The sequence below is a fragment of the Carica papaya genome, chromosome 7 (assembly GCF_054855325.1).
Source record: "Carica papaya isolate Zhongbai chromosome 7, ASM5485532v1, whole genome shotgun sequence".
Taxonomy (NCBI): domain Eukaryota; kingdom Viridiplantae; phylum Streptophyta; class Magnoliopsida; order Brassicales; family Caricaceae; genus Carica; species Carica papaya.
The window spans coordinates 22,942,122-23,014,210 of record NC_142315.1 but is presented as its reverse complement, the minus strand read 5'-3'; the positions used below and the strand labels follow the sequence as shown (position 1 = coordinate 23,014,210).

Below are 72,089 nucleotides of genomic sequence, written 5' to 3'. Positions count from 1 at the left end.
ATAAATCGTGTCCAACCATAAAAATATAAACTACTTGATTGGTAGTCTTAATCAAATTATTTCTATGATAAAAAAATTAAATTATATTGTCTTTGTTAGAAGTATATTCATCTTTTTATTAAGTAAAAAAAAAAAAAAAAAAAAAACTTCAATTATTCAATTCATGTAATTATTGAAAAAAGTTCAAATTTTATTTTTATAAAAATTACTCATTATAACAGTAAAATTATGAATTCACTAATAAAATATAGAAGTATACATTCTCGAGATTGCTATAGGAGAAATTAAAATTCTAATTAGCATACAAAAACATTATTTAATTTTTTTATAATAGTAAAATTAATGATGGAATTATAAAATTATAAAACATTATTTTTAGTTTTTTCTTTTATAATTATTTTATTTATATTTTGCTTATTTTATGAATATATAAATTTTAGATATTTTGACTAATAAAATTTTTATAAATAAATATAATTTTAAAAAAATAAAAAATATATATTAATCTCAATACTTTTGGATCATATGAAACTAAATGACGACATTTTCAACATGCATCAAGATCCATGATGATGGATGGATGCAAAAAATTAAAAAATAAAAATAAAAAAGAAACGATAAGAGTAATCTTCATGGGCATCCCATGTGAAGAGAATGATTATAAATGAATGTTGCTTTATGGACTAAAATATTTTTTAATAAGATTTGATGTATGCCTTAATTTTATGTTAAATTAATTATTATATTTAAAAAAAAAATGAATTAGAAGTATTGACATGTTGTTGGTACCAATTTTAGTATGTGACATCTTTTGATCAATCACTTATTTATTTTAGATATTATGTTAAACTCCATGCAACGTATGATGTGGAAGAGAAATTTAAACATTGATCAATTTGAATCGATTCGTATTAAATTTAAAATCAATAGTCTTGAGCAGTTCAAGTCGATTCAATGTTTTCACGTAATATTCACATAAAAAAATAACTACTAAAATAATTATATGCTAAAGTCAGTGACATGTGACATTAAATGTTAATAATGTAAAAGCTCAAACATCTATCAAGGATTTCGAACGTATAACTCAATGATAGTAAAATAACAATACTGAAATTTATTATTTAGCAGAAACAATTAAAGTTTTAAGGTTACATTCCTTATATGTCTACTTAAAATGTCCAATAGGGTTATGAAAATACATTTGAAACTTAAATGCGAGAAAAACATAAAAAAAAAATAAATATGGTTAACCTCTACTCGACACTAATGATGTAATACCCAAGCCCAAAAAATTATCCGAGATAAATTTTTTATGCTTTAATTATTACTTTAAAATAATTGATTATTTTATTTTATTTTTAATTAAGTAGAATTTAAAAATAAATAAATAAATTAGGGACAAGATTAAAAATAATTTTGAGAAAAATTGGTGAAAATTTAGGTTTTATGGATGTTTTTAAAAGAAAAATTAGAAAGAATGGGTTAAAGTACAAATAGAGAAAGTTCAGCCATGTAGTACTGGCCAGTCAGTTGCATCAACAGACCGGAGTGCGCCGCGTGGCAAGACGGGCTGATGTCGATGCCATACGGGAGGCCACGCTGAAGATCCGCGTGCCCCGTGATCGGATGGCCTAGGATCGATCCCGCATGCATGGACTGCCTGGATCTGTTTCTCCCTTAGGCATGATCAGACGGTCGAGATTAATTACGATTAACGATCCAAATTCGTTTCCTCCTTAGGCGATCAGACGGACAAGATCGATCGCGATAGATGGCATAGATCAATGCGGGATGGTTATAAATATTTCACATCATACGGGAACCTAAACCATAGCCGTCAGCCCTCACTAGAGAAGAAGAACCAGACGTCAGAGAAAGAGACCAACTGTCGACCGCCGCCGCACCGGAGCATTCGCCGACCGCTAGAAAAAGTAAAAATTCTCCCTGCCCGCTCGAAATTCAATTTCGAGTACCATATGGCCAAATCGGAGCAAGAAGGATGGTGAGTGAGCCGAAAACTGCGAGCAAAGCTCGACGGAGCCGTTGCGGCTAAAATCCCAAAATCCCTCCGATGAGCCCCTTCCTGATTCCCGTTTCATGTGATTTTTCTATCATTGTGTTCACCCTCCTTTTTTGTATAGGGTACCAGAAGAAAGAACCTCAGCCACAAAGGATGACCGGCGGAGCTGCCACACCCGAAGGTCCCCCCATCAGTAGATTCGGTTTTTTTATGATTTTATGGCCAACCGAGGCTCCTAACGTGTTTTTCTGCAGGGATATGGCCAAAACCAATCAAAATTGGTCAGGCCGAGATGAAATGCCACCATGGGCGATAGAGTCAGTGTTGAAGCACGGCAGAGCCAGCGCTGGAGCATGACGGTGTCGCTTTGCCAGAAACTCCAAAATTATCTGGAATGAGTTTTGGACACCGATTTTGGATTTTTTAAAGGTATTTTTAGGTATGTAACGAGTGTTTTGAATTCCACAGAAAAAATTCAGAGAATTCGATACCCGTTAGGAGGTGTAATAAACAGTTCGATGTCTCGAAATACCGATCCGGGTAAGGATCTCTCAACCTATTCTCTGTTAAAGTAAATTGAGACTTAACGATGTATAATTTTATATTTTTGTAAAAAATTAAAAATCTTAAAAATAATTACAAGTTACTAGTGGACACGGAATCGGTTAGTTTACAATTATCTTATATTCCTATTTATTTTCTTGTACTGTCCTACTTGCTTGATTTTCATATAGTACATGTTTTCAATTTATAGTTCAATAGTCTTATCAACTTATCTTATTATTTTAGTTATATACCGTTAGCATGAATGTAGTTTAATTGATCTGTGAATGTGATATGAGATATTGGTATGAGTTTGTTGATTATTTGTTGATGAAAATCTGCATGTGAAAGACTTACTGATTACCCAGGGAAAGTGCGGACGCGCTTGGTACATAGAGAATCCTACCGTGAACGTTATCTCAGTCGGACGGGTTTGAGAAGTCCTTTACCGAAAAAGTTTGGGAGATATGGTTCATTCTCATAATGGACGGTGTATCAAGGGGATAGAATGTTTAGCGCCCATTATCAGACGGGGTATGGGGACGACCAATTATAAAATTGGATATTGGGTTCTCGAGTTTGGGGGACACCCCTATGCCCTAAGGGTACCAATAAGTAGGTAAGAAAAAAAAGCTATTGTTTCTCGTTCTCTTATGCGTAAAAGTGAAAAAATATATAGATATGGGTCTTCTTAAGTTATCTTTGGAAAACTCGTTATGGTAAGTATTAAATAAATGTCTTCAAGTTTTAAATTATATTTAAATAAAGCAAGAGCTCCATTAGTAATTTTCTAATTTTTTACCAAACTTCATTTTTCTATATCTGTTATTAGTGTGATATTTTTATTGGAGTAGAATAACTCACTATTTCATTAACTATTTCAGATCAAGAGAACAAAGATTCATATCCTGATCAGCAAGAGGGTTGTGAGTAGTTTACTATCCGAATTCCCTTCAAGTGCTAGTGAAAGTTGTCCTAGAATGCTAATTATTCGCATTTCGTTTTATTTCTTTAATTTTCGTTTGTTTTTTAGAATGGATATTCCCGTATCCCTATTGGACATTCAAAATTATTATGTAAGGAATGTAAACCTTAATTCTAGTAATTGTTTTCTCATTTAATTTATAAATTTATTTTTTTTAAGTTCCGGACCTCTACAGTTAGTATCAAAGTTGCATTCATCGAAACCATTTCATGCACAAAAACTTAAAAACACCAAATACAAACTATCACTTAACATTTCTTTGTGAAATACAGGTATAAGAAAATAATGAGAGGAAGACCCCCACTAAATCAAGCAGCCTAGGATGGCTCACTTCGAGAGAATGTTGACTAACTCTTTGAGATGCTGAAGAGACTCATCTCTACCCAGCAGGTCTGGGAAGAAAGGAGGGAGCTGTCTGACCCTTCCCTATTACCACAATTTGAGCCACCCTTATAATGGAAAAATTTGGAGCCATATCGGTACAATCCTGCTCCTCCATCGTACTATCCGGCACTACCACAGTACAATCTGGTGTCTCCACCGTATCATCTGATACTGCCATAATACAACTGGGTGCCTCCACCGTATCATTTGGCACCACCATAGGGCCACCCGGTCCCTCCCCAGCATAATCTAGTTCCTCTTCCATGGGGCTCAATTCCACCAATGATGGACTCATACTATATTGAAAGGTACAAAAGACTAAATCCATCTACCTTTGTAGGAACATCCTCTTTTGAAGAGGCCGGGTATTGGTTAGTTAAGACAGATAAGGCCTTTGCGACTCTTGGGGTGGTTCTCGAACAGAATGTTGTACTTGTCACCTACATGTTTGTGGGAGAGGCAGGCCATTGGTGGCAGCTCAAGCAGGCCACCATGCCCAGTCCAGTCACTTGGGAACAATTCCTGATGGTTTTTCAATGCAGAGTACATCCTATAGCACCTCTGACATTTGAAGGAGATAGATTTGCATACCTAATTCAGGGTGAGATTACTGTGTCAGAGTATTCCGAAGGTTTCTAGAGTTTAGCCGATATTCCCCTAAGAGCATGATGGATGAGAGTAGGAAGGCAAAGAAATTTGAGTAGGGCCTTTGCCCTGAGATCAGACAACAGCTGTATGTATTTGAGCTCAGTACATACTCAGCCATTCTGGCCAAGACACAATTAATAGAGAGGAACCTTCACATCATTCCTCAAGTAGTGGAGAATCCCAGATCCCTTATTTCACACCGCAGACCAGCACCCACTGCAGCGGTTCAATAGAATAAGAGGCCTATACCAGTGAATCGGGCTCCTCCTCAGACTCTAGTAATAGGACGCGGCAGGACTTGCCAGTACTGTAGCAAAAATCATGGAGACTGACCCTGCTATCGTCTCAATAATACTTGTCCCATATATGGGAGTACCCAACATTACACAAGAGAGTGCTCGCAGAATCAAAAGCATACCAGACCTCCTATTTAGGACAGAGCTTACAACCTAACTCAGCAGGATGCTGAAGCCAACCCAGACGTGATACAAGGTACGTACACTATCTGTAATCACCTTGCACATGTTTTGATTGATATTTTTATTTCATATTCATTTATTTCACATACTTTTACATAAAACTTAAATGTATTATCAAAAAATTTGATTTTATGTTGTGTGTATCTACTCCTTGAAGTAAGACACTACTAGGGAAGATTACATATAAAGTTTGTATCATAGACATAGCAAGTAAAAAATTAAGTGTGGTGACACGGGAGACTTTGATGGAATCCTGGGAATGAACTAGTTAGCGGTGTACCACGCCACCGTAGATTATTTTCACAAGTAACTTACTTGTATGGGGAGACTTTTGAGATTTTTACTAACCATAAGAGGTTGAAACACATATTCACTTAAAAGGATCTGAACATGTGCCAAATGCATTGGATAGAGCTCCTCAAGAATTATAATTGTAATATCTTGTATCATCCGAGCAAGAGCAATGTAGCAGTTGACGCGATCAGTAAAAAAAGTGCAGGTATGTTAGCTCACATAATAGTTTCTGAATACAGGGTAATAGGGGTCGCATAACAGATACAACTTTAGGACTTAGAAAGAGTTGCATGCTTGGCCCAACTGAATGTCCAACCTGAATTGATTTAGAGAATAAGAGAAGCCCAATTAACTGATTTCACCATAGCCACCCTCAAGAAAGATGCAGAATATGGAGTATATATAGAATTTTGAGTCTTTACCGATAGATTACTCAGGTTTCAGGATAAGGTATGCGTTTTAGATGATAGTGAACTAAAAAAAGACATCATGACAGAAGCTCACAACTCTAAGTTCGTCATACATATTGGAAGTAATAAAATGTATTAAAGTATGTGACCCCAATTTTCGTGGAGTGGAATGAAAAAAGAGGTAGCTAACTTTATTTCCAAATGTTTAGTATGCTAACAGGTTAAGGCACAGCATCAACGTCCAAGCGGGTTACTTCACTCATTACTGATCCCGGAGTAGAAGTGGGAACATATCACAAAGAATTTCATAACAAGGTTTCCTAAGGCATACTCAGTACATGATGCGATTTGGGTAATTGTTAACTGGCTCACCAAGTCTTCTCACTTCTTGGCTATCAAGATGACTAACCTCTTAGACAAGCTAGTAAGAATGTATATCCAAGAGATAATCAGGTTATATAGAGTTCTAGTGTCACTAGTATCTGACAGAGACTCCAGGTTCACTTCTTAATTTTGACCTAGTTTTCTACAAGCCATAGGAACAAAATTGTTTCTTAGTACTGCATTCCACCCTTAAACCGATGGACAATCAGAGAGGATGATTCACACACTAGAGGATATGCTCCGAGCTTGTGTTCTAGACTTCGGAGGTCATGATCAATTACCTCTGAGAGAGTTCGGCTACAATAACAACTACTAGGTAAGTATCTGCATCACTCTATACAAGGTATTGTATGGCCACCCATCAGATCATCGATCTATAGAGAAGAGGTAGGTGATAGAAAATTTTTCAACTAAGATCTTGTGGATGAGACTACAGCCAAGATAGTTAAGATTATGAAGAACATCCAGACAACTTAAAGCAGGTAGAAAAGTTATGCGGACTCCCGAATAAGGGATTTGAAATTTAAGAAAGGTGACTGAGTGTTTCTTAAGGTCACTCATTTCAAAGAGATCAATAAGTTTAGCAAGAAGAGAAAATTAAATCTCTGATTCATCGGACCATTTGAGATATCTTAGACCGGATTGGTACAACTGTCTATAGAATGGCATTACCTCCAAAGTTATCCAGGGTTCATAATGTGTTTCACATATCTATGCTACGTAAGTATAATCCGAACCCCTCACACATCCTGTCCCATAAGCCCTTTTTACTCCAGAAGGATCTATTCGATAAGGAGGTACCGGTAGGCATTGTAGACTGGAAGAGTAGAGTACTCCAAAACTGAAAAATTTCATCCATCAAGGTCCTATGGCAGAACCATACGCAGGAAAGAGGCCACTTGGGAACTGGAACCAAACTTCAGGGCCCAGTACCCACGGCTATTCGACTGAGTAAGAGAGTGACTAATTTAAGGGATCAAATTTTCTTAAGGAGGGGAGAGTTGTAATATCCAGGTCTGAAAAATGACCTGAGATAAATTTTGTATTCTTTAATTATTAATTTAAAATAATCGATTAATTTATTTTATTTTTATTTAAGTAGAATTTTGAAAAAAAAAATGAATTAAGGACGATATTGAAAATAATTTTAGAAAAAAACGATGAAAATTTGGGTTACATGGATGTTTTTGAAAGAAAATTTGGAAACAGGAGGTCAAAGTGCCAATAAAGAAAGTTCAGCCATGTAGAACTGCCTAGTCAGCAGCCTCGACGAACCGAAGTGCACCGCGTGGCAAGGCGCGCTGACGTTGGTGCTACGTAGGAGACCACGCTGGCGATCTACATGTCCCACAATCGGACGGCCTAGGATCGATCTCGCACGCATGGATGGTCCTAATCCGTTTTTCTCTTAAGCGTGATCGGACGGTTGAGATTAATCGCGATAAATAGTTTATATTTGTTTCCTCCTTAGACGCGATCCGACGAACGAGATCGATCGCGATGGATGACACAGATCAACGTGGGATGGTTATAAATACTTCGCGACACACGAAAAATCTAAACCCTAGCTGTCAGTTCCTTATCAGAGAAAAAGAACCAGACACTAGAGAAGGAGGCCGATCGCTGACCGCCGCGACACTAGAGCCTCCACCGACCGCCAAAAAAGTTAAAAATTTTCCCTACCAGCTCAGAATTCGATTTCGAGTACTCTTTTGGCTAAATCGAAGCAAGAGGGATGGCGGGTGAGCCGGTAACTCTGAGCAAAGCCCAGCAGAGCCACCGCGGTTAAAACCTTAAAATCCTTCTAATGAGCCCCTTTTCGATTTTCGTTTTACATAATTTTTTTATCATTGTATTCACCATCCTTTTCTGTGTAGGGTAGCCAAAGAAAGAAACTTAAGGCGTGAAGGAAAACTGGCGAAGCCAGCGCACTCAGAGATCTCTTCGTTGATAGGTTCGATTTTTTGTGATTTTTCAGTCAACCGACGCTCTTAACGTGTTTTCCTGCACAAATGCGGCTAAAACTAGCCAAAATTTGCGAAAACTGGCAAGGCTGACACGAACCACCACCGTAGGTGACATAGTTAGTGCCACCGTACTGGAACCCTAAAATTGGTTGGAATAAGTTTTGGACACCGATTTTATATTTTTTGGGGGGTATTTTTAGGTATGTGACGTGTTTTTTGAATTTTACAGAAAAAATTCAGGGAACCTTAAAATCGACGTCTTGAAACACTTATTCAGGTAAGGATCCCTCACCCTATTATCTGTTACGTAAATTGAGACTTAACGATATATAATTTTATATTTTTATAAAAAATTAGAAAATTTTAAAAATAATTATAGGTTACAGGTGGAGTCGGAACCGGTTAATTCATAATTGTCTTATTTTTTTGTTTATTTTTCTGTACTGTCCTACTTACTTGATTTTCGTATAGCACATGTTCTTAATTTATAGTTCAATAGTCTTATCAACTTATTTGGTTATTTTGGTTATACATCGTCAACATGAATGTAGTTTAATTGATATGTAAATATGATATGAGATGTTGGTATGAGTTTGTTGGTTGTTTATTAATGTAAATCTATATGTGAAAAACTTGTTGGTTACCCAGAGAAATGGTGGATGGATCCGGTACATAAGAAATCCTACCGTGAATGTTACATCAGTTGAACGGGACTGGAAAGTCCATTACCAGAAAGGTTTGGGAGATATAGTTCACCCTCATACCATACGAGGTATCGAGGTGATGGAATGTTTGGACAAGGTGTGAAAATAGCCGGTCAATTATAAAACTAGATATTGGGTTCACGAGTAGGGGGTACACCTTTATGGAACCCCAGGGGTACCAGTAAACAGGTAATAAAGGAAAGCTATTGTTTCTCGTTCTCTTATGCTTGAAAGTGAAAAATGATATAGATATGGGTCTTGAGAGGTTGTCTTTGAAAAACTCGTTATGATAAGTATTAAACAAATGTCTTCAAGTTTTAAATGTATTTAAATAAAGTAAGCGCTCCATTAGTAGTTTTTTTTTTTACAAATTTGTAGTTTTCCATATCTGTGATTAGTTTAATATTCTTACTAAACTAGTGTAGCTCACCATTTCATTAACTATTTTAGATCAAGACAACCAAGATCCAGATCACGATCAGCAAGAAGGTTGCGAGTAGTTCACTATCCGAACTCCCTTTACATACTAGTGAAAGTTGTCTTAGGATGCTTAGTTATTCATTTTTTATTTTATTTTTTTAATTTTCGTTTATCTTTTAGAAGGGACATTCTTGTAACCCTATTGGACATTCAAAATTATTGTTTAAGGAATGTAAATCTTAACTCTATTAATCGTTTCCGCATTTAATTCATGAATTTATTTTTCTTTGAGTTCCAGGCCTCTACAAATGAGGCGAAAGAGATAATTCCTTAACTGGTCTCTTATTGTTTGGGATCCAGGTTTTGATTGTCCTGATCTAAAATGGTTGACAAGAAATGGGTGAGTTACACTACCTCAGTAAGAATATCAACGCATCACCATTGATACAGAAAATCAAAAGGATGTAGAAAATATAAAACAATCAATGGAGCCAATTCTTAATAAAACTCGAATGCTAGTGCATTCAGTATCCGTTTTACTCAAAATATTAATATTTTCTCAACTAACATGTAACTCTTCAATGTCATACCTTAAGATAAAAACTAAAATAACAATCTAACAGTATACTGCCAAAAGACGTATAACATTTGACTCTTTGCTATTTTTCCAAAGTTGGATCCCTACCATGTCTATCACTACTCTATTATTTTACCTTTCCTTACCGATGTCACTAGGGGTCCATAGAGATCATCGTTACACATGGATACAAATACTTTCTTTGTAATCAAATGGTCGTCTCCATACCTCGTTCAGTAATGGGCACCACAAATAGAAACTGCCTCAATATTTTGTCTGGTATGAGTGACACTTATAAACTCTCAACCTTACTCGGTATGAGACTTTTCAGCCTCGTATGGCTGAGGATAATGCCAACGGTAGGATTCACCCTATGTCCATGTCCGTTCACCCTTTTCCACGACACGCAGTAAGCCCTTTAATTCAACAATGTTAGTTTACACATGCATAGATTTCATTATTATCTAGCCACCAATAACGTGTAAAACTCATATTTCGCAAATACAAGAAAATGAAATTCATGCTTCAATACTTATTAAGAGATAAAACTGTAGGTAAAGATGGAATATAATATCATAATAGAATAGAGATGTCATACGTTGCGATAACACGAATAGTAAAATGAAACAATCAATTAAGGTGGAGTAGAATGTGATAATGAAGCGAAATGAACTAAAATCCAACGATTCAAAAAATTTGATTAAAACGTTAGTTTTAAACTGATATAACAAAAGGAAGACGGAAACAGGTTAAGTCAACTGGATAAACTTGGGATTTGCAATCCAAAGTAAGATCGGTTCAGGATCATGGGATCCTTTTCTATAAGATAGGAAGGGCTGTTACACAAAATGTACTTTTAAGTAGTTGCCCCATAGATCCTATATCTATCTATATGAAGAAGAAATCATATAACGAAGGAGATTCTTATTTGTACAAATGGTACTTCGAACTTGGAACGACCCACTTTTTACATGTCAGTGGAATCTTTATGCTCAAAACTCTGATTCAAGTAGTCATTTATTTGGTACCCCCCAAGAATCAGGAACTGCCATTCTAACCCTTCTTGGGGGATTCCATCCACAAACCCAAAGTTTATGGCTGACCGATATTGCTCACCAACAAAGTAATCCCATCCCCAATGGTCCAGAGATTAAAATCTCTGTAATATTCTGACCCATTCATGAACATTACAGCAAATATGATTAAATCTCTATCGAATTTTAATATCAGAATAGTGGATATAGTCATGATTTAATGGGTTAGGTCCACTTACTTTTTCTCTTGTTGATTTCTAATCTTTAGAATTGGAATAGTGAAAAATAGAAATATATATTTGGAGATTCATACTAAAAATAAAATAAAGCATAACAAAATAAAATGAAGTAAAAATGAGTAAATAAGATAAAATAAGAATAAAAATACCGAATAGACAACACGAATGAACTAGTGATATATTAACCGGTTACTGACTCCATCGATAACATGTATTTAATTAATCAAAGGGTTGCTAACTATTTATAATTTTTCATTTATTATTAATTTAGTTTCAATTTAACCGTAATAGGAAAAAGGGGTGAGAGATTCTTACCCTGGATCAGTGTCCAAAACACCATTTTTTTCACTACATTTCTCAACAATTTTCGGTTCTCGAATTTTTTGTGTTTTCCTAATAAGATCGCAACGTACATCAAAATAGCGTGAAAATTCATGAGGAAAGGTAAAAAGGGATAAAAAAATCTTATCAGGGGTCGGGTTGGGGTTCTGGTGTAGCAGTGCCGCCTAGACCTCCTTTTCCAGTGACTCTTCCTCTCGGTCAAGCCGGTTTTGGTCAATTCTTGGTGAAAATCTTTTAAATCATGGTTAGGAAGTATTTCTCAATGAAAGGAGGGGAAAAACATATGCTTACAGGTGGTTTTAGTCCTCCAATACGGTAGCTCAACCGAGCTCCACCGTCCTTCTCTCGTGGTTTGTGGCTTTTCTCGGTCATACTACATCAAAAACATGTTAGGCGGTTAAAGGGCAGAGAAATGGGCAGAACGGGAAAAAAATATGGCTTACTAGAGCATTTTTCTATCTCTAGTGCGACGACGCAACTGTCTCTGGTGGCTAGGCTTCTCTTTCGGCCGCCCTTCTTCTTTTTCTCCAGTGAAAGGCGTCGGCTAGGGTTTTGGGGGTCGTCCAAAGCAATGTTTAAATACCCCCTTCCCTCGATCTGGGTCGTTCAGCCAAGCTCACGTAGATCATCTTTAGCCGTCCGATCTTGTTTATTAGGAAAATAAATTTGGAACGTTCGATGCACAGATTATTCAATTGAAGATGTGCAGACTGTTATATTGCGCTTATCCGAGAAATCAATCTGGATTGTTCATGCACGTGGGAGTAGACATGGACCGTTCGCTCGCCTTGACACGCAGATCTCCCACGTGGTTTCCGTGTGGAGCGGGGTCAGCGTGTTCGCCACCTGGCGCGTCCTGACTTGCTATGCTGCTGACATGACCGTCCTATGTGGTTCGTACTTTTCTTTTTTGTGATTTGACTTCTGTTTTTAAACTTTTTTTTTTTCAAATATACTCCCATTTATTTATAGTTTCACATTATTTTTTAAAATTATTTTTAATTTCGTCCAAAATATATATATTTAAAAAAATAATTAAAATTAAACCTTACACTTATTATTATTAGTTTTAAAAAATAAATTACATCATTTCGAATTAAATTTTCGGACTAGAAATGTTATAAATAATGTTAAAAGTAATTAGTAAATAAATATTGATTCAAATATATTTAAGAAAATATATATTACAATTTGATGCAAAATCAATGAAGCGATGGAATAGGAAGATCATAGTAAAATATAAAATAAAATAAAATAAAAAAATTGTTTTTTAGCAATTGTTTCATTATACCTTTTTTTTTTTTTTTTCTTTTCACTTGTTTTAGTTCTTCTCGTTTGAGAAAATATTATACACATCTGCCTGCAGATATATACATGTATGTATGTGTGTGTATACATACATGCCTTTTTTTAATTGGGTAGAAATACATGCTTAAAATATAGAAAAGCATGATGGAAAACTTAAATGTGGCTTATAATTAATTATAATATTGTCTATATAATTTGAAAGTTTCAGCCTTCTCACGGTCAATAATTCATTTTATTTAGACGTTCCATGCCGCTCATATGTACATTTACACGGACACACACACACACATATGGTCTAATTGATAAATTCCACTTACCTAGTAGTCATGTCCTGCCTAGCTCGTTTTTACAGAAGAAATTAATCAATTCCAGGCTGCATGTCCGGCTATATATATACATATTATTTATGTATATATATATGTAAGATTAAATAATTAATACACTATCAATGTCATTTTTTATTTTTTATTTTTTTGTAGTACGTACAGATTTTCAAACCGAACGAGGAAAAAAGTCAGAAAATTCGAATTTCAAAACTCCCAAACTTTGGAGATAAAATTTAAAATTATGCAACCCAATCCTGCTCACCATTTGTCAATATACCATTTTTTGTTTTTACAAAATATATATATAAAAAAGAGATATATATATATATATATGTTTGATTTTTATTAAAGAAAAATATTTTTACAAAATATACCCACATGAAAAGTCAATTTAATTATATAAATACCCAAACAAAGATTGAGATAAGGTCAAATTAAGAAAGCGAAATAGTTAGTCCCGGCCCCTACACAATCAAAATCATTAATTTGGAATCCAACCAATGTGATGATACATGCTTTTGTCCGATTGAGATGAAGTCTTATTCCTTCTGCCTAATTAGATTTATTTTCATTTTGCTTTTTATTTTCATATTCCCCCTACCATTTTTAAGTTTCTTTCATTCTCTCTATTTTGGTTAATCACAACAAAATTTTAAATACAGTTTATTAAATTAGTATACAAAATTTGATATATTTAGCTCACTTGGTTCGTAATATTCTTTTTTTATTTGTTAATAAAAAAAATTAAAATTGTTAGATTATATCTTGTGGCTTTTAAAAAGCAACTCAAAAAAAAAATGATTTTAATAAATTAATTAAATTATCATAAAAAAATATGTATAATACTATTATTAATTTAATTTGTTAATTAAATTTATTATTTTGAGATGTTTCTTAAAAGCATCTGGATGTAATGTAATCATTTTATTTTTATTTTTTTGCTATGAAATAAAAGAAAATTGAGTATTTAAAACAAATAAAAAAATATAGGGGATCAAATTATAATAAAAAATATTAGAGACCAAATTATTATAAATATCAAAATTTGAAAACTAATTTATAATTTGTTCTAATTTTTTTAGATGAAGAAATAATTATATTTTACATTAGTTGAATAATGTATTGTTTTCATAGTATACAAAAAAAAAAAATAATATTTTATATTGATTAAAAAGTTATACCATTTACTCTTTTTAAATAAGATTTTATCTATTAAATAAAAGTCTAACAAAATAATATATCACTACGGTATGGTATGATGTCACTTCGAGATTTTTACAAATTTATAATTTGTTGCAATTGCAATTCAAATTACAAGAGTTATTTTGCTGACAATTAAATATTTCATAATTTAATTTTTATTAATTTACATAAAATTTTCAACTTTTTTAAAAATAAACTCTTAACTACAAAAAAAAAAAAAAAAAACTTAAACATAAAACTTAAAAGTTAAGCAAACCAAAATTAAAAAAAGAGGACTGCGGTACTAGTTTGTTCTTCTTTCATTTTCTTATACTTTAAAATATATAATATAAACAATAAGTTAACTATAAACTAATACTTTTACATAAAATGAAAAAAAAATTAAATATTAAACTAGCACAAAATTAAATAAAAAAAGAAGATCAATGCTGTTAACTAGGATGATTAGTGGCAATTGAAAATTAATCAGAGTTTAGATTTTTTTTATTAATTTAAGTTCGGTCTTACCCTACTTGATTCTGTAACATCCAACATTTAATTTTTTGATATATATATATATAATTATTTATTAATTGAATTTAATTTGGTTTATTTTATTTTATTTTAATAAAAATAATAATAATAATAAAGGTGAAAAAATTAGTTAAGGATTTAATTGAAAATAATTTTGAAAAAAATGAGTGAAAATTTGGGTTATAGAGGTATTTTTGAAAGAAAAATCAAAAATCTGAAGTTAAAACATAATTTAAAAAAATTAAGCCACGTCAGATGCCCGATTAGCAGCCCTGACCAACCAAGACGCGCCAGGTGGCAGATGCGCTGATGTGGGAGGCCATGCAGGGGGGAGCCACGTGGGCGATCCGCGTGTGCGCGATCAAACGGCTGAGATCCGTTCCTCCGTGCACAGACAGCCCAGATTGAATCGCGTACGGACGACTCAGATTGAATCGCGCACGGACAACTCAGATTGAATCGCGATGAACGGTCCAAATTCACTCCCTATTTAATCGCGATCGGATGGTCCAGATTAAAAGCGATGGACAGCCCAGATCAAAAGCGGATGGGTATAAATAACTCAATCCACACCTAAACCCTAACCCTAGCAGCTAGATCCCCTCGCCGGAGAAGACAGTCAAGCCGCCGGAAAGCCGACCGTCGCCGCACCGGAGCAATTTCCAACTGCCAAATGAGGTAAAAATTTTCTTTCTTGCACGAAATTGAATTTCAAACCCACCCGTGACAAAATCAGAGTGAAAGAACTGGCCAATTGGCCGAAAAATACCGTTGAAGCTCGGCGACGCCGTCGCAGGGTGTTTCAAAAAATGCCTCTGATGATGCCCTTCTCGATTCCTGTTCGATATGATTTTTCCATCGTTATGATCGCTATTTCCTTCTCTACAGGTTGACCGGAGCTAAACACCCAACAGTAACGTGAGCCGGAGGAGCCTCCGCACCAGAGAGCCCCATCGCTGGTGAGTTTCCGTTTTTTACATTTTTTTGGCCCATTAGGGCCCTGAGTGTGTTTTCTTGCAAGAACCGATGCAAATTTGGTTGAATTCAGCCGAAAACGATTGAGTAGGCCCTGGGATTGATTTTTGAGTTTATTTGGGACAGTTATAGGTATTGTAGACGCGTTTCAGTTCCAGAAGAAAAATTCAGGGAATCTAGAAACTGCCTGTAGGCACAGTAACCACTTAGCTTTTGGCGTCAAATCAAGTAAGGACCCCTCACCCTATTTCTTACTATAGAATTGAAGTTCAAATAAACAATAATACGGTCTTTTGTACAAATTAAATAGTTATGCGTAATTAATTATGGATTGCTAATGGAGCCCAAATTGGACATTATTTTCTGTCGATTTCTGTTGATTTATTTTACAGTCTAAAAGTATGATGGTATCTGGTTTATATATTGTATGGTTTAAATGCATGTGTTACTGTCTTACTTGACAACAGTTTGATTTTGGGAATCTAAGATATGATTGCATTATCGGATGCATGTCTACTTGTTTATGTATTTATATTTGATTTAGTAATGGAGACTAAGAAAAAACAGGAAAGGGGTGTGATCTGATAAATAGATAAGATAACAGCCTTACTAGATATCCTGACAGATGGTGGACGAAACGGGTTCATTGGAAACCCTACAGTAAACGTTGTCTCATACCAGACGGGGTATGGAGACTTGGTCATTTAGTACTCATATCGAATGGGGTATGGGGACGACCTGCTTCACCCTCATACCAGACGGAGTATTGATGTAGCACCCGGGGAAATTGAAAAAAAAAAAAAACGCACGTGCCATGTCAGCAGCCACGTCAGCAGACCCAGTCAGCAGTCCTGGCCAACCAGGACCTGCCACGTGGCAAAACCACGTCGACCGGGGACGGGCCACGTTGGCGATCCGCGTGCGTGCGATCGGACGGCCCAGATTTAATCGCACGGACGGTCCAGATTTAATCGCACGGACGGCCCAGATTTAATCAAAAACGGACGGCCCAGATTTAATCAAAATGGACGGCTGAGATCAAAAGGCAAAAGGGTATAAATAAGACCCCCACACCAGACCCCAAACCCTAGCCACCTGCCCTCGCCGGAGAAGACGAACCAAAAGCCGGCCGCCGCCACCCGCCGTCGCACCGGAGGGATTTTCGACCGCCGATCGAGGTAAATTTCATACCCCTGACTCGTTTTTCCACGCTGATTTCCCCAGTGGCCAAATCGGAGCCAAAATCCTGGCCAAACGGCCGAAAAACACGACCGAAAGTTAGCGGCACCGCCACGCCCCTCCTCGGTTTTTGCCTCCGATGAGGCCCTTCCCGACCTCCGTTTAATGCAATTTTTATATCACCGTGATCACCATTCTTTTCTCTACAGGTTGATCGGAGCCGAATTACCAAAACACGAACTTCACCAGAGAGCCACCGCACCCGAGAGCACCGCTGCCGGCAAGCTTCGATTTTTCGTAAATTTTCAGCCCCCCGAGGGCTGTAGGGTTGTTTTATCGCAGGAACCAATGCGAGTGTGGCCGAATTCGGCCGAAAACGGCCAACCCGAGGCGAACCGCCGCCGCAAGTGGCGGCGCCGTCGCCGGAGCACGACGGAGCCGCCGTGCCGGAGTTGCGATATTGGTCGAAAGGGGACCTGGGCCTAATTTGGGATTTTTTGGAACACGTGCAGGTACCAGTAGTGCGTTTCAGTTCCCTGGGAAAAATTTAGGAAAAATTGGGAACAGCCTGTAGGCGCACTGTGAAGCCGTGTTCGGACCCCGAAACGTGTAAGGACCCCTCACCCTATTTTCTATCACGGTTTTAAAGTTCAATAAATGATAAAACGGTATTTCATGAATCAACGAATGGGTGAAATTGCTTAAGGTTGCTAATGGAGCCCGAGTCTAGTGTGTTTGTCGGTTAACTGTTATTTGGCCTGTTTTACAGTTTTAAATGCAGCATGAGGTTCGATGTTTTCATTTTATAGTTTCGTGTGCATATTTTACTGTTTTATTGATTATGGATTGAATGACCGGAATATTGATGCTGTATGTTGTCTGTTTGGCATAAATTATCGTTTTGCTTGTTTGTATGTGATTGATAATGCTGACTGAGGGAAAAGGAGAATGAAAGATTATGTAAATGAAAATTGTATAATGTGTTCAGCCTGACTAGATATCTTGGGAGATGGTGGACGGACCGGGTCCATAGGGAACCCTACCGGGATTGTGGTCTCCCATACCGGACGAGGTATGGAGATCTTATGTGTTTTGGCGCCCATACCGGACGGGGTATGGGGACGGCCCGTTTCACCCTCATACCGGACGGGGTAATGAGGTCTATGGTTTGGCGCCCATACCGGACGGGGTATGGGGACGGCCCTGGAATATGATTTCAAGTGTTAAGGGTTAACGGGTAGCGGGACCCCTATGGATCCCCATGGATACTAGTGGGCTGGTAAATGAGAAAAATATGTTGTGTAACAATTGAATTACGAAAAGCTTGATAGGTATTATGTTATACAGTTTATATATATGGTTTCATGATGATGATGATGTTATTGCTTTCGTATATTGTTTTATGAATTTCACCGAGGTAAGTGAATGGTAAAGGTTTTATTATTAATAAATGGATTTGTTGTAAATTATGCTCCATTGGTCTTTTTTGTTTTCTACCCACCTTTACCTCCGTGACGGTGAGATATCGTGATGTCTTTACTGGGCTAGTGTAGCTCATTCCTTATTTAATCATTTCAGATCAAGAGGACATCATTCCCGTGCCGGTTCCGCAGGAGGACGACGAAGGGGACGCCTAAAGACTCTATAGTCATATTCGTAGCTTTTACTTTCAAGTTTCTCCTTTAGGTAGTTTGATCTTTTATATTTTGAGCACGTTTTTGGTTTTAGTGTAAGGGATGTTATTCAAATTTTGACTTCGATTCCGCATTTGATATTTTTGATATACATTTCATTATGAATTTCCGGGGCTGTTACAATTGAGGTTTAATGTCTTGGCGCTCATACCAGACGGGGTATTGAAGTTTAATGTCTTGGAGCTCATACCGGATGGGGTATGGGGTCGGCTATGTAATTAAGACTGTTAAAGGAAATGGTTCACGTGTAGCGGGGACGCCCCTATGGATCCCTATGGATACTAGTAGGCTTGTGAATGGTTATGATTTAGTTTATTATTAATAAATATGAAATTATGATCTGTATAATATTATTACTTTGATAATTTATTTTCAGGAATTCCTCATTGGTAAGCAAAAGGGTAAATAGTTTTATTTTAAATAAATGTATTGATTTAAATCTACTGCTCCATTGGTTGTTTTGATTTTCTACTAACCTTTGCTTCTGTGACGGTGATATAGTGTGATGTCCTTACTGGGTTAGTGTAGTTCATTCCTTATTTAACTATTTCAGATCAAGAGGACCTGATTCCCGAGCCCGATCCGCAAGAGGACTGCGAGTAGATGCTAGATACTTTATATTTTCCTTTGTTTTTCTCATTTCTCGTGTTTCTTTCAGAGAATTCATTCCATGATGTTTGTTTAGTACTTTTAAGTTATTGTGTAAGGGATGTAAACCTTAACTTTTTATTTTACTTCCGCACTTAAATTAGTATACATTTCTTTTTGGATTTTCAGGGTCGTTTCAATTGGTATCAGAGCCGCGTTCCTCGGACCCATCCCTTACACAATAATACTTAGAGAAACACAAACCAATGAATTATCACTCAACCCTTTCTTGTGAAATGCAAGTACAGAGAGATGAGATGAGAAAGATCCCCACTAAACCGAGCAGCCTAGGATGGTTCGCTTAGGGAAGACGTTGACCGGATATTTGAGATGCTAGAGAGATTCATTACTACCCAGCAAGACTGAGAGGAGAGGAGGGAGCTACCTGACCCTCCCCCGCTGCCACAGGTTGAGCCACCATTGCAGCGAGAGAATCCCGAGCCACCCCGGTATGACTCTGCTCCTCCACAGTAACACCCGGCACCACCGCAGTATGATCCGGTGCCCCAGCCACAATATTGCTCGGCACCGCCACAGTACAATCTAGTGCCACCACTGTATCAGCAAGTACCACCACAGGACCCTTAGTCTACCCTTAGCCTGGCCCAGTCCCTTTTCCATGAGACCCAGTGTAACACCTCAACCCTTTCTTTTAATTTAATTTTATTTTTTATTTTGTAATTATTATATGAATATAATGATTAATTATGTAATAATATATTGAATTTAATTTACTTTAATTTATTTTAATAGAAATAATAATAATAATAATAATAATAATAAAATGGGTAAAAAATTATTTAGGGATTTAATTGAAAACAATTTTGGAAAAAAAGGGTGAAAATTTGGGTTCTGGGGGTATTTTTTTTAGAAAAATTAAAAACCAGAGGTCAAAACGCAATTTAAAAATTTTTTGCCACGTCAACTACTCGGTCAGCAGCCCCGGCCAACCAGGACGCGCCGCGTGGCAGAGACACTGACGTGGGAGGCCACGCGGAATGAAGCCACGAGGGCGATCCGCGCGCGCGCAATCGAACGGCTGAGATCCGTTCTCGGGCACACGGATAACCCAGTTCAAAAACGCGAACGGATGGTCCAGATTGCATCGCTCACGGATGGCCCAGATTGAATCGTGCACGGACGGTCCAGATTGAATCGCAATGAACGGTCCAGATTCATTTCCTATTTAATCACAATTGGACGGTCCAGATTAAATGCGATGGACGGCTCAGATCAAAAGCGGATGGTTATAAATAATCTCATCCGCACCCAAACCCAAACCCTAGCCGCCAGAGCCCCTCGTCGGAGAAGACAACCCAGCCGCCAGAGAGCCGACCGCCGCCCATCGCCGCCGCACCGGAGCAATTTTCGGCCGCCAAACGAGGTAAAAATTCTACCCTTTGCTCAGAATTCGATTTTAAACCCACCTATGGCATAATCTGAGCAAAAGCGCCGGCTAATTGGCCAGAAAACGTCGCCAAAGCCCAGTGGCGCCGCCGCGGGGTGTCTCAGTTTTTGCCTCCGATGAGGCCCTTCCCGATTCCCATTTGACGTAATTTTTCCACATTTGTGATCACCGTTCCCTCCTTTACAGGTTGACCAGAGCAAAACACCAAACCACGACGTGAGCCGGAGGAGTCGCCGCACCGGAGAGCCCCACCGCCAGTAAGTTTCGATTTTTTATATTTTTTCGGCCCACCGAGGGCCCTAAGGGTGTTTTCTCACAGGAACCGATGCAAGTTTAGCTGAATTCGGTCAAAAAAGCAAAAAATAGCCAATTCGAGGTGGATCTCCGGCCGTCGCCAGAGCACAGCGGAGCCGCCGTGCCAGAATTCTGAAATTGGTCGAATAGGCCCTGGATATGATTTTTGGGTTATTTGGGACATGTGTAGGTACCATAAGCCTGTTTTAGTTTCCGAGAAAAAAATTCAGGGAACCTAGGGACTGCCCATAGACGCAATAAAAATCTAGGGTTCGGTGTCAAATCTGGTAAGGACCCCTCACCTTTTCTTCTATCATGGAATTAAAGTTCGAATAAATAGTAATACTGTATTTTGTGCAATTAATAGATATGCATAATTAATTAAGGTTGCTATGGAGCCCGAAATCGGATATTATTCCCTGTTGATTCCTGCTTGATTTATTTTACAGTTTTAAATGCATTATGGTATCTGGTTTATCTATTCTATAATTTTAAATGCATGTATCACTACTTACTTCACTACTGTTTGATTTTGGAAATCTAAGATATACTTGCTTGTTGGATGCACGTTACTTATTTATGTATTCATGTTTCAGTTTATAACGGAAACTAAGGACAAATAGGAATGTGATGTGATTTGATAAATGGATAAGATGATAGTCTCACTAGATATCCTGGGAGATGGTGGACGGATCGGGTTCATAGGGAACCCTACCGTGAACGTTGTCTCATACCGGACGGGGTATGGAGACTTTATTATTTTGGTGCTCATACCGGACGGGGTATTGAGGTTTATTATTTTGGCACTCATACCGGACGAGATATGGGGACGGCCCTGAAATTAAGTTTGTTAAGGGGAATGGTTCACGTGTAGCGGAGACCCCTATAGATCCCCATGGATACTAGTAGGCTGATAAAATGGGGCAGTTTTTGTTTGATGATTTGAATATACAAGTATGATATGTGCTATGTTACAGATTATATATGAATTCATGATATTTATAATATTATTATTTCCATAGGTTATTTTCATAAATCTCACTGCGGTAAGTGGACGGTAAATAATTTGATTATTGATAAATGAATTTGTTTAAATCTACTACTCCATTGATTGTTTTAATTTTCTACCAACTTTTACTTATGTGACGGTGAATAGTGTGATGTCTTTGCTAGGCTAGTGTAGCTCATTCCTTATTTAACCATTTCATATCAGGAGGACCTGGTTCCCGAGCTCGATCCACAAGAAGACGGCGAGTAGATGCTAGATGTCTTATAGTTTTCTTTATACTTCTTTCATTTCTAGTATTTCCTTTAGAGGACTTATTCTTTGATATTGTTTAGTACTTTTAAGTTATTGTATAAGGGATATTAACCTAAATCTTTTATTTCGCTTTCGCACTCAGATTATTACATATATATCCTTTTGAATTTGCGGAGCCGTTACACCCAATTCCTCCCATGATTGATCCGGGCTACATAGAGAGGTATAAAAGATTAAACCCATCCACTTTTTATAGGGGGATTCTCTTTTAAAGATGTCGAGTACTGGTTGGTAGAGACAGAGAAGGCCTTCAAGACCTTAGGGGTGACTTCTGAGCAGAAGGTCACCCTTGCTACCTACATGCTAGTGGAAGAAGCAAACCGCTTGTGGGAACTCAAACAGACCACCCTGCCTATTTCGATTACTTGGGAACAGTTCTTAGTAGCCTTTCATGCAGAGTACCTCCCAGAGCGTCTCTGACATCTGAAAGAGATGAAGTTCGTCCACTTAGTCCAAAAGAACATAACTGTGTTAGAATATGCTTGTATGTTCCTGGAGTTGGGTCGATACTCCCCTGAGACGTTGTTGGATGAGGGCAGGAAGGCTAGGAGGTTCCAGTATGGCCTCCGCCCAGAGATTAGGCAGCATTTGTTCGTGCTGGAGCTCAGGACCTATTGGGTCGTTCTAGCGAAGACACAGCTGGTGGAGAGGAGCTTTCACACCCTCCCTTAGGTAGCAAGGAACCTCAGACCCTCAGCTCCACCCCACAGACCAGCACCTACTGTGTCTGTCCAACATAACAAAAGGCCCAGGTCAGTGATCTAGGCTCCCCCTCAGGCTCCAGTGGTAGGACATGGTAAGATCTGTCAGCATTGCGATAGGGATCACGGGGACCGACCCTACTACCGCCTCAACAACACATGTTGCATATGTGGTAGTGCCCAACATTATGCGAAAGAGTGCTCAAGGAACCAGAATCAGGGCAGACCTCCTATCCAGGGTAGGGCTTACAACCTCACCCAACAGGATGCCGAAGCTGACTCGGATGTAGTACAGGGTATGTACACTATTTGCAACTATCTTGCTCATGTTTTGATTGACAGTGGTGTATCGCATTCATTTGTTTCACCTATTTTGCATCCAAATTTAATGTATTACCTAATAAACTTGATTCTATATTGTTTATATCTACTACTGGGAGTATGACACTATTGGGAGAAGTTGTCTACAGGGCTTGTGTCGTAAAGATAACAGATAGAAAATTGAGTGTTGACCTAATAGAATTAGACATGAGGGATTTTGATGTAATTTAAAAAATGAATTAGCTAGCGGCATATCACGCCACCGTAGATTATTTTAGTAAGAAGGTTGTATTCAATTCTCCTAATGAGGAGCCATTTACAAATTAATAAAATCATTTAGTACTTATTCCTTGATGGCAAGTTTTCTTATTCGTCGAGTACTTTAATCCTACTATTTTCTCTAGCTAGGAAAACTAAAGAAAGAGAATTGTATTCAAGAGATTCCAGTAGTCTGAGACTTCCCAGATGTATTTTTAGATGAACTACCTGGACTGTCAGTGGATAGGGAAGTCGAATTCACTATAGACCTACAGCCAGACACCCAACCTATTTCAGTTGCTCCTTACCGCATGAGCCGCGTCGAGATGGAGGAACTGAGGAAACAGATCACTGAATTGCAGGACATTGGTTTTATCAAACATAGTGTGTCCCTTTGGGGTGACGGAGTCACTTTTGCCAGAAAAGGAGATTGAACGTTGAGACTATGTATTGATTACAGAGGATTGAACATAGTCACAATCAAGAACAAGTATCCCCATCCTAGAATTGATGACCTCTTTAATAAGCTGTAGGGTGCAAATGTCTTCTCCAAAATAGACCTACGTTCAGGTTACCATCAGGTGAAAATCAGGATAGAAGACATCCCCAAGACAGCTTTTCGAATAAGGTACGAACACTATGAGTTCCTGATCATGTCATTTGGGCTAACCAACGCTCCAGCCATCTTTATGGATCTGATGAACAGAGTCTTCAGACAATTCTTAGATCAATTTTTTATCGTGTTCATCGATGACATCCTGGTTTATTAATAAAGCAGAGAGGAACATGCTCACCATCTAGCTCAGGTTTTGCAGGTTCTAAGAAGAAAGAAACTGTATGCAAAGTTGAGTAAGTGTGGATTTTGGCTTGAGCAGACCACCTTCCTGTGACACATCATATCTAAGAATGGAGTATCAGTGAACCCTGAAAAGGTTGAAGCGGTGCTTGGCTAGGCGAAATTGACATCAGTTAAAGATATCCGTAGCTTTCTGGGAATGACGGGCTATTACCGCAGATTTGTTGAAAGATTTTCTAGTCTAACTGCTCCCCTGACCCGGCTCACAAAGAAAAATATCAAGTTTGAGTGGAATGAGGACTGTGAAAGAAGTTTTTCAGAACTAAAGAAGCGATTGACTACTGCACCTGTGCTGGCCTTACCGAGTGGATCGGGGGGATATACAGTTTACAGTGATGCCTTATATCTAGGACTGGGTTATATTTTAATGCAGCATGGGAAGGTCATACCCTATGGGTCCAAAAAGTTAAAGAGTCATGAGAAAAACTATCTCACCCATGACTTAGAGCTTACCGCAATCATACACGCCTTGAAGACTTGGCACTATTATTTATATGAAGAGACCTTTCAGATCTATATCGATCATAAGAGTTTGAAACACATATTCACTCAAAAGGATCTCAACATGCGTCAGAGAAGGTGGATAGAACTTCTTAAAGACTATGATTATGACATCTTGTATCATCCGGGTAAGGGCAACATGGTAACTGATGCACTCAGCAGAAAAAGTGCAGGTAATTAGCCCATTTGATGATTTTAGAATGCAAGAAGACTGGGGCCACACAACAGTTTCGGCTTCAAGACTTGAGGAGAGTCACATATTTGGACCATCTGACTGTTAAGCCTGAGTTAATCTAGAGAATAAGTGAAACTCAGTCAGCCGATCCTGCCTTAGTAGACATCAAGAAAGATGCTAAACATGGAGTTTGCTCAGAATTTTGAGTCTCTGCTGATAGGTTACTCCGATACCAGGATAGGGTGTGTGTTCCAGGTGACAGTGAGTTAAAGAGAGACATCATGATAGAGGCTCATAGCTCGAAGTTTGCCATGCATCCTGGAAGCACTAAAATGTACCAAAGTATGTGATCCCGATTTTAGAGGAACGGAATGAAAAGAGATATAGCAGATTTCGTTCCTAAGTATTTGGTATGTCAGCACGTCAAGACAAAGCATCAACGCCCAGACGGGCTACTTCAGCCATTACCGATCCTATAATGGAAGTGGGAACATATCACCATAGACTTCGTGATAGGATTACTTAAGGCACGCTTAGGACATTATGCTATCCGGATAATTGTCGACTGGCTTATCAAGTCTTCCCACTTCTTGGCCATCAGAGTGACTGATCCCTTGGACAAGTTAGCAAGAATGTATATATGGGAAGTAGTCAAATTACATGGAGTCCTAGTGACATTGGTGTCCGACAGGGACCCCAGGTTCACTTCTTGATTTTGGAGTAGCTTTCAGCAAGCCATGAGAACGAATCTGTCTCTCAGTGCTGCATTCCACCATCAGACTGATGGATAGTCAGAAAGAACAATCCGTACACTTGAGAATATGCTCCGAGCTTGTGTTCTTGACTCCGGAGGCCATTTGGACGACCATCTACCCCTGATAGAGTTCGCCTACAACAACAGTTACCAAACGAGTATTGGCATAGCTCCGTATGAGGCATTATATGGGCACCCATGCAGATCGTCGATTTGCTAGGAAGAAGTGGGCGATAGAAAACTGTTCGGCCCAGAGCTGGTAGAGGAGACTACATAAAAAATAGTTAAGATCAACAAGAACATTCAGACGGCTCAGAGCAGGTAGAAGAGTTATGCAGACACTCGGAGGAGAGATTTAGAATTTGAGGAAAGCGAACAGGTGTTCCTCAATGTCACTCTTTTCAAGGGAATTAGTAGGTTCGGCAAGAGGGAGAAACTAAACTCTCAATTTATTGGACCATTTGAAGTCTTAGATAGGATTGGTATCGCTGCCTACAGTCTAGTACTGCCTCCGGAACTTTCTATGGTCCACAATGTGTTTCATGTGTCCATGCTACGTAAGTACAACCCGGACTCCTCTCATGTCCTGGCCCACGAGCCTCTTCCACTCCATGAAGATTTATTCTACGAGGAAGTACCAGTCGGCATTGTGGATCGAAAGAGTAGATTACTCCGCAACTGGAAAATATCCTTTGTAAAGGTCATATGGCAGAACCACACACCAAGGGAGGCTACATGGGAGCTAGAATCAGACTTTAGAACCCAATATCCCCAACTGTTCGATCGGAAGTAAGAGACAAATTTGAGGGACCAAATTTCTTTTAAGGGGGAGAGTTGTAACACCCAACATTTAAGTTTTCTATTTATATATATATATATAATTATTTGTTAATTGAATTTAATTTGGTTTATTTTATTTTATTTTATTTTAATTTAGTAAAAATAATAATGATAATGATAATAAAAAGGGTGAAAAAATTAGTTAAGGATTTAATTGAAAATAAATTTGGAAAAAAATGGTGAAACTTTGGGTTCTTGGGGTATTTTTGAAAGAAATATCAGAAACCATGGGTTAAGATGTAATTTAGAAAAATTGCGCCACATCAGATGCCCAGTCATCAGCCCCGACCAACCAAAACGCGCCAGGTGGCAGAGGCACTGATACGGGAGGCCACGTGGGCGATCTGCGTGCGCGCAATTGAACAGCTGAGATCCGTTCCCGCGTGCACGGATGGCCCAGATTGAATCGTACACAGACGGTCTAGATTGAATCACGATGAACGGTCTAGATTTACTCCTTATTTAATCGCGATCGGACGTTTTAGATCAAAAGTGATGGACGGCCCATATCAAAAGCGGACAGGTATAAATAACCCCATTCGCACCCAAACCCTAACCCTAGCAGCCAGAGCCCCTCGCTGGAGAAGACAGCCCAACCGCCAGGGAGCCGACCGCCGCCACCCGTCGCCGCACCAAAGAAATTTTTGACCTTCAAACGAAATAAAAATTTCCCCTCTTGCACAAAATTCAATTTCAAACCCACCCATGGCCAAATTGGAGTGAAAGAACCAGCTAATTGACTGAAAAATGCCATCGAAGCTCGGTGGCGCTGCCGCGGGGTCTTTCAGAAAATGCCTCCAATAAGGCCCTTCTCGATTCCTATTCAATGTGATTTTTCCACCCTTGTGATCACCGTTTCCTTTTCTATAAGTTGACCAGAGCAAAACACCCAACCGCAATGTGAGCCAGAGGAGCCGCCACACTGGAGAGCCCCACCGCCGGTGAGTTTCGATTTTCTACATTTTTTTGCCCAACGAGGGCCCTGAGTGTGTTTTCTAGCAGGAACCGATGTAAATTTGGCTGAATTTGGTTGAAAACGGCCAAAAACAGCCAACCCAAGGCGGATCGCCGTCGCCGAAGCACGGCGGAGCTGCCATGCCAGATTTTTGAAATTGGCCGAGTAGGCCCTTAGAATGATTTTTGGGTTTATTTAGGAAATTTTTAGGTATTGTAAGCGCGTTTTAGTTCCCAAAGAAAAATTCAGGGAACCCAGAGACCACCCGTAGGCGCAGTAACCACTTAGCTTTTGGTGTCGAATCAAGTAAGGACCCCTCACCCTATTTCATATTATAGAATTGAAGTTCAAATAAATAATAATACAATCTTTTATACAAATTAAATAATTATGCATAATTAATTACGGATTGCTAATGGAACCCAAATCGGATATTGTTTTCTGTCGATTTCTGTTGATTTATTTTACAGTCTAAAAGTATGGTGGTATCTGGTTTATATATTGTATGGTTTAAATGCATGTATTATTGCCTTACTTGACCACTGTTTGATTTTGGGAATCTAAGATATGATTGCATTGTCAGAAGCATGTCTACTTATTTATGTATTTATGTTTGATTTAGTAACGGAAACTAAGAAAAAACAGGAAAAGGCGGTGATATAATAAATAGATAAGATAACAGCCTCACTAGATATCCTGATAGATGGTGGACGGACCGGGTTCATAGGGAACGCTACCGTGAACATTGTCTCATACCATATGGAGTATGGAGACTTGGTTATTTGGCACTCATACCGGATGGGGTATGGGGACGACTCGCTTCACCCTCGTATCAGACGGGGTATTGAAGTTTAATGTCTTGGCGTTCATACCGGACGGAGTATGGGGTCGGCTATGTAATTAAGACTGTTAAGGGAAAGGGTTCACGTGTAGTGTGAACGCCCCTATGGATCCCCATAGATTAGTAGGTTAGTGAAACGAGAAACGGTTATAATTTAGTTTATTGTTAATAAATGTGAAATTATGATCTGTATGATATTATTGCTTCTATAATTTTTTTTTAAGAATTCCCCGTTGGTAAATAAAAGGGTAAATGGTTTTATTTTAAATAAATGTAATGGTTTAAATCTACTGCTCCATTGGTTGTTTTGATTTTTTACCAACCTTTACTTTTGTGACGGTGATATAATGTGATGTCCTTATTAGGCTAATATAGCTCATTTCTTATTTAACTATTTCATATCAAGAGGACCTGATTCTTGAGCCCGATCCGCACGAAGACTGCGAGTAGATGCTAGATACTTTATATTTTCTTTTTTTTTTCTCATTTCTCGTGTTTCTTTCAGAGAATTCATTCCGTGATGTTTGTTTAGTACTTTTAAGTTATTGTGTAAGGGATGTAAATCTTAACTTTTTCTTTCGCTTTCGCACTTAAATTAGTATATATTTCCTTTTGAATTTTTGGGATCGTTACACGTACCATGTAATACTTTTATTTGCATGACTACTGTAGAGCCTATGGTTTTATTTTAAAAGATGTCATACCTAATTAATTATTACAATAGAGGAAGAAATGTGAAGAAAACACTAAATGAATCAACAACAATCACATACTTTTCTACATATTTAGCTTTATAACTTACACATGACTTAAGTTAAATAGAAGAGTTAACTAAATTAACTCTGACATTGCCCTCGAAGATGAACTATAAAGATCATGTATAGCCATTTTGGGAAATATTTGGAAAAATAAGGGAAAAATAATTAATTTGGTGAATAAGTCAGCTAACTAGTGTCGAAAATAAATAGACAATAGTTTAACAATCTCTATAGCAGAATGAGCATGAATAAAATGGTAGTTAGTCTCACTATGTTTGATGAATTCAACAAATGCTAGATTAGTATCAATATGAACTATTAAATAAAATACAAAAGCACAGGTCCAATATTTAGTCAATTTCATAAAAGAGGCAAGTTAGAACGGAAGAGGTAAATCCAAAGTCAATAAGTAATTATTTCAACCATATGATCTTAGTTGTTATAGTAGCAAGGACATGATTCTTAGCTTCAACAAACAATGAGAAACAATAATTTGCTTCTTAAACTTCTAAGAAATTAAGAAATTATCAATAAAACGCAAAAGCTAGTAACAAAACACATAAAACTAAGTCATGCTACCCATTTTACATCAAAAAAGGCCTTCAATTGAAGTTGAGAATTTGCAGAGAAATTTTTTTTTTCCTGGTTTAGACTTCAATTATTGTAAGAGATGATGAATAGCTTATAAATAAAGTAGCCAGGATTTAGTAATAAAATGATTAAGTATATATATGATAAAATTGATGTTGGCATTGTACAAAACTAAATATAACAATTAACCCGTCAATCTTTTGTACTTAAAAAGGATTAGGAAGAACTTCACAATCATCGGTATTGAGATAAGTCTTTAGATTCATAAGGAGATTAACGGACTTTGCAGTTAAGAAACATGTATGTTCTAAAAGTTTGTAAAGTATAATACTTTTATGACCAACTAATGCCTTTGAAAGATCTGGCTATCTAAAGGCCAAAAAAAAAAAAGAAATAAAGAACCATAGTCTTTCAGCTTAAATTAAGAATGAAGAAAGTCCTTAATAAATTGAATATGTTAAGAGAAGGGACCAATAACAATGATATCATCCATATATATTACAATAATCATAAAAAAACAGACATATTCTTTTAATAAATAACAAGTAATCTAGTTTGGATTAAATGAAACCAAAACTAATAAAAAAATTAGAAAACTTAGAATTTCATATTCTGGAAGTTTGTTTAAAGCCATAGATTGACTTATGGATCTTGAAGATTAGTTTTTTAGTATATTGTAGGTTGTAAGAAGACATTATTGCCATCAAGTTGAATAGTGGCCAATGCCAATAATATTTTGACTGCACCCAATTTGGCAACAAGAAAAAAGTTATCTATATAGTCAACCTTTTTATTGTTGTGTGTAATCCTTGGCCATTAATTTAGTCTTATATATGCTAATAATGCCATCATAATGATATTTGGTCATATAAATCCATGGACATTTAATCCCATGCCTGTTTGGTGTAAAAGAATAATAGACCAGGTGTGAATGGCTCCCGTGACAACCAACTTTTCTTTCATGGCATCTCTTCAATGTTGATAAAGAATAACTTAATGATAGAATTATGATTAATAAATAAAAGAGATTGCAAGACAAAATATTTATGCTGCAGGGACGATCAATGATAGAGACAATGTTCTGAAACCATATTATGACAAAGAAATGAAATTGTGAAAGTTAAAATGAAATGAACCAACAACAATTACATCCTTTTATACATCTTCATTTCTACAACTTGTGCGTGACTTAATAATAATTGACTTTAAGTTAAATAAATTGAGTCAACTAAATTAACTCATATATCCAAAGATAACTTTATTTCTTATTAGGTTCTTAAAAAGAGAATTTAAGAATATAGAAAATAAGCACAGTAATTTTATCTTTTTATATAACTAATTTACTTGATTACCCTCTTAATATGTTTTTAAAATTAACACTTTATACATTAAATAATATTAATAGTAAAATACTTGTAATAAATATATATTTATACATTTTTTTAAATAAAAATACAAATACTTTTTTTTTTTTTTACAATTAACATTTTATCCAAATGTGTAATTATTTATTGTTTTAATAAAAATTTACATACTCTTAAAGCGCCATAATGGTTTAAACACATTCTTTCATCAATTCAAAACACTTTTGTATCTATTTAGTTTTTGTAATTTTATGTAATATATATTACTTGTTAATTAGCTTAGCTAATATATTTTTTAATTAAATCTGATCCACGTTTTATATATTATAGAAATTACAAATATACACATATATATATTTCAATTATATAACTCACTGATGATGATTGATCCAATAAACAAAAAAAATAAAACGTTACCTGAATCATGACATTGAAGGATTCCAAAGAATTGAGAAGCCAAACAAAATAATAATTCTGGATTAGACAGTCAATGGTCCAACTTCTGAAAGAAAAAAAATATATCAAGAGAGATGGATAGTGATGGAATTGGAGATGGAGACACTTTGAAATAAACGAAATGTGTTACATCAAAATCCATTTGTATAATTAAAATGAATGAATACCATAATGTAACTTTAGCTGCCTTCATTTTAATTTAATATTTCAAGTATATTTTCTAATAAATATAAAAAATTCTGTTAAATTTTTAATCTGTTGTAACTGTGTGTTGGCTAATAAAATAAAATATCACAAAATATATATATATATAATTGTAGTTTTAAAACATAATATATTAATTAAATTTTAATTTAATTTAATTATTGTAATCCTATTAATATAATAAAATTAAAAGAATATATAATTACTCTCATCTTTTTCCAGCGCCAACTTTCAACTTTGTTGGTTTGTGTTGACGGTTGAGAGGGTCAAGTACTTTGTACATTATTACAATAAAAAATAAAATATAGCTTATTGTAGCAACAAATAAAAATAGATATTATATATTTTTTATTAGGACTAAGAACAAAAAGACACGTGATACTTCAAAAATATCATAAATTTCTATCTCAATTATGGGAAGGTAATTTTCTTTTTTCTTTTTTTTTTTTAGTTTAAACAACATATTTTTTAAAAATATTAGTGTAATATGATTAAATTGACCAGGTTTGGACTCATACAAAACATAAATCTAAAATATAAAGCGTTGACTTTGCTTAAAATAAAGAATATTTTAGTTATTGAATACTTGATTTAATGAAATTAAAAACTTAAACTATTGGTATATTGGTAGAACTGTAATCGTTAAATTAGGTCAAAATTCAATAATCTTATCAAGTTTTGGTACAATTGATTAAAAATTTAATGTGATTTTTACTTTGTTTTATGTTGGTGGGTTTTTCAGCCCAAGAAGTGTTGGGCTAAAACTCTAACTCTGCATCTTAAGACTCCCACTTCTCACACACATTAGGTTTTCAGCCCATGCTTGAATGGACTGAAAACCAATTACCCATTACACTTTCATTTACTTCAACTTCTCAATTTGTGTTCAAACAACTGCCTTAAAAACATACATATATATATATATATATTAGATAGATAGCACAAAGGCTCATATAATAAAGCAAATTTAATTCCAACAACTTAGAGCAAATTTGCTTCATTGAGGATAATGCTAAAAGAATTTTAAATATTCATTTCAATTTATGAGATGCAATTCTTCTAATTATATTAAAAAAATTCAATCCCTCTCAGAGAATCATGATCTTCATATTGCGTAGTTTATTTTATTTTATTTTTATATGATTTATTAATTAAAACTAATATTATATAACTTTATATGAAATTAAAAGAATGCATACTTTGTAGTAGTTGATATTTGGATATAAAAAAATTGTATTTATATATATATATGTATATGGTAATAATACTAGTAATAATAATAATATATAAACATAATTATATACATTTGAGGAGAGGAAGAGTAAACGGTGTCGTTTGAAGGAGAGGGAATAGACGGCTAGGATGCGTGTAGAGGGTGAGATGGGATGGACGGTTAGGATGAGAGGTAAGTGGGATATAAATAGGAGGAAGGAGAAGAAAAAAAAAAGAAAAAGAAAGAAAAAGAAAAAAAGAGGAAAAGAAAAGGAAAAGAAGGAAAGAAAAAGGGAAAAACAGAGAGGAGGAAACGGGGAAGAGAAGATTCAAGAGAGAGGGAAGCCGGAGCAGGAAGGAACGAGAAGAGAGAGCGGGAGAAGGAAGACGATGACGATGCGAGCTACGGAAGTGCGGAAAGAAAAGATGGAGACTGGAGGTATAGTAAATTTAAATTTCAAGTGTAGGATGAGGATGAAATGTGGAGTTGTGACTGTAAGTGTTGAAGAAATATATGAATAGTTAAGAAAATGGAGTAGGAAACAATGATAGATGGAATATGAGAGTAGAAAGAGACTGTGAGTGAAGAAAACATGGATGGAGCTGTGAGTAGAGAGAAATGGAAGAAGCCACGGGAGGAGAGATCAATGAGTTCGGTGAGTGAGTGAGTTACCGCTAGAGGAAGGAGTACGATGATTGAAAAGGTGCAAGGGAGTTCGTAGGGAAGTGAGGTGAGTTGGAGTGAGTTTGGAAGGGCAAAACACGCACGGGTGCATAATGCTGGAAGCCGAGGCAAATGAAGAGGAGGCAAGAGAGGTGTTGAGAGGGGAACAGTTATAGGTAGAATGAGTATGGGAGGGTAATAGGAGAGAAGTTGAAATAGGAAGATAGGGAGAGGTAGAGTGCTGTGAGAGAGTGGTATTGTTAGGAAGAAGATGACGAGAAGCCGAGACAAACAAAGAGAAGGGAATAGAGGGATGGAGAGTGGATTGGTTGCTAACATGGAGTGTAGGCATGTAGGGGTGGAATGTGAGTGTTTTGGAAATTAGGGAGTAGTAAATATAGGCCTGTAGTGGTTGTGTGTGTGTGTGGTTGGTGTAGGGGTGTATTTATGTAAATGTGCTATGTGTGGGTGTGTGTTGCATGGGATTGTGTGTCGGTGTAGATGCTATAAACTTATGAATTATATGGGGGAATACTCGGTGTAGAGGTGCATTTGTGTACATGTGCTAGGTGTGAGTGTGTGTTGTATGGGAATGTGTTGTGTATGTTCTATAAATATATTAGGGAATTTGAGAGTTTCAGGACAATGTTGATGGTTTAGGAATAGATTATGTTAGAATACCTGTCATGGGGATTAAGTATGCGAATATGCAGGGCATTTTGAGTAAAAACAGGGTGAGATTGTTTTAGAGGTGGTTGAACTGGGGGACGCTGATATTGGTTGTCGTTACCTAGAAAGAGTAAGTTAATCACCGATAATGGTGATGTTTGGGGGTTTCTGACGGGTAAAGTGTTGAGTCGCCGATGTTGGTGACGGAAGAAAACAGTACTGGTGTGTGTGGTGGCCAGCTAGGGGTCCAGTGATAGAAGGATAAATAATGGTTGTCGATACTGGTGACATATGGGAGTAACCGTGTAGGTGAGTGGCCGAAGGAGTGATATTAGGGGGGTGATTACACCTAGTATGAACAATGATTAAATACTGGGGAAACGTAGTAATACTGTAGAGTTAGAGAGTAGGAAGAAAACATAACTTAGGTAACGGGAAGGGAAAATATATAAGAATGGGGTTTTAATTGGGTTTGTATGCTATGCTTGTTATTTAAATTTACTGTACTGAGTTATATGTACTAATTTTTTATTATTTACAGATGAAGTAGAAATAGAGTCAGGATCGGAGTTGTCGGTTTCCGAACTTAACATATAGATAAAATGGAACAGGGATTACTACCGATAGAATTGGAAACTTAAATAGTTGGTAGTAATGTAAATCGTATGTAAACCAAGGATGTATGAATTTGTACTCTACTGTATTGATGTGTTTACAGTTGAGGGTTTCTATTTGACATTAAATAATAGGTTGTGGTAGTTTCCTTTATGTGTGTGTGACTAATTTGAAATAAGATACGAGTATTCTGTATATTGAACTGTTTGAGACTACGCCGTTAATGTAATGCCCAAACAATTGGGCATTTTCGTAATTTTCTTATTTAGTGTATTTATTAAGTTTAATTAAAAAAAAAGAGCGCCACGTCAGCAGCCACGTCAGCAGGCCCAGTCAGCAGTCCTGGCCAACCAGGACCTGCCGCGTGGCAAGACCACGTCGACCCGGAGACGGGCCACGTTGGCGATCCGCGTACGCGCGATAGGACGGCCCAGATGCGTCCCCGCGCGCACAGACGGTCCAGATCAAGCGTGCGCACGGACGGCCCAGATGCAATCGCACAGACGGCCCAAATGCACGCGCACGGACAGCCCAGATTAAATAAAAAACGGACGGCCCAGATTAAATCAAAATAGACGGTTGAGATCAAAAGGTAAAAGGGTATAAATAGAACCCCCACACCTGACCACAAAAACCCTAGCCGCCTGCCCTTGCCGGAGAAGACGAACCAGACGCTGGAGAAGCCGGCCGCCGCACCGGGGAGATTTCCAACCGCTGATCGAGGTAAATTTCATACCCCCGACTCGTTTTTCCACGCTGAATTCTCCTGTGGCCAAATCGAAGCCAAAATCCCGGCCAAACGGCCAGAAAATACGGCAGAAACCCAGCGGCGCCGCCGCGCCCCTCTTCGGTTTTTGCCTCCGATGAGGCCCTTCCCGGCCTCCGTTTGATGCAATTTTTATATCACCGTGATCACCATTCTTTTCTCTACAGGTTGATCGGAGCCGAATCACCAAAACACGAACCTCACTGGAGAGCCGCCGCACCCGAGAGCACCGCCGCCGGTAAGCTTCGGTTTTTCGTAATTTTTTGGCCCCCCGAGGGCCCTAGGGTTGTTTTATCGCAGGGACCGATGCAAGTGTGGCCGAATTCGGGCGGAAACAGCCGAAAACGGCCAACGCGATGCGAATCGCCGCCGCGTCGCCGGAGCACGACGGAGCTGCCGTGCCGGAGTTACGATATTGGCCGAAAGGGGCCCTGGGCCTAATTTGGAATTTTTTTTGGAACACGTGCAGGTACCAGTAGTGCGTTTCAGTTCCCCGGGAAAAATTCAAGGAAAATTAGGGACAGCCTGTAAGCGTACTGTGAAGCCGTGTTCGGACCCCGAAACGAGTAAGGACCCCTCACCCTATTTCCTATCACGGTATTAAAGTTCAATAATGATAAAACGGTAATTCTTGAATCAACGAATGTGTGAAATTGCTTAAGGTCGCTAATGGAGCCCGAGTCTAGTGTGTTTGTCGGTTAACTGTTATTTGGCATATTTTACAGTTTTAAATGCAGTATGAGGTTTGATGTTTTCATTTTATTGTTTCGTGTGCATATTTTACTGTTTTATTGATTATGGGTTGAATGACTGAGAAACCGATGCTGTATGTTGTCTTGTTTGGCATAAATTATTGTTTTACTTGTTTGCGTGTGAATTGATGATGCTGACTGAGGAAAAGGGGAATGAAAAGGTTATGTAAATTGATAATTGTATAATGTGATCAGCCTAACTAGATATCCTGGGAGATGGTGGACGGGGTATTGAGGTTTATAGTTTTGGCGCCCATACCGGACGGGGTATGGGGACGGCCCTGGAATCTGATTACAAGTGTTAAGGGTTCACGGGTAGCGGGACCCCTATGGATCCCCATGGATACTAGTAGGCTGGTAAAAGAGGAAAAATATGTTGTGTAATAATTGAATTACAAAAGGCGTGATAAGTACTATGTTATACAGTTCATATGACTTCATGATGATGATAATGTTATTGCTTTCGTATATTGTTTTATGAATTTCACCGAGATAAGTGGATGGTAAAGGTTTTATTATTGATAAAAGAATTTGTGGTAAATTATGTTCCATTGGTCTTTTTGTGTTTTCTACCCACCTTTACCTCCGTGACGGTGAGATATCGTGATGTCTTTACTGGGCTAGTGTAGCTCATTCCTTATTTAATCATTTCAGATCAGGAAGACATTGTTCCCGAGCCCGTTCCGCAGGAAGACGACGAAGGGGACGCCTAAAGACTCCATAGTCATATTCATAACTTTTACTTTCGAGTTTCTCTTTTAGCTAGTTTGATCTTTTATATTTTGAGCACGTTTTTGGTTTTAGTGTAAGGGATGTTAATCGAAATTTTGACTTCGCTTCCGCATTTGACATTTTTAATATATATATTTTATTTTAAATTTTCGGGGCCGTTACAGTTGGTATCAGAGCCGCATTTCCTCGGACCCATCCCTTACACAATAGCACCTTAAAGAAATACTCACCGATATATCGTTACTCAACCATTCCTTGTGAATGCAGGTACACGGAAATGAGGAGAGGAAGGCCCCCACTAAACCGAGCGGCCCAAGATAATTCGCTTCGGGAGGATTTAGATAGACTATTTGAGATGGTGGAAGCTCTCGTAGCTCCCCAGCAAAGGCGAGAGAAGAGAAAGGAGTTACCCGGACCTCCTCCGCTATCGCAGGTTGAGCCCCTGCTACACCAGGCTGATCCCGAGCCACCCCGCCAGCAGCCTGCTCCTCCACAGTACCACCCGGCACCACAACCGCGGTACGACCTGGTACCACAACCACGGTGCCACCAAGCGCCGCCACAGCACATTCCAGTACCCCCACCACATCAGCAGGTGCCACCACAAGGTCCCCCAGTTTACCCTCAGCCGGCCCCAGTCCCTCTACCACGGGACTCCGCTCCTTCCTTGATCGACCCCGACTTCATAGAGAGGTACAGAAGACTGAACCCTTCTACTTTTACAGGGGGATCCTCTTTTGAAGAGGCCCAATACTGGCTGGCAGAGACTGAGAGAGCTTTCGAGACCTTGGGAGTAGTTCCTGAGCAGAGGGCTGCCATTGCCTCCTACATGCTGGTAGGGGAAGCAGTACGCTGGTGGGAGCTCAAGCGAACCACCCTGCCTACACCAGCTACTTGGGAGCAGTTCTTAGCGGCCTTCCACGCGGAGTATCTCCCTAAACACATCCAACACCTAAAGGAAATGGAGTTTGCTCAATTGGTCCAGGGAAACATGACAGTGTCGGAGTATGCCCGTAAGTTCCTAGAGCTGGGCCGACATGCCCCGGAGACATTGATGGATGAGGGCCGAAAGGCTAGGAAATTCCAGTGGGGTCTCCGCCCGGAGATCAGACAGCACTTACTGGTGATGGAGCTCGAGACATATTCAGCAGTCCTGGCAAAGGCGCAGATCATAGAAAGGAGCTTCGACACCCACCCTCAGCTAGCGGGGAGTTCCCGACCCTCAGCCCCGCTCTGCAGGCCAGCACCTACCATGCCTGTCCAACCCAGTAAGTGGCCCAGACCCGCCATCCAGGCCCCTCCTCAGGCTACGGGGGCAGCACGTGGGAAGATCTGCCAGTACTGCGGCAGGGATCACGGGGACCGACCCTACTACCGCCTCAATAACACCTGTCGCATATGCGGCAATGCCCAGCATTATGCAAGGGAATGCCCTAGGAACCAGAATCAAAGAAGGCCTCCAATCTAGGGTAGAGTTTACAATCTTACCCAGAAGGATGCCGACGCAGACTCGGACGTGGTACATGGTTTGTATACTATCTCTGGCCACATTGCTCATGTTTTGTTTGATACTGGTGCATCACATTCTTTTGTTTCACATGTTCTTGCTTCCAAAATTTGAGTATCACCTGATAGACTTGATTCATTATTGCTTGTATCTACCGCTGGGGGGGAGACATTGTTAGGAGAGGTTGTCTACAGGACATGTGCCGTGGAGATAGCAGGTATGAAATTGAGGGTAGAACTGATAGGGTTAGACACAGGGGATTTTGATGTAATCCTAGGAATGGATTGGCTAGCGGCGTATCACGCTACCATAGACTGCTTTAACAAAAAGATTGTATTTAATCCTCCCAACGAGGAGTCATTTACAAGTTAATAAAATTATTCAGTACTGATTTCCCCTAATGGCAAGTTTTTCTTAATACCCAGTGCCTTAATCTTGTATTTTCTCTAACTAGGAAAACCCAAGAAAGAAGTTTGTATCCAAGAGATTTTAGTAGTCCGAGACTTTCCAGATGTATTTCCGGATGAACTGCCCGGTCTACCAGCGGACAGAGAGGTCGAGTTCACCATAGACTTACAGCCATGTACCCAGCCCATCTCGGTTGTTCCTTACCGAATGAGCCGCATCGAGATGGAAGAACTAAGGAAACAGATCACTGAGCTACAAGACAGTGGTTTCATTAGACACAGCGTTTCCCCATGGGGTGCCGGGGTTACCTTTGCAAGGAAGAGAGATGGAACGTTGAGACTGTGCATTGATTACAGAAGAATAAACAAGGTAACAATTAAGAACAAATATCCTCTTCCCCGGATTGATGACCTTTTCGATCAGTTGCAGGGTGCACGGGTCTTTTCTAAAATAGATCTACGATCAGGTTACCATCAGGTAAAGGTAAGAGCAGAAGACATCCCCAAGACGGCATTCCGAACTAGGTACGGACACTATGAGTTCCTAGTCATACCGTTTGGGCTGACCAACGCCACGGCCATCTTTATGGATCTAATGAACAGGATTTTCAGAGAGTTCTTGGATCAATTTGTCATCGTGTTCATCGATGATATCTTAGTCTACTCAAAAAGTAGAGAAGAACATGCTCATCATCTTGCCCAAGTCTTACAGATACTCAGGGAAAAGAAGTTGTATGCAAAGTTGAGCAAGTGTGGATTTTGGCTCGAGCAAACCGCCTTCCTAGGACATGTTATATCGAAGGAAGGGGTGTCAGTGAACCCCGAAAAGGTTGAAGCGGTACTTGGTTGGGAAAGGCTGATAACAGTTAAGGAAATTTGCAGTTTCCTGGGGATGGCAGGTTATTACCGTCGGTTTGTCGAAGGGTTCTCTAGTCTAGCAGCTCCTCTAACCCGACTCACAAAGAAGAATGCAAAGTTTGAATGGAATGAGAACTGCGAAAGGAGTTTTTCAGAATTGAAGAAACGACTGACTACTGCACCCGTGCTGACTCTACCGAGTGGATCAGGAGGGTATACAGTTTATAGTGATGCCTCCTATCTGGGCCTGGGTTGTGTCCTGATGCAGCATGGAAAGGTTATAGCATATGGGTCTAGACAGCTAAAGAATCATGAGAAGAACTATCCTACCCATGACTTGGAGCTTGCCGCAATCATACACGCCTTGAAAACCTGGCGCCATTATTTGTATGGAGAGACCTTTCAGATCTACACCGATTATAAGAGTTTGAAGCACATCTTCACTCAGAAGGATCTCAACATGCGTCAGAGAATGTGGATGGAGCTCCTCAAGGACTATGATTGTGACATCCTATACCATCCAGGTAAGGGCAACGTAGTAGCTGATGCCCTCAGCAGGAAAAGTGCAGGCACCCTAGCCCATTTGATGGTTTCAGAGTGCAGGTCCATTGGGGCCACGCAGCAGGTTTGACTGCGAGATCTGAAGAGGGCCACATGTTTGGGCCACCTAGCAATCCAACCCGAGTTAATCCAAAGAATAAAGGAAGCCCAGTCAGTTGATCCCGCCCTAGTAACCCGCAAGAAGGATGTAGAACAGGGAGTGAGCTCAGAATTTCAGATCTCTGCCGACGGATTGATTCGTTTCAAGGACAGAGTGTGTGTCCCAAGCGACAGTGAGTTAAAAAGAGACATCATGACGGAGTCCTATAGTTCAAGGTTTGCCATGCATCCAGGAAGTACAAAAATGTACCAAACTATGCGACCTCGGTTCTGGTGGAATGGGATGAAGAGAGATATAGCTGACTTTGTATCCAAGTGCTTGGTATGTCAACAGGTCAAAGCAGAACATCAACGCCCAGGTGGGTTACTTCAGCCTTTACCGATTCCAGAGTGGAAATGGGAACATATCACCATGGACTTCGTATCGGGACTACCCAAGGCACGATCGGGACATGATGCTATATGGGTAATTGTTGACCGACTCACTAAGTCTTCCCACTTCCTGGCCATCAGAATGACTGATTCTTTGGACAAGTTGGCAAGAATGTATATCCGGGAGATAGTCAGACTGCATGGAGTCTCAGTGACAGTGGTATCTGACAGGGACCCCAGATTCACTTCTCGGTTTTGGAATAGTTTCCAGCAAGCTATGGGAACAAAGCTGTCTCTTAGTACTGCCTTCCACCCCCAAACTGATGGACAATCAGAGAGGACAATTCGTACGCTGGAGGATATGCTCCGAGCTTGTGTCCTTGACTCCGGGGGCCATTGGGACTACCATATACCCCTGATAGAGTTTGCCAACAACAACAGCTACCAAGCAAGCATCGGCATGGCCCCATATGAGGCGCTATACGGGCGCCCGTGCAGGTCACTGATTTGTTGGGAGGAAGTGGGCGATAGAAGATTGTTCGGCCCGGAGTTGGTAGAGGAGACCACGTCCAAGATAGTTAAAATCAAGAAGAATATTCAGACAGCTCAGAGTAGGCAGAAGAGTTATGCAGATACCCGGAGGAGAGACCTAGCTTTTGAGAAAGGCGACTGGGTGTTTCTTAAGGTCACTCCTTTCAAGGGAATTAGTAGGTTCGGCAGGAGGGGAAAATTAAACCCCAGATATATTGGACCCTTTGAAATCTTAGACAAGATTGGTACCGCTGCCTACAGACTTGCACTGCCTCCTGAGCTCTCCCGGGTTCATAACGTGTTTCACGTATCTATGCTACGTAAGTACAACCCGGACCCTTCTCATGTCTTGGCTCATGAACCGCTTCCACTCCAAGAGGACTTGTCTTATGAAGAAGTACCGGTCGGTATCATGGACCGAGAGAGCAGAATACTCCGCAACCGGGAAATATCATTTGTAAAGGTCGTGTGGCAGAACCACACGCCCAGGGAGGCTACTTGGGAACTGGAATCAGAATTTAGAGCCCAGTATCCCCATCTGTTCGATCAAGAGTAAGATGCAAATTTGGGGGACCAAATTTCTTTAAGGGGGGGAGAGTTGTAACGCCCAAACAATTGGGCATTTTCGTAATTTTCTTATTTAGTGTATTTATTAAGTTTAATTAAAAAAAAAAGAGCGCCACGTCAGCAGCCACGTCAGCAGGCCCAGTCAGCAGTCCTGGCCAACCAGGACCTGCCGCGTGGCAAGACCACGTCGACCCGGAGACAGGCCACGTTGGCGATCCGCGTACGCGTGATCGGACGGCCCAGATGCGTCCCTGCGCGCACGGACGGCCCAGATCAAGCGTGCGCACGGACGACCCAGATGCAATCGTACGGACGGCCCAGATGCACGTGCACGGACGGCCCAGATTAAATAAAAAACGGACGGCCCAGATTAAATCAAAATGGACGGCTGAGATCAAAAGGCAAAAGGGTATAAATAGAACCCCCACACCTGACCACAAAAACCCTAGCCGCCTGCCCTCGCCGGAGAAGACGAACCAGACGCCGCCACCCGCCGCCGCACCGGAGAGATTTTCGACCGCCGATCGAGGTAAATTTCATACCCCCAACTCGTTTTTCCACGCTGAATTCCTCTGTGGCCAAATCGGAGCCAAAATCCCGGCCAAACGGCCGGAAAACACGGCCGAAACCCAGCGGTGCTGCCGCGCCCCTCCTCGGTTTTTGCCTCTATGAGGCCCTTCCCGGCCTCCGTTTGATGCAATTTTTATATCACCGTGATCACCATTCTTTTCTCTACAGGTTGATCGGAGCCGAATCACCAAAACACGAACCTCACAGGAGAGCCGCCGCACTCGAGAGCACCGCCGCCGGTAAGCTTCGGTTTTCCGTAATTTTTTGGCCCCCCGAGGGCCCTAGGGTTGTTTTATTGCAGGGACCGATGCAAGTGTGGCCAAATTCGGCTGGAAACGGCCAACCCGATGCGAATCGCCGCCGCTTGCGGCGGCGTCGTCGCCGGAGCACGGCGGAGCCGCCGTGCCGGAGTTACGATATTGGCCGAAAGGGGGCCTGGGCCTAATTTGGAATTTTTTTGGAACACGTGCAGGTACCAGTAGTGCGTTTCAGTTCCCCGGGAAAAATTCAGGGAAAATTAGGGACAGCCTGTAGGCGCACTGTGAAGTCGTGTTCGGACCCCGAAACGAGTAAGGACCCCTCACCCTATTTTCTATCACGGTATTAAAGTTCAATAATGATAAAACGGTAATTCTTGAATCAACGAATGTGTGAAATTGCTTAAGGTTGCTAATGGAGCTCGAGTCTAGTGTGTTTGTCGGTTAACTGTTATTTGGCATATTTTACAGTTTTAAATGCAGTATGAGGTCTGATGTTTTCATTTCATTGTTTCGTGTGCATATTTTACTGTTTTATTGATTATGGGATGAATGACTGAGAAACCGATGTTGTATGTTGTCTTGTTTGGCATAAATTATTGTTTTGCTTGTTTGCGTGTGAATTGATGATGCTGACTGAAGAAAAGGGGAATGAAAAGGTTATGTAAATTGATAATTGTATAATGTGATCAGCCTAACTAGATATCCTGGGAGATGGTGGACGGACCGGGTTCGTAGGAAACCCTACCGGGATTGTGGTCTCTCATACCGGACGGGGTATGGAGACCCTATGTGTTTTGGTGCCCATACCGGACGGGGTATGGGGACGGCCCGTTTCACCCTCATACCGGACGGGGTATTGAGGTTTATAGTTTTGGCGCCCATACCGGACGGGGTATGGGGACGGCCCTGGAATCTGATTACAAGTGTTAAGGGTTCACGGGTAGTGGGACCCCTATGGATCTCCATGGATACTAGTAGGCTGGTAAAAGAGGAAAAATATGTTGTGTAATAATTGAATTATAAAAGGCGTGATAAGTACTATGTTATACAGTTCATATGACTTCATGATGATGATAATGTTATTGCTTTCGTATATTGTTTTATGAATTTCACCGAGGTAAGTGGATGGTAAAAGTTTTATTATTGATAAAAGGATTTGTGGTAAATTATGCTTCATTGGTCTTTTTGTGTTTTCTACCCACCTTTACCTCCGTGACGGTGAGATATTGTGATGTCTTTACTGGGCTAGTGTAGCTCATTCCTTATTTAATCATTTCAGATCAGGAAGACATTGTTCCCGAGCCCGTTCTGCAGGAAGACGACGAAGGGGACGCCTAAAGACTCCATAGTCATATTCATAACTTTTACTTTCGAGTTTCTCTTTTAGCTAGTTTGATCTTTTATATTTTGAGCACGTTTTTGGTTTTAGTGTAAGGGATATTAATCGAAATTTTGACTTCGCTTCCGCATTTGACATTTTTAATACACATATTTTATTTTAAATTTTCGGGGCCGTTACAATTAAAGGAAAAAAAAAAACGGGGCGTTACATACTTCATTATGAGTACGAGAAACCATTATGAGTTGAAGTCTTATAATTTATTTTTCTAAGTGAGTTTTTTGCATTCTTTAATAGAATATTTTTTTTAAAAAAAAATATATCAATTTATCAAACATAGAAAAATATTGTAATTTTTATTTTATCGACTTAGAGTAGTTTGATTTTTAAGGAAAATAGTTTAATTTAAATAAAAATATGGGTAATACTTATCTCATTTTCTCAATCCCTTCAAGAGGAAAAAAAAAAAAATGTAGCCACAACTTTCTTCTTCTCCGTGAAAATTGTCAAACAATTGGTGGCCATAAACACTCTCCCTTTTCTGCTCAGCTCATGGGGCTTTGATGGGGATGTACCCAGACAGGATCCACAACACGACACTCTACAAAACAGTCGACTTTGCTCCTTGAACTGACTCAGCAAGAATTTGGATTGAGCTGAGTTCAATGCGCGCTTTGTGTGGTTCCTCGGTCTCCACGGCATCATCATTTACACACAAAAATATCCACAATCTCCTGCCGTTTTGGAGAGCACTACATACTAAACACACATCAATATCTCATGTTTATTTTGATCACCCTCAAAATTATTTGTCCTTAAACCCCTTTCTTTCGCTACTTTGAACATCTTCTTTCCATGGCGTCTATCTCCAGAGTTCTCGTTAAAGATTGTAAATTCAATGCCAAGTGTGCTCCCTATGAAGCAACCCCTTCTTGCTTTCGTGCTAGGGGGATCAAAACTCATCTGGGTATCTTTCGTTTGTCTTTGTTCATATGCCTTTTTTACTTTCTGGGTGCTTGTTTGCAGATATGGTTCCGGTACTTGTTCCGGTTGTGCTTCGACTACTTATTTTGATTGTGGTTCGAATAATTTTTTTTATCGGTTTTGGCGCCTGATTTTCACCTTTGTTTTAATAAATAATTTCTGATTTGCATCTTCCAGATCTGAGGAGGGTGGTTTCTGCGCCTGGAAATGGAAAGGCTTTTTCCATCCAAAACGAGCAATGTCGTCCTTTTGTTGCTCTTACAGTCTCTTCATCCATCCCCAGAGCTTCGAGGTATCTCATTAGATTGAGGCCACAGTACCAATTGGTTATACTTCTTTAAGACAACTTGAATATTCTGTAGTTCGAATAATGAGTATCTCCTTTCACCATATCGTGGTTGGGATTCGTGTGCACCAAAATATTGGAGGTCTGACAACTATCTTGATGAAATAAGAAAAGCATTTAGAAACTAGAAACTCACTCAGTCATTCTTTAGGCTCCGGCACACTTCTCTTTGAAGAAGCTCACTCACCATTCTCTCAGTTGTTCCAAACACAGCTTTAATATGAATAATAAAAATATTAAGTGTGCATATGGAGTGGCTGTAATTTATGCTGTGAGTTTTAAAAGTACTCTTAAAATAGCTGTTAAAAGTTATTTGGTGTTTGTTAAAAATAGCCTTACTATAATATTTGACTAATTCTTCTAATCATGTGGAACTGATGTATTCAGGCCTTAATGATGGGGGAATCAAAAAGCTTTGTAGTTCTCCTTGTGCAAGGTCGAATAAATTGATATGTCCTGATTGTTCACAATTCCCATTTCCGACTAGTAAGACTGGCTCTAACATATCACATTGTTGGCAGCAAGCTGAATGTCTTAAACAGTCGGCATATTTTTTTCGGCTGTTTCTGAAAGACTCCTATCCAATATGTTATCAGCCGAGCAATTTGTTAGACTTTCATTTACTGTGTTTCAATCTTAATCACTCTGTTTATTGTAAAGCATTTCTTATGGGCTTCAATCTAAAGCTTTTTGAGAGGGAATTCCTTAGTTTTTCTAGCTTTCAATTCAGTTTGATAATTATCATTATATACTACTTGTGAATGATGCTTTCTTGGGCTGCACTTTGAGCTTTAGTATTAGTGCCTTAGGTTTTGAACTTGTGTGCTGTCAGATTTCCGTCGGGTTACATGCCATCTCTTCTTGGTGCACAAACTCTTATCTGTAAAATCTTGTACAGCGTAATAATAATGATCTTTATATTTTAGGAGCTCCCAAATTTTGTGCAAGGCAGCGACAAACATATCTGGAGATGTCCCAAGTAGCACTCCTAGGGGGATGACCCAGTACGAGAGAATAATTGAAACCTTGACAACACTTTTTCCAGTTTGGGTATGTGTTTCCAATAGTCTGTATGCTGGAAAAATTTTCAGCTTACTTTATTTATGCAATGTCACAGTTGAACTTCAATTTTGTGGACAGGTCATATTGGGAACTATTCTTGGTATATACAAGCCAGCTGCAGTAAGTTTTCTGTCCTTTTGTGCTGCTTTGGGGAACCGAGAGGGCAACTACCCTCTAACTAGTTACAGTTTTTGTATCTCACAGGTGACTTGGTTGGAGACAGACCTGTTCACCCTTGGCCTGGGTTTCCTTATGCTTTCAATGGGTTTGACACTGACCTTTGAAGATTTCAGACGATGTCTACGTAATCCATGGACTGTAAGAAGCAAAGAATTAACAAATAAGATTGTAGCTTACTAGCAGAATATGTGAACCACTTTTGTTATTTTTTTTTTTGTTTTTCTTCATTTTACCTATTCAACAATGTAGAGTTTTGGTTTTTTGCAGGTGGGTGTAGGATTCCTTGCACAATACTTGATCAAGCCTGTGCTAGGTTTTGTAATTGCAATGGTATTTGTCCATCAATTTCTGCTGAATGAACGTCTCATATTAGACTGATTTAGTCAGTCTTTATTAGCATTTCTTTATCTATGAAATCTTGGTTCAATTTTGATCACAGAAGAAACCTGGGATGAACTTATGATCTTCCACTATCTTTTGATAACTTTCAGAGTCTTAAACTCTCGGCTCCTCTTGCCACTGGCTTGATTTTGGTTTCATGCTGCCCTGGAGGTCAGGCATCAAATGTTGCCACTTATATATCAAAGGGGAATGTAGCTCTTTCTGTCCTTATGACAACGTAAGCTCAATGTTCATCCCTTCGTTCAAATGCACTGGATTGTAGAGTTTCTGGGATTCCAGAAATATTTCATTCCAGAAGCAGAATGTTTTTATCAGTTAGATTCTTTGGTTCTTAGATTTTGCTGCTAGCTGATTCATAGTCTGGAAAACACAATCAAATTTGTTATTACCAATGTTTGAAAAGTTTTATGAGAACCTTCAGAAACATTATTGTATATTTCAGGAAGAATGGTTGTTGGTCAATTCTTAATATGCTCCTTACATCGTATTTTTCTGGTGTTCATACTAGGGGAGAAGTCAGAATCCTTGCATTTGAAACTTACGCTGCTGTTCACCTGCCTATTCCTATTTCTTAAAGGAGGACAATGAAATTGGGATTTGTCCATGGTGACTTGAGACTACTCTGCCCCTCCATAGTTTACAATATTAACAGTTAGATCATGTAATTGTCATATAATTATATTTAAAGGGATCTAACAATTGATAATAGGGTTGTCTTGCTCTCTTTTCTGCCACCATAGTCGCAGCCTCGAAGTTGTTGTTTGATACTTGAAAGGTGTCCTGCAACTTCATCTGCTGAAATAACTTTGTTCCTTTCTTTTATGATTTATTGGCAATTTAATATGGCTTTTACGAGCCAAAACACTTTCTAGGGTGTTGAATATACTTCTCCCCTCAAACTAATGAAAATTTTGGATTTTTTTCTGGGTCATATTTGATCAAGGTTTGATAGTCTGCACGTATGCAGTGAAACACTTCCATGCAGTTGATATTTACTGACTGTTGATGTTTTGAGCTTTCTGTGTTATACCCTCTTTATACTTTGTTGATCAGTAAATAACATGATCTTCATGTTTCATAATTTTTGTGGAACTTCTGAAGATGTTCAACTATTGGAGCTATAGTGATGACTCCGCTCCTTACCAAGCTTCTTGCTGGTCAGCTTGTTCCAGTTGATGCTGCGGTGAGTTCAATCATGCTTTCTATAACTCCTTGGTTTGAGTTCCAGATTTCAGGTTGTAAATAGTCCAAAAAGCATATCCAATAGGTTAGACCTCCAAAAAAAGGGGAAAAAAAGGTCTTCTCTGTGGTTTCTTGTCCATGCACTAGATTGATTTGTTTTGCTGAGTGAAAGTTATTTTAATATATCAGTTGGAAGGTGATGAGAGTACCAAACATATGTAGGGCATTTGTTAATGACTAAGAGTCAATGAGTCATTAAGATTTTCAGTTTACTCCAAGTTAATGTGTGGTGATTCTACTTTGACATTTGCATTCTCTGAACATCTTTGCAGGGATTGGCTATTAGTACTTTCCAGGTTGTGTTGGTCCCAACAGTTATTGGAGGTACTAACGTGTGTTTACAGGTTCCATCTGTTACAGTTGGTCGGTTGATATAAGACATTTTTCTTTGTAGTATACAGATCATGGCTCATCTCAAAGTGCAAAATGATCTGGAAGTAAATAATTTCACTGTAATTTCTCCTTTATGTGGCAGTGTTATCAAATGAATTCTTTCCGAAGTTCACTGCCAAAATAATCACTGTGACTCCGCTAATTGGAGTAATTCTGACAACTCTGCTTTGTGCAAGCCCTGTAAGTTCTGAGATATCCCATACACTTCATAGTTTGTTGTCAAAGCATATGCATCTCAATTTCTAGACTATTTTGCTTTAGATGGAAACAGCTAATTCAATTCCTTCTTGTAAGATTGGGCAAGTCTCGGAAGTGTTGAAAACTCAAGGAGCACAACTTATAATGCCAGTGGCTATCCTACATGCTACTGCATTTGCTCTTGGTTATTGGATTTCAAAAATATCATTCGGTGAATCAACTTCTCGTACTATATCTATAGAATGTGGAATGCAGGTAAACAAGATGTCTTATGCTGTTGTCGAATATCATTTTATTTTAATAGTTTTAACAGTTACCGAAAACTAGGTCAATTAGGATTTTTAAAAAATTAACTCTTTTACATAATTGGATATTTTTGGTTTGGCTAGTGCTGGTTATTAGACAGTTTTTAAGGCTGATTCTAGAATAAACATAGAACATATTTGATCCAAATGTTAGATTAGTATATGACAATTTATTTGCACTGAGAAGCCGTTTAAGAGCAGTTACCTTGTATGAAGCTCCAAATTTCTCAGACTCTTGTTCTGCATCTTGCTAAATTTATATACTTATTTCTATGTTATATGAATCAGAACTTCAAATCCCTGATACTTGCTATATAATTTAAAACTCTGTTTCCCTTTTGTATTTATGCATGCAGAGCTCTGCACTTGGATTTTTACTTGCACAGAAACATTTCACAAACCCTCTTGTAGCTGTACCTTCTGCAGTTAGTGTTGTTTGCATGGCGGTATGTTTCTTCCATCCGAATTCTCTATTCCATATCTTTCCCTCCCCCGAACTTCTTGCAAGTCCTCGAATTAATTCTTTGTTAAGAGGAGTCAGAAATTAAATAAGAACTGAATCGAACAGGGTGTTAAGATTTTCAACATTGAATATAATTGTTTTTCATTGACTCCGTGCAGCTTGGTGGAAGCGCTTTGGCTGTCTTCTGGAGGAACAGGCCGATACCTGTCGATGATAAGGATGACTTCAAAGAATAAGATTGTTAGTCCTAGTAATGATTCTTCTTCTCCTTAAGAAGGATTTTTGAACAGTTCACAGCATAAAATTCTTTTCAAATGGAAAATTTTTCCCTGGTGAACTTAGTTGTAGTAATCTTTGAAGACAGCTGAGGTTTGGAATAAATAAATTTCATGAGAAGTGTTTTTATTTCAATTTTGAAACATTAAATTATAAATTATGAAAGACATGGGTTTTTTGGTTTATAGTTTATTATAAAGTTGGATCTTTATTGGTATCATATTAAACCGCGTTAATATGTTGGAATTTTATTTCAATTTAAGTGATACTAATTAGTTTTTTATATTAGATATTTAATGATAAGATGTTAGAGAGTTATTAGAATAATTTTTTAATTAATAATTATTAACTTTTGGTGAAATTTTATATTTCTTTTATTAAGTAATTTACATTTACATTTATCACAATTGATTTATAGGCTGTGAATGGTAATATTAAGTTATAAAATTTTTAATAATTACAAAGATAAATGCAATGTATGTATATAAAGTAAGTTGTTATTAGGTTAAGCACATTGTAATGATATTATTTATTTATTTATTTATATGAGATAATATATATTCGAATATATGGTTATCAATATATGTATTTAGTTATTTAATAATAATTATAATAAATTTATGTAACCAATAACTTTTTTATTTATGCTATTTTTATTTGTTTTTATAAAATAAGGTACCAATCAAGAATATAAATAAATTTAAAGAAGAAAAGAAGAAACTCCGTATTATTTGACTTTTGAAATATGTACGTTTATTTAAAGTTTGACATTCTCAAATTAACAAAAAAAAAAAAAAGAAGAAGCAAAATACAGAAAATGTCAAACTTATTCTCCTTGGTTACTAAAAATTAATTTAAAATAATACATCATCTTGTACCACAAAATAATATATATTTTATATGGTATCTTTATTTATTACATTATAACTTATATTATTTTAATTTATATAGAACAAGAAAAGATACCAATAAATCATAACAATAATGATATAGATAATTAATTTACATTCTTTATAGTTAACAAATATAAATTTTATTATAAACATTTTAAATTCAACAACAAAAAACTAAATATATATATATATATATATATATATATATCCGAATGATAACTTAGGCGTTAAGTTAAAACATACACCACTTCCCTACACCATGATTAGGTTTCTGTTGCCAGAAAGGCTCTTGATTACGGAACATATTTTGTCTTTTTCTCCATTTCTTTTTTAAATATATCATTCATAACATATTTTATATATTTTTTAAATCCATTAATTCATTAAACTATATTAAAGTGTCTGGATTAATAATTTTTATAAATAAATTTCTAGATTATTTTAGAACTGAATTTTTTTTAGTTGTTCCAAAATTTTTACTAAAATTTATATTTCAGAATTACAATTTATAATTAATTAAAAAGTGTTACACATTTATATATCTTTTAAAGTACAAAAATAGTTATATATTCTAACTAAAAAAATATATATCAGTTTCTAACGTGAAATATACTTAAAGAATCCTAACTTAATAATAAAAGTAAATTCAATAATTAAATTACTTGACGTTGAATTTTTAATATAGAAAACATATTTAAATGGCGAACAAATAATTAATATATTCAAACAGAAGTTACACTCTTTATATTAAGAGATACTAAATAATAATTAATGACAAAACGTCTAATTTTGTTTTTTTTTTTTATAATTTAATATTGTTAAATATAACATACATATTAATGATCATAAACGTAACACCCAGCAAGCCCAATGTCTCCTTCGGCCCAATAAAAAAAAAAAAAAAATCCACCTGAGCCCCAAACCTCAGGTCTTGCATGAATAGCCTCCCTTTTCTTCATTCTCATATGCAACACAACAAGGGTTTTTCCTCCTATTTGAATAGTGGTAAATGATAGTCAATTAATGTTTAGTATTTCATAAACGTAATGAAATCCTATCTGTTTCAACTTCTAACTTGATGATATGATAACAAACGGTATTCGACTGACACATTTTGAATAAAATTTAAAAATTACCGAATCGGTGGTATGTGACGGACAGATAATTGTATTTGTCATTGTACTATCATAAAATATGTTTAATTCACGTTATACCCTCCTAAATAAATGATTTTTTCAAACACATTTTAATTTTTTATTTCTTGAAATAATTTTAGATTGAATATAATAATATGTAATTACAACTATTTATTTTTAATATATAAATAATTTTATTTTTATTAAAATTAAATTAATGTGATAATATAAATAATAATTATTTATTTTATCAAATATAAAAATTTAATTTGATTACGTTTACTAGTTATTTATTTAAATATAAATTTAATTATATTCTTATATAATTTATTTTTTATTTTTCATTACATACTTCTTATATATCGTTTACTATTACATATAATAAGGTAGAGATAAATTAGTAATTTGACTGAAAATACAATCATATCATCCTATCATCCAAACAAAACAGCCGTCATTAACATACATTGATATATAATCATCTAAACATAAATTTTTTTGTCATTTTCATCATGTGCTATTATCATCAAATCACTGTGATTACCATATATTTACCAATCACTAAATTTATCCAAACAGGGCCTTAGGGTGAGGTTAGTAGAAAAAAAAGGTAGGAAGCTCGACTAAGGAGGAAAAGAGGTGAAACGACTCTCGAAAGGCTAACATGGAGGAGGTAGCGCGAGAGACCTCATCAGAGTACAACCACATAAGAGGGAGGTTGTTTGTCCATCACTGTGATCCGACACCACACTCGAAAACAAGAGGTAAGTAGATTTTGAATTTTAAACTCTATTGTGGTAATATATGTCAGAAATTCTACAGGTTTTGATTGCAAATGGTTATTGAGTTTGAAGAAAAAAATGGAGAGGATAATTAAGGGGACAATATGATCGGAGTGGTGGAGGAAGGAAACTACAGTCTGAACTAGAGTAGTAGGTTGAATACACTTGGAATGGATTGAAGTAAGAACCTGTTGGGGAATAGATTTTGTTGAGAAAGGTTATCTAGTTAGAGATATGAACGTGGGAAAAACATAATCGAGTGTGGTAGAAATATGAGATCTAAAGGAGTGATTTGACTTAACCTAGGTGAGGAAGACGGTTAAGATAGTAGAACTTCGTTAGGCTAGTGATTAGGGGACTGGAGTGTAGATCTGATTGGGAGAGGTCAAAAGTAGGAAATTAAACATAAGTGTGAACTGAGGAGAAGTGTAATTAGGTTCTACCTAAGGGAAATTGGAGAAGAGTAAGTGTAGAGGTCTGTCCAACCTAGTGAGTAATAAAAACTGGCGAGCAAAAATTGATAAATAAATATAAAATAAAGGAAACAAAAGTGAGGAGGCTGCTGGTTTATAGTTCTAGTATGTTGATGTTTACGACAGTGGTTTATATATTTGAGTTGCCGGTATTGGCATTGGTGTGTGTGTGTGTGTGGCCGGTTAATGGCCGATATATGCATGTGTAATGCATTCAATTTTCTGGTAGTTGTGTTAATATGATTTTCTGTTGTTATATTTGCTGGTGTGTGTTGGAAGCATTTATTGGTTTATATATTTGAATTGCTGGTATATGGGCGATTGTGTGTGTGTGTGTGATCATTGGATGATTGATAGAGGTAGTTATGTGGTAAGGTATGTTCTAAAAAGTTTGTGTGTGTAGTGGCCTGTATAGATGATTGTGTGTGTGTGTGGCCATTGGATGGTCGATAGAGGTAGGTATATGCAGTAAGGTGTGTTTTGAAAAGTTTTTGTGTGAGTGGTGGCTTATAGAGGCGGTTGTGTGTGTGTGGCCTTAGGATAGCCGATAAGAAGAAAAACATGCGGTAAGGCAGGTTCTGATAATGTACAGTGCGTGTATGATGGCCAATAAAGGCGATTGCGTGTGTGTGGCCAAAGAGGGCCGGTGTTGCATGAGATGGTATTTTAAAAAGCCAATATAGGCAGTTGCATGTGTATGTGAGGCCAGTAGATGGCCGGAGTTATGTGTAATGTATGGTTGAGGGGTCAGATTGCCAACATGGTGACTGTATACGTGTGTATTTTTCTATTTGGTTTTTGGAAGGTCCTGTGAGATGGTTGTGTGGGTGTGTGGGTTCACAAATGGTTGGGCCATGCATAGAAGTTAGATAAAAAATACCTTGTGGTGTTTCTAGAGTATGGTTACTGTGATTTTGAGCTGAAAATTAATGGGAATGGTGCTGGCAGAAATAGTGCGCGTAGAGGTGTTCAGGATTGAGTGCGAACATTTTAGGTCGTGGAAGATGGGGAAAGAAAAGGGAAGGTGCAGAAATTTAGAGGAAATGTAGGTTATAGTAGCAGTAGATTGAGGAACAATTTGGAGGATAGGAAGTGGACGAATGGAAAAAAGTTGGGTAGGAATTAGATTGGTTACCAACACTGTGTTTTAAGTTTGAAATTTGTTTTACTGGGCTTGTGTGTGCTCACTTTCTACTATTTCCAAATGTGGTGAAGGATAAGTCCGGAACGAAACTTCCATCAATGGAGTATAATATGTAATAGAAGAGCTTGGGTTAGAGGAGACGAAAGTATTGCACTTATACACATACACATCATACACCGTTCACTTGTAACCAAATACTTGATGGTGTAGGAAAAATTGTGAATGAGAAATTGATCATTCTTTGAGTTTCTGTTGAAATACAATGAGTTTTGAACTAAAAATTGTACAAACTTCACTGTATGTGGATAACATTTGGAAATAGAGAGATAGGTAATAAATTTGTCTCCTGGTGGTTATCGAAACATTACAATAAAATAAATATTTTATCATATAATTCACCTGCCCTCACCGGAGAAGAAGAATCAGACACCCGAGAAGGAGACTGACCACCGGTCGTGTAACGCCCCGTTTTTTTTTTCTTCCAACGGTGTAAGATAAACAATCCTATGACCCAACACGCAAATTTCATACCCATAGCATCCCATATAAATAAAACTTGTCCACAATTCATTGTTCAAACCCAATGTAAACTTGCAGTCTACATATACATCAAATAATAATACCATATCATACATTTTCAGCAAGTCAATATCCATACTAAGATAAACTTTTACAGACGGCAACCCGCCACAAAGAAACCCTTGCCTTATGGCGCTAAAGACTAGGCTCCGTAACCAGTAACTCAGATCCCGGCTCCATCCCTACTTTATCTGTGAATGACAAGAAGTGAGTTCACATAACTCAATACGATAAAAATCAAGTTGCAGGTGTAATATGCAATGATAAGAAATTTAGTATATTTATATGCATTTCTCTTACACCACCCAAGTCATGCCTTAGGACCACCCTACAACTAACCGTCATTTACCTATTTCGAAAGACCAGCTATTCAATAACACATACAACAACAGTAAATCCAGTACCCCTATAAGTACCCTGTCTATACCACCTACCTTCTACCTCAACACTACCCTAGTACAACACCAGCCCCACTTATCCCGGTAGACTATTCGGGTTGCCTATCAAAAGTGACTCCCCGGCCGAAGTCACACCCTAAGCGCCCCTGTTCATATTCATCACCAATATCGACTACCCGTACGTCATTCTCTACCCCTCAACCCCATTAGGCCACACACACACACACACACACACACACCACTATCTCGTGTCACCAACATCGACAACTCACATCCCACGCCTCGACCCCAAGAGGCCACACACGCAAACGAATACTATTACTGCACGTCACCAACATCGGCGACTCATGCTCACTCCTCCACACCTCGATCCTAATAGGCCACTCACACACTCAATACCGTTCTCGCACGTCACCAACATCGGCGACTCATACTCACTCTACCTCTCGGTCCCAATGGCCACTCACACACACAATACCGTTCTTGCACGTCACCAACATTGGCGACTCATGCTCACTCCTCCACACCTCGACCCCAATAGGCCACGCACGCACACAAATACCATTATCTCACGTCACCAGTATCGGTGACTCATACTCACTCCTCTACCTCTCGACCCCAATGGCCACACGCACACACTAGTACTATTATCTCACGTCACCAACATTGGCGACTCATACTCACTCCACCTCTCGGCCCTAATGGCCACTCACACACATAATACCGTTTTCGCACGTCACCAACATCGGCGACTCATGCTCACTCCTCCACACCCCGACCCCAATAGGCCACGCACGCACACAAATACCATTATCTCACGTCACCAGCATCGGTGATTCATACTCACTCATCCACCTCTCGACCCCAATGGCCACACACACGCACCAGTACTATTATCTCACGTCACCAACATCGGTGACCCATGCTTACTCCTCTACCTCTTGACCTTATTAGGTCACACACACCAACACTTCACACATATGTCGGCGATGTTCCCTCACCAATCTTTAAATTTATAGCAACTATACCAACCTATCTCCCCTCACCACACTCCCGCTACACCACTACTAATGCGCCCCTACTCTCCCACCCTAAACCACACTCTACAATCCCCTCCTGTGCCATCCCCATCTCCAGCAACTACATTCTCATCCCCCTCTAAACCTACCTCTCCCTACTGTTTCATACACCTCTTCCCTCACCCGAAACTCCTCATACATATCGATTCCTATTCCATGGTCCCCTCCTTCGCACAGTCCGGACTCTTACTGTCACACTCACCACACTCACCCCTCTCATTGGACACTCACCGAAGTCATTCTTCCTGCTCCTTCCGCTCGCGACTCCCTCCGCACTCCCGTTCTCGCACACCATTCCCTTCGTCATCTCGGATCCCCCACACACGCCAATTTCCTTACTCACTCTTCCTCTTAGTGACCTTCCCTCTGTGCTCACACTCTCCTCACATGACCTCCCCTCTCTCCCACGGATCTCCCCTACGCCCCAACAATGCCATCCTCTCCTTCCCACAGCCTCCTCCGCGAACGCCTCCGTCATTTCGTCCTACACTCCACCTCTCAGCTCCGCCCAGCTACCTATGGACTACCTGGCCTCTACAACCTGCAAATAACATCACAACTCACACAACACCTACACAACCAAAGTTTTTACCGTACCTCCCATTTCCATTTTCCTTCCTCTTGCCGATCGCATCGTTCGCCGTCCACGGCCCTCTTCTCTCTCCGTTCTCACTCCTCTCCGCTCCGACTCCCCTCTCTTTCTCTTCTTGAACCTTCTTCCCTCTCTTCTTTCCTCCTTCCCGCTCTCTTTCTTCCCTGCTTTTCTCTTTTTTTTTCCTCCCCTTTTCTTTCCTCCCCGACCTCCATTTATATCCTACCAGCTTACTCAAAACGATGTCGTTTTCTCCTCTTCAAAACGGCGTCGTTTCCTCCAAACAAATTTTCTTTTTTTTTTCTTTTCCCTTTTTCCAGTTACTACAGGTCGCCACCACAACCTTACGAGCTTGAAAGCTCACGGCTAGAAAGGAAACCATGGCCTCATGAGCTTAAAATGCCACAATTTAGGTCTCATTAAGCATAGATCGCCCATCCAAGTGGAATTTAAGATGATTTGGTCTATGATAACACCATTTGGAGACAAGTAAGACTTGAAAACCGCTCATGATCCATTCAGACTTTATGGATGGAGTAATATCATGGGTCTAAGCTAAAGGAAGACTTTTAATCTTGTGTTAAATGATTGATCCATAAAGAAAAAAGTCTTAGGCCAAATTTTGAAGGCTTTGAAAATGGGAAGCCGATCCCATCAAACCAAAGGAAGAGACAGCTATTAAAGTGTTCTACAATCCCAAAAATTTCTCTCCCACCTGTGAGAGATTTTATCTCACACGAGGAATTTTTTTTCCTCTTAAAAATTCATTTATAAAAAAGAATATTCGTTACTAAAAATTTTTTTAAATTCAAAATTTTAATATATATTAAACAAAAACACAAAAATTATAAAAAATTATGATACTGAGAATTATATTCGTAACATAACAAATCGCATACGTCAGAAGCGGGACAAGGAGAAAAGGCAGAGCAGACATCTCATTTTTCATGCATGATTTTCATTTTCGTTCTCTGTTCGCAAATCATCAGAAAACGTTTATCCTCGTCATTCACCAACTTTGCACTGTTTAACGTCTCTCTCTCTCTCCATACTCGAATGCCCCACCATCGCCACCTGCGTGTATCACCTTTCTTGTCTCCTTACTTTTTTCTTCTTTTTCGTCTTCGTCTTCTTTGACAATCGACACTTTCACAGTTTTCACCCATTTCTTTTGTTTTTTCCCGTTATTTTCCAAAGAAAAAAAATCCCCACCAAAGCGGTTTTCTCTTATTTTTACGCATTCTAGAAGTATAAACCGTGAATGTTATTAAAAATTTTAGCTTTACAATTATTATATAGTATAATAAAAAGGATGAATTTATTTTAAGAATTTTCATTTATTTATTTATTTTGTGTGCGTGTTCAGGTCCACGTCATAAAGGTTGACTATAAAGGGGCCCGGTCAATGCAAATGGCAACCAACGCCTGCGACTCTCTGCGAGAACTGTCTGCATCTTGCGTGTGAAGTTTACCCTCAAACGCCCTAAAACTTTCTCGAGGGAAAGAGGAGAAAAAAAGACTGAAAAAGAGTTGAGGGAACGGACTGAAGAATTGGTTTTGTTTTATCATTTGTTCGGGGAAACCTGAAGCGGGTAGTTCGTCTCCTTCTTGGAGTCTTTTACTTGGGAGAATTGCCTGTTTCTTGGAACATTCTTGCTTTTCAGCGGGAGGTTTTCGAGGTTTTTGGTTGTTTGCTATTAATTATTACTATAAACATGTCGCAGACAAACTGGGAGGCTGATAAAATGTGAGTATTACACGTTTTAATGTAATTGGTGCTTGTTTCCTTTTAAGGTTATCGGCTTTTCTAGGTTTCGTTTGGGACGGGAGCTTGTTTTTATGGTTTGGCGGTTTGTTTCATTTCCTTGTTGTTTGTTCATTTTTGCCATTTGCGATGTCCGGTAAAATGGGTAGACGATAGATTTTCTGGGTTTTCTGTTTATCTGAATTTTTTCACATATGATCCCGCTTTTCTTCTTTTTTTCTATTCGGAAATATTCTACATTTTATGTCCACGGATGTTCTGTTTTTCGTTAGTCCTTTTGGTTTGTTATTGATTAATTTACTGTCTATGGGGTTGTTTGTAGATGGGGTTTTGATTTTCGGTTTCTTTATTCTCGGCCATGCTACTCTTTTGTTTTCGAGTATAGTTATAGACTAAAAAATAATCTATGGTTTTTGTTGTCTTCATCTTTATTTTGTTTCTACCGTTGGTCATTAAATTCTGAATACATCTTCTATTTGCTCTTTTATTTTTTTGGTTTACCACGAAAATGAGCAAAGGAAGTTGGGTTCACTGCTCATCTTAATCATTCAGTTACATCTGAAGTCCTCTGTTTAGTTTAACCGAGGCAAAAACTCGTCAGGGTATTATGAAGATCGTATTCTCTAGTTGATAACACTGGGGTTTAAGATGGAAACTGAACACATCTGCTTGCTTCGTTTTTTCCTGTGTTCTTTTGCATTGCTGTTAGGACAATCAAATAAGCTTAATGTATTGGAATGCTCAGGAACTTGAAACAAAGGTGAAGAGGATTAAAAATTTATGTCTAGTGAGTTGTTTGTTCTAGATTATGGAAAAATATAAGTTCAATTCTGCTTCCGTGGTTCAGTTGGGCAGAGGACTGCATTTCAGTATGATTTTTATTGTTTTTGTAGCTTTTTTTTCCCCCTTGACTTAGAGAACATCAGTTTATATGAGTTTGGGGTTTGAGCTTCGCGTATCTGTAACATGTGCCTCTGGTCTACAATCTTTCTTGTGTGAAAATTTTATCTATTTGTTGTGTTTTCGTTTTCCCTTGGATAATAGGTTGGATGTGTATATATATGATTATCTTATGAAGAGGAAATTACATGCTTCTGCCAAGGCCTTTCAAGCAGAAGGCAAAGTCTCGACAGATCCTGTAGGTAGGCATTCATGAACAATGCAAAGGAAAACAGTTTCAGTATGTAATATAATCTTCTAGTTTTTACTTTCTCTTCTTATGACTTGATTAATGTTAAATTTTCTTTGAACATGTGCCAGCTATTGATGCCCCTGGTGGTTTTCTTTTCGAATGGTGGTCTGTCTTTTGGGACATATTCATTGCCCGCACAAATGAGAAGCATTCTGAAGCTGCTGCTTCATACATTGAGGTGGGTTTATTAGCTTTTATCTCATCTATTATTTCTTTGAAAGTTGCAAGGGAAAGAGCTGGTGACAATGTGCTTTGATGTTTGGATGATTTTATTTCTTGGGGTACAAAAGGTGTACTGTGTATGCTTAGGATGTTTTACCATTTTGGCTTTCATTTTAACTTCTTTCATGAAGAAAATTTGTTGGTTTATACTTTTCTTTTTGGAGTACTGGTTTGGTAGGCATAGAATAATAATGCTGGAAATAGCAGACCCAAATGGTTAAAGCTCGGGAGCTGCAGCAGCAGCAACAACAACAACAGCATCAGAGGCCTCCGCAGCAGCAACAGATGCAGATGCAGCAGCTTTTATTGCAAAGGCATGCTCAGCAGCAGCAGCAGCAGCAGCAGCAGCAGCAGAGGCGAAGAGATGGTGCCCAGCTTCTGAATGGCTCTGGCAACGGTCTTGTTGGCGGTGATTCTCTTATGGTGCAGAGCCCTGCAACTGCCAGTGCCTTGGCCACAAAGATGTACGAGGACAGGCTAAAGCTTCCTGTTCAGAGGGATTCTATGGACGATGCTGCTATAAAGGTACTGTGTTATTGATGACTAGGTATTCTTTTACTTTCACATCTTTACAGTTTTTGACATCTAATGATTATACAGCCAAGGTTGGGAGACAATATGGGCCAGCTTGTGGATCCTAATCAGGCTTCAATGATAAAAGGAGCTGCTGGGAGTGGTCAACCACCTGGGTATTCCTCCATAAAAATACATATAAATATATATTTCCATATGTTATTTTTGTTGAATTCTAGTTAGAGCATTCTCTATGATCTTGCATATGACTGACTTGAAATTTGATTTTTGTGGAACTTATTGTTTGCAGGCAAACTTTGCATAATACATCAGGAGGTATTCCGGATAATCTTCAACAAAATCAAAATCGGATGCAGCAACTTTCTGTAACTACTCAGGTAATGATCTTTTCCCCTTCTTCATGTTATATTTCTATTTCTCATTTCTTACCTTCTGCCATGTCGTGATACTGAACAGGATATAAAGAATGAGATGAACTCAGTGATGAACCCTAGAGTTGCTGGAACAGAGGGATCATTGATTGGAGTTCAGGGTACTGATCTTTTGTTGTTGCATATTAATATTTGCTTATGTATTAAAACAATATTCTCGCGACTTTTGTTTGCTATTTCTCATCAGGTATAAAACCTAGGGGTAAAATTTTTTACAACGATCGGCATCATTTGACAACTGCAGATTTTCCAGTCATTTTGTTGCTAGTAAATAGTTGGGATTTATTATTCCCTTGCTAAAATACTTAAGTCAATCATTTTACATTCCCTGGATGTTAAAATTTATGACACAAAAGTCTTTTTTTATGTCTTTGGAATGGGATAACAATTTTTCCTGATAAAAATTATATTTTATAAAATTCTTCTATATAGATTAAAGAATCGGGTCTCCTTCTCTGCGTCCCTCAGTGGTGCTTTATAAACTTCAGGAAGTTGTTAAATATCCTTGTTAGCGTTCAACAGTGAGAACTAAAATGTAATTGAAAAATTGGGACCCGTGGTCAAGTTGTTGGTTCTGGAATTTCGTTTTGACTTATAATTTTTGACAGTTTTGATTATTATTATGATGTTATCTCAGGATCAAATCAAGGTGGTTGCAACTTGACACTGAAAGGGTGGCCTTTAACAGTAAGTTTTCTTTAACCAGGTGACAGCTATAGATATCTGCACTCATTTTCTATCATGGTGGATGGTCATGACGCCAGATTAGTTGTTTTTTAAGGGCTATTCGGCACCCAAATGCTGATTAGACTCTTAAATGAGTTCTTAGTAAGTCAAAATACATTGACACTACATAGTATTGGTCAAAGGCACTGTGCTGTATTATTAAAATAAAATACACAGTATTGTTCAGGCATTATGTTGTATTATCAAATGAACTAAATCGTTTGGATGTTTTTTACTAGCATTTTGTATTCCTGGTTTAATCTCTTACTGAAAAAAAAGGTATTCCTGGTTTAATCTCAAATTTTCTTTATGGCAATCTTTCTTTTGGGTTACCTTCTATAAATCTTTGTTTTTACTCAATTGCTGTTGGAGCAAAATTCTTGTTTCTAATAGGAATCTGCATTGTGGATTTTTATGAAGGAAAACATTCCTATGGTAGTTTATGGAGATATCTTGAAATGTTTATGAATGAGGTCGCTTTGTCAAAAGACTTTATTTGTCTTTTGAGGTGCACTGAGAAATAATTTCCTCGGCAGCTTCTTCTATCTATTAGCTAGAATACAAAATCCCAGATCATCTGTTTCTTATTGTTTGCTGAATGCATAACACTTTTGTTATTCAAAGCTGATGTTATTCTGTTTCTCTGTTTAATCTTTGTCTGATGACAGTTAAAAGATATTTTTCCTTTAAGGTGGATGTTTTTGGGTTTTGTCTCAGATGACTGGTTTGAAATCTTTTCAGGGACTGGATCAAATACGATCTGGGCTTCTTCAGCAGCAAAAGTCTTTGATGTCACCCTCTCAGCCATTAAGTCAACTTCAGTTACAACAGCAACTTATGCTTCAGGCACACCGAAGTTTGACATCTTCATCTTCCAATGATTTAGAAGGCAGAAAACTAAGAATGTTTCTTAACAATCATAACATCAATCTTGGAAAAGATGGCTCATTAAATTCACCTGGTGACCTAGTTCCTAATGTTGGCTCGCCTATGCAACCTGGTTGTCCCATGTTGCCTCGTGCTGATACTGAGATGTTGATTAAGGTTTTATTTTCTTTTCCTGCAGTTAGGATTAAGTATTAGTTCCTTTTTCTTTCTTTTTCTTTAAATAAGAGCTGAATTTCATGGTTGGTCATGTATGCTTGAATATTTCTCAGTTGCAGCAGCAGCAATTGCAGAATAACAGTCAGTTGCAGCAAAACTACTCACAGCTTCCACTTTCAAGCCAACAATCTCAGAATTCAATCCTTCAGCAACACGATAAAATGATTGGTGCTAGCAATATGAGTGTGGATGGTAGCATGTCGAATACCTTTCAGGGAAATGATCAGGCATGATATTATAGTCTTCTTAGCTTGCAAGTATTTGCTGATTCCAAATGATTCTGAGTTTAAAATTATATGTGTATTATGATTATATCTTGTATGTTATAATGCTATTAAACCTGATATTAGTCCGATTACCAAGCCAAACAACAGAGGATTTGTTTTCCATATTTTGACCGTTTTACTATTACACCAGTATGTATGTGGATCTTACTATTTCTGGATACATATAATTTTCCAGTTCGTAACGCCAAATTTGTTCTTGGTATGACAAGTTTAAGACCCTTAACCATCACTAACTTGTGATAATTTTTACTGTTTGATTAAGGTGTCAAAAAGTCAAATTGGGCGAAAGAGAAAACAGCCAGTGTCCTCTTCAGGTCCTGCAAATAGTTCAGGGACTGCAAACACCACTGGACCATCTCCAAGTTCACCTTCATCCCCTTCGACTCACACACCAGGAGATGTGATGTCTATGCCTACTTTAACAGCTGCTGGTGGTTCCTCTAAGCCTATGCTTATGTTTGGCTCTGATGGTATGGGCTCCCTTACATCAGCACCAAATCAATTGGTAAGTCATTATTTTTCTAATGTAATATCTTTGTGCTTGTTAGGTCAATTTCTACCTGGATTTATTGTTTTTTAAAGCTTTGCACAATCTAGGATCGTGCTTGTCTTTGTTCTGTATTAGTCACTTTCCAAGAGTTCATATGGTAGCTTGCTCTTTTCTCATAAGTTTAATGAGGTTGAGTTTTAAATAAAAGAAAATTTGGTAGATCAATTAGAATATTTAATTGTTAAGTTTAAAGAAATATAGTGAATATTTTATATAGGGGTTGAAATCCCTTTGGTCCCGGATATTAATACACTTCACACTTTATATTAAAAAAAAAAAGAAAGAGAAATATACAGTAGAGTTGGAAGGTGCATGTCTAGCAAAGAAGAGGGATTTGGGTGTGTGTATAAGGGAATGACTATTGTTTATGTTCTTTTCTAAAGGAGGAAGATGAAGCCTTTTTTTTATATAAGCTACCTTGATGTGGTTTCCATATTTTCTCTCGGCTTCTTCTGAATATTTCCCGTGTGACTCTTTAATATCTCTCTTGCAAAGTGCAATTAATAGAAGGTGGAAATAAAAATAGCTCCAATCAAGCATTTTTCGTAACTCAAGTTAATGAAAAATTTCAGAATATGATCTTTTCTTGATTCTATTTAATTATTTGCAAGGAATAGTAATTACCACACATTTCCACAGTGGGATAACTGAGATAATTAATTGCAGGTAAGTATGGACCGATTTGTGGATGATGGGACTCTGGATGATAACGTAGATTCTTTTTTATCTCATGATGATGCTGATCCTAGAGATAGAGTTGGCCAATCTGCGGATGTTAGTAAAGGTATGCTTTAAAAATTTCTTATTTTCCAAATGAACCCTGTGTGCATGTGCATGTTCTCTTTGTTTTTCTCTATTTATTAATGGTTGGCTGGGGGGTTTGTAATAGAGAGTTGATGGACAGAAAATATGAGAAATTATTTCGTGTAACAGGTATAGAATGATCTGGTATCCTCGTTCGTTATTACTTCAAGAAAGAACTGGACTGATCAGTACAGTTCAGTCATTTATGAGTATGCCAATAATAGTGAAGGGAAATGAGTGTATGTCTGTTACACAAGATAATACTTCTGAAACAAACATTTAGAAGAATCCGAACTTCTGTATTTTTATAAATTGGGCCCATGGGTTTGACATTAGTAATTTGATATCAGGCTTGACATTTACGGAAATCCAGCGTATCTCTGCAAGTACAAGTAAAGTTGAATGTTGTCACTTCTCGTCCGATGGAAAGTTGCTGGCTACTGGTGGGCATGACAAGAAGGTATGATTCATTATGTTGATCTGGATGAAGTGCAATTGTGAATCCTCAGCAGATATTAGCAGTATAGCAGATTCACATGAGCCCTAGATGCTCTTTTCATCATTACTATGTTTATTTAAGGCTGTGGACACATGAGAGCCTTCTATGTACTATAGGTTGTATTATGGAGCACAGAGTCATTTGCTATCAAGTCTACCCTTGAGGAGCATGGCCAATGGATTACTGATGTTCGTTTTAATCCAAGCAGCCCAAGCATGTCGAGGCTTGCTACATCTTCAGCTGACAAAACAGTCAGGGTTTGGGATGTTGATAATGTTAGTAAGCATGTCCTCAACTTAAACGGTCTACCTGAATTTTTTTGCAAGATCTTTTGTTGATTGAGTGAAATTTGAGTTATTAAGAGAACTTTTCTATGTATTCCCTTTTATTTTTGTTTCTTTGGATGGAGTATTACTCTGTAAAATGTGAGTAGCTCCATTTAGCTGACCAACTTCTGTGGTTGTGGTGAGGCCTGTTTTACTGAATACACGTGTTGCTCTGTAAATTGTTTCTGGATTATATCTCATTTACTGAAATATTTGAGGGGAACAAATTAAGTGAATGCATGGTAAATCTAATAATCCTATTGAAGATGCTGATTAGGTCTCCATTTTATGTTGCCCAAGAGAACTAATAGTCTGCTAGTTTTTGGAAAATCTCTCTTTAAGTTCACTATGATGTCTTCAGCTATAAAAAGGCTCTGAATATAACTGTTTAGTTTTTGTTTCTTTCGGTGTGGGATCACTATGGAAAGTGAATACCTCCATTCAGCTAATTGACTTCTGTAGTTGTGGTTACGCTTTGTTTTCTTGGTTATGGAGACAATTGTCTTGCAAAAGGACAGTCCAGCAACAAGTTCAAAATGTGTATATATTCTGCTATTTTTGGTCTTTGTCAAGTTTTGTGCTAACTTCTGGTGGTTCCTTATTGAAGACCCATCTTTGTGCTTCGCAGCCTGGTTACTCTCTTCGCACTTTCACTGGACATTCTACAGCTGTAATGTCATTGGATTTTCATCCTAGCAAAGAGGACCTTATCTGCTCTTGTGATAACAATAATGAGATCCGATACTGGAGTATCAAGAATGGCAGTTGCGCTGGAGTTTTCAAAGTATAAACATGTTGTCATTCATCTCTGAAAGAAACTTTATATTCATTCTGTAACAGTTGTTTCAGTTTCTGTTGGTTTATTTTATTCTCTTTTCCATTTGGTAGGGTGGTGCAACACAGATCCGGTTTCAACCTCGTCTTGGTAGGATTATTGCAGCTGCTGCAGATAATTTTATCTCTATACTTGATGTAGAGACCCAAGTCTGCAGATTTAAATTGCAAGTAAGTTTATGATATTTTTTATCATTATTTCTCTTTAATTGATATTATAATTTTTTTGGTTAAGTGGCCATGCCACCTCTTTGTAGTTGTTGGGAATTCAAACCCCTTATTCAACCTCTTCCACTGTGATGGGAGAGTACAGAAGCACTAAGCCCAAGGTTGTTGGTTTGTTTTATATTGTAGTTTAATGAGAGTAATGAGTGCCAGACTTAAATGATTTCCTGTTTAAAAGGGAAAAACGGTCTTAAGTGCTTCTGTGGCTTCTTTGAATGCCTAGAAAATACATCTATTACCCCATGAATACTTCCCTTAAGAATTTTGTTAGTTGAGTCTGATTTGTTTGCATAAAGCTTTTCGGGGCATATCTTGACACAAGAATGGAGGCTTTGTACAACAGTGAAAGTGATTTTCTTTGATGATTGTTCTTTATTAGCCAATTCTCTAGCTCCTAAATATATAAAATAATTTGCTTGCTATTTGATTATTTTGAGTAACAATATTCATTGTTTGGAATTCAAGTATGCATTCTATTGTCCACCAATGAAGTTGATTGAAAGCATTCATAATTTCATTGTTTTCCTTTTTATTTCATTTTTTTCCTTTTGGTCTGCATTCTCTCCCTTCCTCTCTCTTGTGTTTTGGGCTTCAACTTGGTTAAATAGAGAATGAATTTATGAATATAGGAGAATTGCACGGAAGCATTTACAAGTGATTCTTATAATTTCCATTTACTTGATTGGAAGTCCTTTATGAGTATTTCTTATTACGTATGTTGTCTAGTGTTTCTTATTACATATGTCAGTTTCCTTGTAGTTTAGGAATTTCTACATGGAATAACTAGCCATTATTCAGTCATAATGTATTTCGATTTATGACATGTGACTACACTACAGGGTCATAAAGGCCTTGTCCATTCCATTTGCTGGGATCCATCCGGAGAGTATCTTGCATCAGTAAGTGATGACTTGGTTAAAGTGTGGACAGTTGGTTCTGGCAATAAAGGGGAATGCATTCATGAGTTGAGCTGCAGTGGCAACAAATTCCACACCTGTGTTTTCCATCCCACTTACCCTTCTCTGTTGGTCATTGGCTGTTATGAGGTAAGTTTACAACTTTAATCAACATTCATAACTATTCCTATAGTTGCAGAACGTTGAAGTTCATAGAAATGCTAAGATATATACACCTTGGTTATCGTTTATCATCATATTATGCATGTCAAATTATTTAACTACCTAAGTATGCTGAATTTTGTTGGCAAAACAAAGAACTATAGATGTTTATTTTAAGGCAGCATGGATTGAGGGTTGATCCAGGTGTGTGTTACCTGGGACTTTGTCTTGATTTGCAATAGTAATGTATTGTTTTGCAGACGCTAGAGCTTTGGAACATGAGCGAGAACAAGACAATGACTCAAGCTGCACATGAGAGACTGGTATCTTGTTTGGCAGTATCAAATGTTATGGGAATGGTGGCTTCGGCGAGTCATGACAAGTGTGTCAAGCTCTGGAAGTGATTTTGATTGCGTTCTCTGGTTTTGCTGACATTTTTGTCAATCTGTGAATGGATCTTTAACAAAATGTAATTAACTAGGATTCAGTAAATTTTTGGGTGGGTGCTCTTTTTGCTGTTCTTTCTTTCCTTTTTGAGGGGGAAGCCAACCTAGTTGCGGGAAAGAGATGTTAAGAAATGTGCAGCAATTGGTTTTAGAGTGAAACACAAAACTCTTTTTGCAGATAGATACACATACATATATGTGAAATTCAGGTGTCACTGTTTAAAAATTATAATTGTAATCTCATTGGCACTCTTGCCCAAGGATATTTGTGACCTGGGACCCACATCGTATACTTGGTACTATTTTTTTTTATTTTTTATTTGTTTTTAATTTCAGTTCCTATAGTTTTTTTTAAAACTTCATATTTTTAAATAAACGTTAAGTAACTGTCAAGAGAATTTTTTGTTTATTTTTTCTTTTAATAACAGATTACACTTTCAGACGTGATTTCTGGGCGGCGGGTTGTAACGGCCCCGAAAATTTAAAATAAAATATGTGTATTAAAAATGTCAAATGCGGAATCGTAATAAAAATTTTGATTAACATCCCTTACACAAAATCAAAAACGTGCTCAAAATATAAAAGAACAAACTAACTAAAAGAGATATTCGAAAATAAGAATTATAAATATAACTACGGAGTCTTTAGGCGTCCCCCTCGCCGTCTTCCTGTGGAACGGGCTCGGGAACAATGTCTTTCTGATATGAAATAGTTAAATAAGGAATGAGCTACACCAGCCCAGTAAAGACATCACAATATCTCACTGCCACGGAGGTAAAGGTGGGTAGAAAACACAAAAAGACCAATGAAGCATAATTTATAACAAATTCTTTTATCAGTAATAAAATCCTTTACTGTCTACTTACCTCGGCGAGATCCATAAAACAATATATGAAAACAATAACATTATCATCATCATGAAATCATATGAACTGTATAACATAATACTTACCACGCCTTTGCATTTCAATCATTAAACAACATATTTTCCTCATTTACCAGTCTACTAGTATCCATGGGGATCCATAGGGGTCTCGCTACCCGTGAACCCTTAACATTTATAACCTGATTCTAGGGCCGTTCCCATACCCCGTCCGGTATGAGGGTGAAACGGGCCGTCCCCATTCCCCGTTCAGTATGGGCGCCAAAACACATAAGGTCTCCATACCCCGTCTGGTATGAGAGACCACGTTCCCCGTAGGGTTCCCTACGGACCCAGTCCGTCCACCATCTCCCAGGATATCTAGTGAGGCTGTCCACATTTTCTACTTATCAATTCATATAACCTTTTTACCTTTTTCCTTAATCTCAATCATCCAATCATACACAACATGTAAACCAGTAATTGACACCAAATAAGACAATACAGTACCGGGTTCACCATAATACAAACTATAATAAAAGAAACCATGATTCATGCATACGAGACCATAACATAATTACATCAAACATCATGCTACATTTAATACTGAAAATTAGATCAAACAATAACAGATCGACACTGTATCAGACTCGGGCTCCACTGGCAACCTTAATCAATTATACATCTATAAAGTCACACAGTAGAGTTTAATTATTTATTTAGCTTTAATATCGTGATAGGAAATAGGGTGAGGGGTACTTACTTGTTTCGGGGTCTGAATACGGCTCTACAGTGCGCCTACAGGCTGTCCCTAATTTTTCATGAATTTTTTCCGGAGAATTGAAACGCACTACTGGTACCTGCACGTGTCCCAAAAAATCCCAAATTAAACCTAGGGCCCCTTTCAGCCAATATCGCAATTCCAGCGACGGCGCCGCCGCTTGCGGCGGCGATTCGCCTCGGATTGGCTGTTTTCGGTCGAATTCGGCCACGCTTGCATCGGTCCCTGCGATAGAACAACCCTAGGGCTCTCGGTGGGCCGAAAAATCACGAAAAATCGAAACTTACCGGCGGCGGTGCTCTCGGGTGCGGCGGCTCCTCCGGCGTGAGTCGCATTTTGATGTTTGGCTCGATCAACCTGTAGAGAAAAGAACGGTGATCACAGTGGTATAAAATTTGCATCAAACAGAGGTCGGAAAGGGCCTCATCGGAGGCAAAAACCGAGGAGGGGCGCGGCAGTGCCACTGGGTTTCAGCTGGGTTTTCTGGCCGTTTAGCCTGTGGTTTGGCTCCGGTTTGGCCATAAGCGGACTCAGCGTCGAAAAACGAGCAAGGGGGAGAAAAATTACCTCGATCGGCGGTCAGAAACTTCCCCGGTGCGGCGGCAGGTGGCGGCGGCCGGCTCTTCCGGCGTCTAGTTCTTTTTCTCCGGCGAGCACTGTCGGCTAGGGTTTCTTTGGTCAGGTGTGGGTGGGGGTATTTATACCCTTTGCCTTTTAATCTCGACTGTCCATCAAGATTGAATCTGGACCGTTCGATCGCGATTTAATTGGGATTAAATTTGGACCGTTCATCGCGATGCAATCTGGGCCGTCCGTGCGCGTGAATCTGGGCCGTCCGTGAGCACGTTTGATCTGGACCATCCGTGTGCGTGGGAACGGATATGGGTTGTCCGATCGCGCGCACGTGGATCGCCCACGTGGCCCGTTCTCTGGTCAATGTTGCCTTACCACGCGGCACGTTCTGGTTGGCCGGGGCTGCTGACCGGGCCGCTGACGTGGCTGCTGACGTGGTACAACTTTTCTAAATTGCGTTCTGGTTGGTCAGGTGTGGGTGGGGGTATTTATACCCTTTGCCTTTTAATCTCGACCGTCCATCAAGATTGAATATGGACCGTTCGATCGCGATTTAATTTGGATTAAATTTGGGCCGTTCATCGTGATGCAATCTGGGCCGTCCGTGCGCGTGAATCTGGGCCGTCCGTGAGCACGTTTGATCTGGACCATCTGTGTGCGCGGGAACAGATATGGGTTGTCCGATCGCGCACACGCGGATCGCCCACGTGGCCCGTTCTCTGGTCAATGTTGCCTTACCACGCGGCACGTTCTGGTTGGCCGGGGCTGCTGACCGGGCTGCTGACGTGGCTGCTGACGTAGTGTTGATGTGGTACAACTTTTCTAAATTGTGTTTTGACCCCCGGTTTCCAATTTTATTTTCAAAAACACCATCAGAATCCAAATTTTCACCTATTTTTCCCAAAATCAATTTAAATTAAATCTAAATAATATTTTTACCCAATTTTATCATTATTATTATTTTTATTTTCATTGAATTAAATTAAATTAAATTAAATAAAAAATTCAAATAAATAAATAAGAATAAAAATAAATAAATAAAATTTTTATTTTTATTCGGGTGTTACACGGGTGCCTCTTGGCAAATCAGATATGAACCAAAAAAAGAAAAAGAAAAAAGCAAGTGGTTTAAAAATGAAAAACACGCAAGGATGCCGAATTGTGACAAAAGAAAAAGTCCCCGTGCATTATTTATATCTACATTTATATATAGAATGAGGTTTTTTTTTTAAATAAAAAAAATATTATGTTAATATTAACTATAAATATAATTATTAAAAATAAAATTTATGAATTGTTTACTTAGATTTTAAAATATAAAAATAAAATTAACTGATAATTACAATTATATATATATATTAAATAATAATAAAATATAAATATTATTGACTCAAATTATCTGTTTAAAATTTTAAAATATAAGCATAAAATTTAAATTTTGATTTATTATACTTTATACAACTTTTAAATATAAAATTAATTTTAATAATATAGTAATTATTTATTTAACATTTTTAAACATTAAAATATAATTTAATTCCTAGTTAATTATATTGATATATTATATAATTAATTTTTAAAACTATAA

General features: G+C 38.1%; 2 protein-coding genes across 5 annotated transcripts; both read left to right on the top strand.

Moving 5' to 3' along the window:
- The first annotated feature begins 45,065 nt into the window (after positions 1-45,065).
- BASS2 (Sodium Bile acid symporter family) lies at positions 45,066-50,391 on the top strand. 2 transcript variants are annotated; one of them, XM_022035322.2, is made up of 13 exons: positions 45,066-45,322; positions 45,517-45,631; positions 46,612-46,735; positions 46,826-46,867; positions 46,952-47,065; positions 47,195-47,257; positions 47,419-47,546; positions 48,431-48,512; positions 48,844-48,895; positions 49,047-49,144; positions 49,259-49,417; positions 49,824-49,913; positions 50,089-50,391. In XM_022035322.2, exons 1-13 carry the CDS (start codon positions 45,211-45,213, stop codon positions 50,164-50,166), a joined length of 1,257 nt encoding a protein of 418 aa, XP_021891014.1. In that variant the 5' UTR covers positions 45,066-45,210; the 3' UTR covers positions 50,167-50,391. The 2 variants fall into 2 exon arrangements, with proteins under 2 accessions (XP_021891014.1, XP_088063976.1); XM_088207850.1 differs by having other exon boundaries at positions 49,226-49,417.
- An 8,268-nt stretch (positions 50,392-58,659) lies between these two features.
- On the top strand, positions 58,660-68,568 carry LOC110825617 (transcriptional corepressor LEUNIG-like). 3 transcript variants are annotated; one of them, XM_022056086.2, is made up of 18 exons: positions 58,660-59,029; positions 60,092-60,189; positions 60,308-60,417; positions 60,669-60,986; positions 61,062-61,150; positions 61,285-61,372; positions 61,452-61,527; positions 62,064-62,113; positions 62,894-63,196; positions 63,310-63,483; positions 63,806-64,048; positions 64,760-64,877; positions 65,248-65,357; positions 65,513-65,671; positions 66,330-66,506; positions 66,611-66,727; positions 67,621-67,827; positions 68,100-68,568. In XM_022056086.2, the coding sequence occupies exons 1-18, from the start codon at positions 58,998-59,000 to the stop codon at positions 68,241-68,243; spliced, it is 2,613 nt and encodes an 870-aa protein (XP_021911778.1). In that variant the 5' UTR covers positions 58,660-58,997; the 3' UTR covers positions 68,244-68,568. The 3 variants fall into 3 exon arrangements, with proteins under 3 accessions (XP_021911778.1, XP_021911780.1, XP_021911781.1); XM_022056088.2 differs by having other exon boundaries at positions 58,664-59,029; positions 66,351-66,506; XM_022056089.2 differs by lacking the exons at positions 58,660-59,029; positions 60,092-60,189 and having other exon boundaries at positions 60,309-60,417; positions 60,640-60,986.
- Positions 68,569-72,089: the final 3,521 nt, after the last annotated feature.

Coding starts and splice junctions, on each gene's coding strand:
- BASS2 (XM_088207850.1), top strand. CDS start 45,211: ATGGCGTCTATCTCCAGAGTTCTCGTTAAAGATTGTAAATTCAATGCC. Junction 46,868..46,951: donor GTATATACAAGCCAGCTGCA/GTAAGTTTTCTG, acceptor TGTATCTCACAG/GTGACTTGGTTGGAGACAGA. Junction 49,145..49,225: donor CTCTGCTTTGTGCAAGCCCT/GTAAGTTCTGAG, acceptor ATTTTGCTTTAG/ATGGAAACAGCTAATTCAAT.
- LOC110825617 (XM_022056086.2), top strand. CDS start 58,998: ATGTCGCAGACAAACTGGGAGGCTGATAAAAT. Junction 63,197..63,309: donor ATACTGAGATGTTGATTAAG/GTTTTATTTTCT, acceptor AATATTTCTCAG/TTGCAGCAGCAGCAATTGCA. Junction 65,672..66,329: donor GGGTTTGGGATGTTGATAAT/GTTAGTAAGCAT, acceptor TCCTTATTGAAG/ACCCATCTTTGTGCTTCGCA.